Source organism: Salmo salar, chromosome ssa08 (assembly GCF_905237065.1).
Source record: "Salmo salar chromosome ssa08, Ssal_v3.1, whole genome shotgun sequence".
NCBI classification, from domain to species: Eukaryota; Metazoa; Chordata; class Actinopteri; order Salmoniformes; family Salmonidae; genus Salmo; species Salmo salar.
The window spans coordinates 241,350-313,438 of record NC_059449.1 but is presented as its reverse complement, the minus strand read 5'-3'; the positions used below and the strand labels follow the sequence as shown (position 1 = coordinate 313,438).

Here is a 72,089-nt window from a genome sequence, read left to right as displayed (position 1 = left end):
GGTAACCCCCGGACCTTGTTGGTTCTCGGTTCTTCTCCTAACTCTGTGTGTGATCATCAGTGCTCATATGTGTACATACCTTCTTGCAGTGGGTAACGTGGACCCAAGTGACTCTCTCAGCTTTCCTAATGGCAAAGGCAATGGTTTAACAGCACCTGGTATGGGCCTTCCCAACGAGACTGCTTCCAGTTTTTTCTCCTCAGGGACTGGATCCACACCCAGTCTCCTAGTTGGATTGAGTGAATCACCTTCTCCTGTAATTCACCTGTTGGACACAAAATCTTGGACATACGGGTTTGTCTTCCTGTTCTGGTATCTCTAACTCTGGCATTCTATAGGCTCTACCTGATTAGCTAAAATGTCATCCATCATTTAAAGAGATAGATCCCAGTAAATCAACACTAGGGATCATATCTTGTCCTAATATTCTAGCTACCATAATCATGTCCACCAAGTAAGTTGGGAACGCTTCTACCCATTTGCTATAATTATCTGTTATTGTTAAACACCCCTTCTTCCCCTCAATTCGGAATAGTTCAATAAGTCCATTTCCAAATGTTGGAATGGAAATTCTAAAAAAATGTTTTTGCTCTAGTAACATCCTATCCTGTTCTATCGCCTGCTCTACCATACTCCCCCTTTTTATACATGGCTCAAGCCATGTATCAATTCTGCTGCATTACTAAACAGTGTCTTTGGTAAGGTCAGTAAATTATCCTTATTTCAGCCCTTCTCTTGTAGGATTGCCCCCTTTCATTTTCCACATGTCCAATTCTCCCTGGGGCATTCATTCTTAGCTACCCTGTAACAATTCTCTATCAAGTGTCTTATCTTCTTTAAGATTTAACAACTACTTTCCACTAAATTATCATATCTTTTCCTAGCGAATTATACCAAACATACCTTAAAATCAAAACTAAAATACATGCTTATGGAGCCGATAGTCTCTCCATTAATTAATATACTATCTAAACGAACCTAACTAAATTATCCTTCTATCTTCTATTCTTATGTCTTTTCTGTCTCTCCCAGTGTTATTTCTGTCCTCACCTGTTTATAATTTAACTATGCTGGTCTCCACTCACTAACCCTTATCTAATTCTTCTGTTTCACTTTTATCTTCTCTTCCTTGCTTATGCTCTCCTCCTTCTACTTCAAACCCATCAAGGTCTCAGCAGTGCAGGGGAGTACTAAATGTCTCATTGTCCTATTACATAGCTACTTACATTTATCTCGATACCCTCAATAATCCTGGATCACCTACAGATGTCATATTTCCCTGTCCTGTTGACTTAAGTCTACCATTATTAACCTGTTTTAACAACAAAATATAATATTACTATTATATTAATTACACAGTCTTGTTGTGTTAAATCTCTTCCACTGAATACAACCACAGCTGACTTCCTAAGGGAAAATAAACTTATCTAGATAATGTAAAAAGTACTCCTGCTTATTAATCTGAACTACTCCACAAAGAAAATGTATTATACCCTTGTTGTCATTCTGTCTTTTCATTGGTTCAACTTATCACTTGTGTCTAAGAACTTTAACTCCATCATAATTATCAGTTCTCCATATTTCCTTAAAATCAGTATCACAAATGACCCTAAATTCACCATCCAAATGGCTTTTCATTGCGGCTGATCAGACCACAAAAGGAAAAGTCACCAGAGGGGTCAAAAGTCATACCCCCTTTTCAGAACCGTGTTTCTTACTATATTAGACAAATGAAGCTAGTAACTTTATCTACATTTTGTATCTCAATTTCCCAGAACATTCCCTATCAAAAGAATTTCACGTGTTTAACCTCTTATATCTAGACGTTCCGCTAGCGGAACACCTGCTCCAATATCCAATGATAGGCATGGCGCAAATTACAAATTCCTCAAAAATACAAAAACTTCAATAACAATAACAATAACAAATAACAAACTACTTCAATAACAAATGTTGGTTTGGTCCCAAATAATCCATCGTTATATCCGAATAGCAGCGTTTTGTTCGTGCGTTCCAGAAACTATCAGAAATGGTAAATCAGGGTCGCGCGCATGGCGCAATTCGTGACAAAAAAATTCGAAATATTCCATTACCGTACTTCGAAGCATGTCAACCGCTGTTTAAAATCAATTTTTATGCAATTTATCTCGTAAAAAAGCGATAATATTCCGACCGGGAATCTCCTTTTCGGCAAACAGAGGAAAAATCACAAAGACGGGGGCGGCCACTGCACGCGCCTAAGCCCACAGTCCCTTGATCGGCCACTTGAGAAAGGCGATAATGTGTTTCAGCCTGGGGCTGGGATGACAACATTCAGGTCACATTAGAGCAGAGATCCTTTGTAAAAGATAGAGATGGCAAAGAAGTTCAAGAAATGGTCAGACAGGCCACTTCCTGTAAAGGAATCTCTCAGGTTTGACGTGCCATTTGAGTTCTGTTATACTCACAGACACCATTCAAACAGTTTTAGAAACGTTGGAGTGTTTTCCATCCAAAGCCAATAATTATATGCATATTCTAGTTACTGGGCAGGAGTAGTAACCAGATTAAATCGGGTACGTTTTTTATCCAGCCGTGAAAATACTGCCCCCTAGCCATAACAGGTTAAACCCTCAGAGGTAGAAATCACACATGACCTTTGTTTTGGAGGTGTTCAGAACAAGGTTAAGGGTAGAGAAAGCTTGTAGGACACTAAGAAAGCTTTGTTGTGGAGCATTCAACAAATAATCCAGCTTGGGGCCAGCTGAGTATAAGACCATATCATCTGCATATAAATGGATGAGAGAGCTTCCTACTGCCTGAGCTATGTTATTGATGTAAATTGAGAAGAGCGTGGGGCCTAGGATTGAGCCTTGGGGTACTCCCTTCGTGACAGGCAGTGGCTGAGACAGCATATTTTCTGACTTTATACACTGCAAAGATAGTTAGCAAACCAGGCCAAAGACCCCTCAGAGACACCAATACTCTTTAGCCGGCCCACAAGAATAGAATGGTCTGCCGTATCAAAAGCTCTGGCCAAGTCAATAGAAATAGCAGCACAACATTGCTTAGAATCAAGGGCAATGGTGACATCATTGAGGACCTTTAAGGTTGCAGTGACACATTCATAACCTGAGCGGAAACCAGATTGCATACCAGAGAGAATACTATAGACATCAAGAAAGCCAGTCAGTTGATTATTGACAAGTTTTTCCAACACTTTTGATACAGGGTCAAATAGAAATAGGCCTATAACAGTTAGGATCAGCTTGATCTTCCCCTTTAAATAAAGGACGAACCGTGGCTGCCTTCCAAGCAATGGGAACCTCCCCAGAAAGGAGAGACAGATTAAAAAGGTTGGAGATAGGCGTGGCGATGATAGGGGCAGCAACCTTAAAGAAGAAAGGGTCTAAAACATCTGACCTAGATGGTTTTTTGGGGTCAAGTTTCAGGAGCTCCTTTAGCACGGACTCAGTGACTGCCTGCAGGGAGAAACTTTGTAGCGGGCAAGGGAAAAAGAGGGAGAAGCATCGGGGATAGTTCCATTAGAAGGGTTGGGAGATGAGGAAATGTTGGACGGGCAAGGAGGCATTGCTGAGTCAAATAGGAATCCTGACTTAATGAAGTGGTGATTAAAGAGCTCAGCCATGTGCTTCTTGTCAGTAACAACCACATCATCAACATTAAGAGACATGGGCAGCTGTGAGGAGGAGGGTTTATTCTCCAGGTCTTTAACCGTTTTCCAGAACTTCTTGGGATTAGACCCACAGAGAGAGAACTGCTCCTTAAAGTAACTAACTAGACCCTCCCCATCCCCAAAATCACTTTCCCTCCATGTTTCTGGCACTGAAGTGTGGTGTAATCTCTGGTTGGCCTACTCTTGAATACAGCAACAAATTGTAACACATGCATGATGATGCAGAAGTATACTTTTCGAGACAGACAAATATTATCAAATCATGAATTTAGTGAATGGCAGCATATTGAAAAGCCTATAGTTGACAATAAAGATAGATGAAGACCTTGTTTATGATGTGCTCCTGAGTGGCGCAGCGGTCTAAGGCACTACATCTCAGCGCAAGAGGCATCACTACAGTCCATGGTTTGAATCCAGGCTGAATCACATCTGGCCATGATTGGGAGTCCCATAGGGTGGTGCACAATTGGACCAGGTTTGGCTGGGGTAGGCTGTCATTGTAAATAAGAATTTGTTCTTAACTGACTTGCCTGGTAAAAAAATGTAATTATTAGAGACCAGGTTCATGGAGGATTTAGTTTTATATTTACATGTTTCATTTAGGAGTATTAAACTGAATGTTTCCATTACATTTATGCATGAAGTTTAAAATGCTGATGAATCATCTATAAGTCTTTGCTAGGTAAAGCTCCGCCTTAGCTCACTGGTCTCGATAACAACACCCACCTATACATGCTCCAGCAGGTATATCTCACTGGTTATCCCCAAAACCAACACCTCCTTTGGCCGCCTTTCCTTCCAGTTCTCTGCTGCCAATGACTGGAACGAATTGCAAAAACGCTCAAGCTGGAGACATATTTCCCTCACTAACTTTAAACATCAGCTATCTGAGCAGCTAACCGATCGCTGCTGTTGTACATAGCCAATCTGTAAATAGCCCATCAAATCTACCTACCTCATCCCCATATTGTTTTTATTTACTTTTCTGCTCTTTTGCAAACCAGTATTTCTACTTGCACATCATCATCTGCACATCTATCACTCCAGTGTTGATTTGCTAAATTGTAATTACTTCGCTACTAAGGCCTATTTATTGCCTTACCTCCTCACGCCATTTGCACACACTGTATATAGACTTTCTTTTTTCTATTGTGTTATTGTAGGCTTGTTTATTCCATGTGTAACTCTGTGTTGTTGTTTGTGTCGCACTGCTTTGCTTTGTCATGGCCAGGTCACAGTTGTAAATGAGAACTTGTTCTCAACTATCCTAACTGGTTAAATAAAAGTGAAATAAAAATAATAATAAAAAATGATTAATATGAGAAAAACGCAAAGACGTAACTTCATCACGTGTTATCGCGATAGCTTATGTTGCCTATGTGAGACTGCGAGGCGGATATCCGGTCTCTTTTCGGTGGCAGGCTGTTGTAGAGTCAGTTTTACAAAATGAAGGTAAGAGAAGTCAACTCATCTTCTAAATAACAAATCTCTCCCTGTTAATGACCAGGCCGAATTGAAGTAGTCCATTAAAATATTATAAAACCGTATCTGGTTTAGTCAGATATTGCATCGTCTTTTAGGATGCATATTGATTTTGTTGCTAGCAGCTATTGCTGACAACGTTAGTACGTGAACCTGAAAATATGTCCGGGTGCATGCATGTTTGCCGGGCGTCATTCATATAACGGCAACAAAGTATCTTAAGCTGTTCTTGGGGGGGATACGAATATTATCGTTGATGTGGGTTTGTTCACACGCCCATATTTCGCGAATCCGTTGCAAGTTTGTTAGTTGCAACGTAGTCACCCTCAAGGCCACTTCTGGCCAACTGGCTTCCAACGTCGCTTAACTAGCTACTTCACTGCGTGTCATTTGATCGTTCCAAATAGTGTACCTGCCGAATTAATTTCCCGTGACAAAAATTCACGTGCATCCCGTGTTCTGTATAACTAATCTTGTTTCTAGGAAACTAGCTAACAAGAGTTAAACCAATTGCATTAACTAGCCAACATGCTAGTATCTTCCAATTGCCAGCATCCCGTTTATAGTCAGAGGTCTCGCCATACTGCTTCCCTGTGGCTCAGTTGGTAGAGCATGGTGTTTGCAACGCCAGGGTTGTGGGTTCGATTCCCACGGGGGGCCAGTACAAAAAAAAAATGCGTGAAATGAAATGTATGCATTCACTACTGTAAGTTGCTCTGGGTAAGAGCGTCTGCTAAATCACTAAAATGTAAATGTAATACTAACATGTGGTTAGGCTACTGTAGTAGTTAATTATTCGACTAATCTAAATTTGTTATGGATGGGTAGCTTAGGTGCAAGGTGCTCGTCTAGCAAGTAATCTGCCTGATGTACATTACTATGTCCTCAACTTGGAAGGCTTGCTACATCTGATCAACCAACAACCCACTGATCTGTATGTCTGTCTCTCAGCTGAATATCTCGTTTCCTGCCACTGGCTGTCAGAAGCTCATTGAAGTTGATGATGAGCGCAAGCTGCGAACCTTTTATGAGAAGCGTATGGCCACAGAGGTGGCTGCTGATCCCCTGGGAGATGAGTGGAAGGTAAGCTGTGGTCCCTAAGAAAGCTGCTCAGTTTTCAGATCCTTCTGGTTAAGTTTTTTTGATATAGTTAAATGAATTAGTCCCAAGCTAGTGATTGTGGTCTTCACTTTGTCAAGCTCATTGACTAACTTTGGGAAATTTTGGAATAGTCAACTTAATGCCTTGGATTCCAGTCTCTTGAAACAATGTTGATACTGCTCGTGTTCAACTCAACATGATCTTGCACACCTTAGTAGACCCTTTCTGGCTGGTCTAGCCTCAAAGGGGGGACAGTGTTGTGCCACAGAAACTGCAGAGCTGCTTTACCAGATGCAACCTGACCCTCTGACCATGGCTGGTTGAACTTCATTGCTCTCCCAAGCCTTTTCCTATTAAATTCCACTAAAGAAATGTCTAACTGTTGTGTGATCAACAGGTCCTTGTACAGGACAAGTTTTTCTTGATTTTTGCACATCTCTCCCAGGGCTACATGGTGCGCATCAGCGGAGGCAATGACAAGCAGGGCTTCCCCATGAAGCAGGGTGTGCTGACCCACGGCCGTGTGCGCTTGTTGCTTGCCAAGGGCCATTCCTGTTACCGCCCCCGTAGGACAGGAGAGCGCAAACGCAAGTCTGTCCGTGGCTGCATTGTTGATGCCAACCTCAGTGTGCTCAACTTGGTTATCATCAAGAAAGGTATGGAGTTGTAATGATGGTAACCACTTGCTCTGGCACACCTTAGTAGACCCTTTCTGGCTGGTCTAGCCTCAAAGGGGGGACAGTGTTGTGCTACAGAAACTGCAGAGCTGCTTTACCAGATGCAACCTGACCCTCTGACCATGGCTGGTTGAACTGCAACGCTCTCCCAAGCCTTTCACTGTTTAACATTTGGTTGTTTTGAAGGTTATACATTTTTTATTAAACCTTTATTTTGACAGGGAAGTCCTATTGAGACTAGGTCTTGTGTTTTTTTTTTTACAGATTATTGCTGCATCAAACACATAATATACCTTAAACAAAATGACAAAACACATTAAGGAAAACGACATGTGCATGTTTCACAACTATTTACCATTGAAACTAACTTGAACATCATCAGTGCTGTTCTGCTCCCGCTGCCAGCGCTTGGATGTGGTTAACCATATGGCTGGTGATTCTGTATAGACTGTTTTGAATCTAGTGGCCTCACTTTTTCCTCCATCTCCCAGGCGAGAAGGACATCCCCGGCCTGACCGACAGCACCGTGCCCCGCCGCTTGGGACCCAAGAGGGCCAGCAAGATCCGCAAGCTCTTCAACTTGGCCAAGGAGGACGATGTCAGGCAGTATGTTGTGAGGAGACCACTGACTAAAGAAGGTGAGGCCAACACTGCTTCTAAGTGGTTCTGACCTGTTAGGGACAGATGTTCCGCTGGCGGAACGCCTCACCAATATCCAATGGTATAGAGTGGCGCGAATTACAAATACCTCAAATGCAAAAACTTCAATTTTTCAAACATATGACTATTTTACACCATTTTAAAGACAAGACTCTCTTTATCTAACCACATTGTCCGATTTCAAAAAGGCTTTACAACGAAAGCAAAACATTAGATTATGTCAGCAGAGTACCCAGACAGAAATAATCACACACCCATTTTTCAAGCTAGCATATATGTCACAAAAACCAAAACCACAGCTAAATGCAGCACTAACCTTTGATCTTCATCAGATGACACTCCTAGGACATTATGTTATACAATACATGCATGTTTTGTTCAATCAAGTTCATATTTATATCAAAAACCAGCTTTTTACATTAGCATGTTTGGTTCAGAACTAGCATACCTACCGAAAACTTCCGGTGAATTTACTAAATTACTCACGATAAACGTTGACAAAAAACATAACAATTATTTTAAGAATTATAGATACAGAACTCCTTTATGCAATCGCGGTGTCCGATTTTAAAATGGCTTTTCGGTGAAAGCACATTTTGCAATATTCTGAGTAGATAGCCCGGCCATCACGGCTAGCTATTTTGACACCCACCAAACTCAGATTTACTATAAGAAAAATTGGATTACCTTTGCTGTTCTTCATCAGAATGCACTCCCAGGACTTCTACTTCAACCACCAATGTTGTTTTGGTTCCAAATAATCCATAGTTATATCCAAATGGCTCCGTTTTGTTCGTGCGTTCAAATCACTATCCGAAGGGTGACGCGCCGGCGCGTTTCGTGACAAAAAAGGTAAAAATATTCCATTACCGTACTTCGAAGCATGTCAAATGCTGTTTAACCTCTCTGGGCTAGGCGGGACGAATTCGTCCCACCTACGTAACAGCCACTTGCAGCCTGTGGCGCGATTTTCAAAACCTTAAAAATCCTATTACTTAAATTTCTCAAACATATGACTATTTTACAGCTATTTAAAGATAAGACTCTCGTTAATCTAACCACAATGTCCGATTTCAAAAAGGCTTTACAACGAAAGCAAAACATTAGATTATGTCAGCAGAGTACCAAGCCAGAAATAATCAGACACCCATTTTTCAAGCCAGCATATAATGTCACCAAAACCCAGAAGACAGCTAAATGCAGCACTCACCTTTGATGATCTTCATCAGATGACAACCCTAGGACATTATGTTATACAATACATGCATGTTTTGTTCAATCAAGTTCATATTTATATCAAAAACCAGCTTTTTACATTAGCATGTGACGTTCAGAACTAGCATACCCCCGCAAACTTCCGGGAATTCGCTAACATTTTACTAAATTACTCACGATAAACGTTCACAAAAAGCATAACAATTATTTTAAGAATTATAGATACAGACCTCCTCTATGCACTCGATATGTCCGATTTTAAAATAGCTTTTTGGTGAAAGCACATCTTGCAATATTCTAAGTACATAGCCCAGGCATCACGGGCTAGCTATTTAGACACCCGGCAAGTTTAGCACTCACCATAATCATATTTACTATTATAAAAGTTTGATTACCTTTTGTTGTCTTCGTCAGAATGCACACCCAGGACTGCTACTTCAATAACAAATGTTGGTTTGGTCCAAAATAATCCATCGTTATATCCGAATAGCGGCATTTTGTTTGTGCGTTCCAGACACTATCCGAAATGGTAAAGAAGTGTCGCGCGCATGGCGCAATTCGTGACAATAAAATTCTAAATATTCCATTACCGTACTTCGAAGCATGTCAACCGCTGTTTAAAATCAATTTTTACGCCATTTTTCTCATAGAAAAGCGATAATATTCCGACAGGGAATCTCCTTTTCGGCAAACAGAGGAAAAAATCACAAAGGCGGGGGCGGTCGGGTCACGCGCATAAGCCCAGAGTCCCTTGATCGGCCACTTGAGAAAGGCGATAATGTGTTTCAGCCTGGGGCTGGAATGACGACATTCTCTTTTTTCCCGGGCTCTGAGCGCCTATGGACGACGTGGGAAGTGTCACGTTAGAGCAGAGATCCTTAGTAAAAGATAGAGATGGAAAAGAAGTTCAAGAAATGGTCAGACAGGCCACTTCCTGTAAAGGAATCTCTCAGGTTTTGACCTGCCATTTGAGTTCTGTTATACTCACAGACACCATTCAAACAGTTTTAGAAACTTTAGGGTGTTTTCTATCCATATGTAATAAGTATATGCATATTCTAGTTACTGGGTAGGAGTGGTAACCAGATTAAATCGGGTATGTTTTTTATCCAGCCGTGTCAATACTGCCCCCTAGCCCTAACAGGTTAAAATCAATTTTTATGCTATTTTTCTCGTAAAATAGCGATAATATTCCAACCCGGAGACGTTGTATCCGTTCAAACACTGAAAGAAGAAAATGGAGTCGTCACATGCACGCGCGCACCAGTGCCATTGTTCGCAGAAGTACCACTCTCCAAAACCCCTACTGTTTTTCGCCCAGAGACTGCAGAGTTATCATTCAACGTTCTGGTGCCTTCTGAGAGCCAATGAAAGCCTTAGAAAATGTCACGTTACAGCAGAGATCCTGTATTTTCGATAAAGAGGCTACAGAAGGCCAAGAAATGGTCAGACAGGGCACTTCCCATATAGAATCTTCTCAGGTTTTGGCCTGCCATATGAGTTATGTTATACTCACAGACACCATTCAAACAGTTTTAGAAACTGTAGGGTGTTTTCTATCCAAATCTACTAATTATATGCATATTCTAGTTTCTGGGCAGGAGTAATAACCAGATTGAATCGGGTATGTTTTTTATCCGGCTGTGAAAATACTGCCCCCTATCCCAAACAGGTTAACCTCTAGGGTACGTGGGACGCTAACTTCCCAACTGACCAACATCCAGTGACGGTGCAGGGCGCCAAATTCAAACAGAAATCTCAATTAAAATTCCTCAAACATACAAGTATTATACACCATTTTAAAGATAAACTTCTCGTTAATCCAACCACAGTGTCCGATTTCAAAAAGGCTTTCCGGTGAAAGCATACCATGCCATTATGTTAGGTCAGCGCCTAGTAACAAAAAACAGCCATTTTCCAGCCAAAGAGAGGAGTCACAAAAAGCAGAAATAAAGAGAAATGAATCGCTAACCTTTGATCTTCATCAGATGGCACTCATAGGACTTCATGTTACACAATACATGTATGTTTTGTTTGCTAAAGTTCATATTTATATCCAAAAATCTAGTTTACATTGGCGCGTTATGTTCAGTAATGTTTTAACTCCAAAACATCCGGTGATTTTGCAGAGAGCCACATCAATTTACAGGAATACTCATCATAAATGTTGATGAAAGATACAAGTTTTATGCATAGGATTAAAGAAACTTCTTAACCTGTCTGGGCAAGCGTCCCACCCTAGTCAACAGCCAGTGGAATCGCGTCGCGGGAAATACAAAACCTCATAAATGCTATAACTTCAATTTCTCAAACATATGACTATTTTACACCGTTATAGATACAACTCTCCTGAATCGAACCACGTTGTCCGATTTCAAAAAGGCTTTACAGCAAAAGCAAATCATTAGATTGTTAGGAGAGTAACCAGCCAGAAATAATCACAGCCATTTTCAAAGCAACTAGATGCATCACAAATACCCAAAACACAGCTAAATGCTGCACTAACCTTTGACAATCTTCATCAGATGACACTCCTAGGACATCATGTTTCACAATACATGCATTTCTTGTTCGATAAAGTTCATATTTATATATAAAAACAGCATTTTACATTGGCGGGTGACGTTCAGAAAATCTTTTCCCTCAAATGCTTCCGGTGAATCAGCGCTACAATTTACAAAATTACTATTCGAAAACATTGTTAAAATGTAATATTGTCATTCAAAGAATTATAGATTAACATCTCGTGAATGCCACCGCTTTGCCAGATTTAAATGTAATTTAAAAATAACTTTACTGGGAAATCACACTTTGCAATAAACGACGTGATATGCTCCGAAAAATAGGCTAGGCGATTCATGTTAGCTCCATCTTGGAACCATCAAAAATACTATTGTAAATATTCCCTTACCTTTGATTATCTTCATCAGAAGGCACTTCCAGGAATCCCAGGTCCACAACAAATGTAGTTTTGTTCGAAAAAGTTGATAATTTATGTCCCAATAGTTCCTTCTTGTTAGCGCGTTCCGAAAGCTACTCAAAATGTACCGTAGTGCGTGGGACTTGTCGTCACGAATGTGCAAAAAATATATATTTAAGTTCGTTCAAACGTTGTATAACATAAATCTTTAGGGCCTTTTTCAACCAGAGCTTCAGTAATATTCAAGGCGGACGATTGCATTGTCTTACTAAACGTTTCGAAAGGGGAGGGTAGCCATGGGCGGCCGCGTCATTGTAGTAAATGGCCCTCCCCCTGTGACCAAGTTCCACAGCCTCTCTTTGGGTCAGTTTGTACCATAGAAGACTCAAACCACTTTGTGAAGACTGTCGACATCTAGTGGAAGCCTTAGGAAGTGCTAAATGATTAATAAGCCCCTGTGTGTTTCAATGGCAAATGTTTGAAGTGATTTCCACACATCAGATTTCCATTTCCTGTTAGGATTTGTCTCAAGGTTTTGACTGCCATATGAGTTCTGTTATACTCAGACACCATTCAAACAGTTTTAGAAACTTTAGGGTGTTTTCTATCTAAATCTACTAATTATATGCATATTCTAGTTACTGGGCAGGAGTAGTAACCAGACTAAATTGGGTATTTTTTTTTTATCCGGCCGTGCAAATACTGCCCCCTAGCCCCAACAGGTTAATGCAATCGCTGTGTCAGATTTCAAAAAAGCTTTACGGCAAAAGCACACCATACCATAATCTGAGTGCAGCGCTCAGCTACCAAAACAAGCCATACAGATACCAGCCATGTTGTGGAGTCAACAAAAGTCAGAAATGGCATTATAAATATTCACTTACCTTTGATCTTTATCGGAATGCACTCCCAGGAATCCCAGTTCCACAATAAATGTTTGTTTTGTTCGATAAAGTTCATCTTTGTGTCCAAATACCTCCTTTTTGTTTGCGCGTTTACTTTACTAATCCAAATGCACAAGTCCAGACAAAGTCAAAATAGTTCTATTAAACTTTGTAGAAACATGTCAAACGATGTGTATATAATCAATCTTTAGGAAGTTATCATAAATCTTCAATAATATTCTGACCGGACAATTCCTTTGTCTTTAGAAATGAAAGGGAACGGAGCTCGTGTTCACAGCCACGCGCGTGACTAAACTAATGGCTTTCAGCCAGACCCCTGGTTCAAACAGCTCTTATTCTCTCCCGGTTCACAGTAGAACGTTGTTTCAGGCTTCTAAAGACTGTTGACATCTAGTGGAAGCCTTAGGAAGTGCAATCTGACCCCACAGACACTTTATTGGATAGGCAATCACTTGAAAAACTACAAACCTCAGATTTACCACTTCCTGGTTGGATTTTTCTCATGTTTTTGCCTGCCATATGAGTTCTGTTATACTCAGACATCATTCAAACAGTTTTAGAAACTTCAGAGTTTTCTTTCCAAATCTACTACTATACTATATAATATGCATATCCTAGCTTCTGGGCCTGAGTAGCAGGCAGTTTACTCTGGGCATGCTTTTCATCTGGATGTGAAAATACTGCCCCCTACCCCAAAGAAGTTAATGAATGGATCGGTAACAAGCTTAGCACATCGGTGCTCGTGAACTCTTGACTATGATTTCTGTTTTTAAAACTCCTAATATTTCTCCTTGCCAAATTGTGCAAAAGTTGTCTGGCACACCAGTAGACCCTTTCTGGCTGGTCTGTAGTCTCTAAGGAGGGACAGTGTTGTGCCACAAACTACAGAGCTGCTTTGCCAGATGCAACCTTACCCTCTGACCATGGCTGGTTGAACTGCAATGCTCTCCCAATAAGTCGCCATTCAATAAGTGTATTTATTAAAATCTGATTTGAGGCAACTTCTAATTTTGTGTGGGACATTTTAGAAATGAATGGGACATTTTGTCTGTCATTGGTTGGGCAAATGAGTTGACAGGCACAAAATGGTCGAACTATTCAACATTTGGGAATACTGGCTAGAATGAATAACAGCTACAACTCTCAATCTCAAAGTTGGACAGACATTTCATAAACACTGAAACCCATAACTATTTTTCCTTTGTTCATGCTTTGTAGTAAATGCCACTGATAACACCTCTCCTCCCCAACCTTTTGAAGGTAAGAAGCCCAGGACCAAGGCTCCCAGGATTCAGAGGCTGGTGACACCCCGTGTGCTCCAGCACAAGCGCCGCCGCATTGCCCTGAAGAAACAGCGCACCCAGAAGAACAAAGAGGAGGCTTCCGAATACGCCAAGCTGCTGGCCAAGAGGATGAAGGTATGGAAAGGGAGACCACTAAGGCATTTAGCTATAATATTAGTCATTATCTGTTCTAATGTGTAATGAATGTTGTGAATCCCATTTTATTCCTACGATTGCAAGCGAGTTGATATGGTTTCAAGTTGAGTCATAAAATGGTTAAAATATTACAATTGAAATGTCCATAGGTATACAATCACCCATGACGTCAGCAACATTGCCATTGAATAACTTTTAGTCCGTAGGAAGACTAACAAATCTCGTTTGTTTGTAGGAGGCTAAGGAGAAGCGCCAGGAACAGATCGCCAAAAGGCGCCGTCTCTCCTCCCTTAGGGCCTCCGCATCCAAATCTGAGTCCAGCCAGAAGTGAAATGTGGAATTGAATTAAAAATGTTTCGCTGAAATTCTGTTTCTGGTGTCTATTCAGTGTTTCATACATCAAAAAGAATGTCCATGCCTGAAACGCATCCTGATTGTATTTCTATTGATTGGTCACATCCCTAAGAGGCTCCATGGCTCTCAAAACTGCTAAATAATTGAACACTAAAATCTAATCTGTAAAGGGGCTGTAGAAAACAAGACTTGTGATGGTATCTGTTTTAATGACTACCACCGACCAAAGGGCAATTGTAAATAAATGTAGGTAACCACTGCTATGCTCTGGAGTGGATTCTCATTAAACTGTGGCCATCCTTTGGATGCCATGGTAATGAACGAAGATCGCATGACACTCATGCTGATGTGCCTGAAGCTGGGGCCAGACTGAAAAAAATTGGTTTGTGTGTCATTGAACTGACTTGGAACTTTTGCATATACATAACTACATTTCAGATTCTCTTCTGTTAAATTCAATTGTCCCCTTAGTGTGTGTCAATATTAGTTCTGCACTTCCACTGTGCTGAAACAGGATCTGAAAATGTTTGTGGACAAGAGACTAAGGCTGCTCTAAGACGAGCAGTCCCATTCTGATCTTTTTCAGTTGGTATTTTAGCCAATCCGAGCTTGGGCTGCCTGTGTAAATGCAGCCATAAAGTGACCCAGATATACTGACTGGGGAGAAACTACATGGACGCTCTGGTAGAAAATTCGAGGAGGATGTCCTGAGGCATGGATAACATCCACAGAACGGGATGAATTTATTGTCAAATTAGGAATTAAAAAGGTTGGCAACTGGATCATTCATGCTGTGGGTGTCAGGTTGATGGATGCATGCTGGTGTTGTATACCAATAGAGTATGATTTAATTTGAATGAGGTACCGGTCAAGTGGTACACAATATTGTGGGAAGGATCCCATGGCATTCGTTTGATCTCAAGCTCGTGGACAGACGCATGTAACAACTGGTGTAGCATCAGTCAAGACTGGGATGTGACGGTTAACGTGGAGCTTTGCTCCTGTGCGCAGATTTTTCAGCACTGATCATTTTGCCTGGCTTGGTTAACAGGCTAGACCTTTTGACGTAACCTCATTTCCACTCATGCAAAACAGTTTTGCACCACTGGTGTAAAGTACTTTAAAATACTAGTTAAGTAGTTTGAGGTATCTGTACTTTATTATTTATATTTATTACAACTTTCAATTCACTACATTCCTAAAGACTTATGAATTTCCTATTCTGATTTTCATGACACCCAAAAGTACTCTAAATTTTTTTGTGCTTTCCACCGTCAAATCCAGTGCTTTATACACCTCTGGTGATAAGTGCATACTCCGAGAGAGCTGTGACTGTTCAGTTGAACTCCAGGCCTGCAGTTGATACAGATTGTTACATCAGATGTGATTTAACTGGAAGTTACTGTTTGGTATAGCACAGCGAATTTGGCCAACCTTAACCTGGCAATACTATCTTCGTTCTCGATTCGGCCAAGCGTATCTTCTAAAATGTTTCCAGTTGCAGGTGGTGCATTTGAATTTAGAAAATGCTGCGTTTATTTAAAATAGCTAATCCAACAATTGTACGCTGCCATCATGTCTATTTAAACTCTTCTCTCATTGAGGCGGGTGGGTCCACCCCAAAGTGCTGCATGGCATGAGCACTGAGAGAGGATTTGAAATAGACAAGATGGCTGTGTACACCAGGATTGAATATTTTCCTGGTATTTTACATATGTCCCATCCTGAGAATCAATCACTTTTTTTCTGGGTAACCCGGTATGTCATTCAAAAGCATTATAACGCGTATAAATATGTCTGGAGGGCCTCCCGAGTGGCACAAGGCACGCAGTGCTAGCTGTGCCACTAGCGATTCTGGGTTCGAATCCAGGCTCTGTCGCAGCTGGCCATGACCGGGAGACCCATTGGGTGGCGCACAATTTGCCTAGCGTCGTCCAGGTTAGGGGAGGGTTTGGCCGGCAGGGATGTCCTTGTCCCATCGCACACTAGTGACTCCTGTGGCGGGCGCAGTGCACGCTGACACGGTTGCCAGGTGTACAGTGTTTCCGCCGACACATTGGTGTGGCTGGCTTCTGGGTTAAGTGTCAAGAAGCGGTGGGGCTTGGTTGGGTTGTGTTTCGGAGGACGCACGGCTCTCAACATTTGCCTATCCCGAGTCAGGGGCGTGAGATGACCCAATTTATTTTTTTTAAGTCTGGATTTGATTAGAGCTTTGATCAACATGAAGATGCTACCTGAGCCATATATAAAATACATTTTAGAAGCCCTACATTAATGACATGTAACGAGCCCAAGCCCAGAAAAAGATTACATGATTGTGCATTTGGAAAGTATTCAGAACCCTTGACCTTTTCCACATTTAGTTATGTTACAGCCTAATTCTAAAATAGATTAAATAAAAATCCTCAAAGACAAAGCAAAGTTATTTTTTTTTATTTTTGCAAATGTATAAAAAATAAAACCAAAATATTTACATAAGTATTCAGACCCTTTGCTGTGAGACTCAATTGAGTTCAGGTGCATCCTATTTCAATTGACCATCCTTGATGTTTCTACAACTTAATTCGAGTCCACCTATGGTAAATTCAATTGATTAGACATGATTTGGAAATGCACACACCTGTCTATATAAGGTCCCACAGTTGACAATGCATGTCAGAGCAAAAACCAAGCCGTGAGGTAGAAGGAATTTTCAGTAGAGCCCCCGAGACAGGATTGTGTCCAGGCACAGATCTGGGCAAGGGTACCAAAAAACTTCAGCAGCACTGAAGGTCCCCAAGAACACAGTGGCCTCCATCATTCTTAAATGGAAGACGTTTGGAACCACCAAGACTCTTCCTAGAGCTGGCCCCCCGGCCAAACTGAGCAATCAGGGGAGGTCACCACACTTTTTCAGTGTGGTGACCAAGAACACGGTTGGAGCTCCAGAGTTCCTCTGTGGAGATGGGAGAACCTTCCAAAAGGGACAACCATCTCTGCACCAATCAGGCCTTTATGGTAGTGGCCAGGCGGAAGCGACTCCTCAGTAAAATGCACACGACAGCCCGCTTGGAGTTTGCCAAAAGGCACCAAGATTGAACTCTTTGGCCTGAATGCCAAGCGTCACATCTAGAGGAAACCTGGCACCATCCTTACTGTGAAGCATGGTGGTGACAGAAACATGATATGGGGATGTTTTTCAAAGTACAGAGAGATCCTAGATGAAAACCTGCTCAAGAGCGCTCAGGACCTCAGACTGGGGCTAAGTGTCACCTTCCAACAGGACAACCCTAAGCACACAGCCAAGACAAAGCAGGAGTGGCTTCGGGACAAGTGTCTGAATGTCCTTGAGTGGCCCCAATCAAACTCCTCTGGAGAGACCTGAAAATAGCTGTTCAGCGACACTCCCCATCCAACCTGACAGAGCTTGAGAGGAATGGGAGAAACTCCCCAAATACAGGTTATACCAAGCTTGTAGCGTCATACCCAACAAGACTCGAGGCTGTAATCACTGCCAAAGGTGCTTCAACAAAGTACTGAGTTAAAGGTCTGAATTAGGGCTGGGCGATGTGGCCAAAATATCATATCATGGTATTTTTCAAATTTTTGACCATATTTTATGTTTTTGATTAAAAGTTCTAAATTTGCTTTATGAGTAGTGCGTGACCATTGGGTGGCAACACATATTCTAAATTATTTCAATGGGTCTTTCTCCATTTGGATTGTTTTATACTGTTAAATTCAACTTCAACCTAAAATAATTTCCTGCATTTCCATCAATTTCTGCATTTCCACTCATTTGAGATAATTTCCATACTGCCACAATATGATAAAAAAATACTAGGCCTTATTTTTAACCAAATGTTGCAATTGCGATTTAGATAAACACTTGGGTGAACTTTTGGAATCATGGAAATAGAATGTTTATTATAATTCTATAGTTAGAATATAAACAATAGTGGGTACTTTGAATACAGTACATGACGAATGAAAATGCCATGGATAGCCAGCTATTAGCATTAGTGGCTAACACGATTTAGCTTAACTTGCTATGAAAATACAAACTAGCTGTTTGCAGATGTAAGAAACACAAAACTAATATTGTAATTATAGAATGCTTGTGGATTTATATTAAATGGAAACAACATCGTTGTCATCAACATTGTTGCATTGACCATGCAGACTGAACGAAAGTGTCTCGTGGTCAAGCAACAACATATGCGTTCCTTGAATGACTAGGCCTGTGTGGAAAGCGGTATATATATATATGAGAGAGAGAGAGAGATGACTCAAGTAGCGGAGTAAACTATAAAAATGGACGTTACACACATCACATTTAACAAACCAAACATTAAAATACCGTTGTAGAAAGTAGAGTAAAAACCCAAATCGGTCCGTGCATAAATACAGGTATATAGTAAAATACGGTATACCGCCCAGCCCTAGTCTGAATACTTATGTAAATGTTACATTTTTAATACATTTGTAAAAATGTCTAAAAACCTGTTTTTGCTTTGTCATGGGGTATTGTGTGTAGATTGAGAACAAATACAATTTAATCAATTTTAGAATAAGGCTGTAAAGTAACAATATGTGGAAAAAGTCAAGGGGTCTGAATACTTTCCAAATGCACTGTATGCAGCGTTTACTGTGAATTTGGTTTCCGACAATGCAGGAACATTGCCTTTGAACATTGTGCATAGCCCCAAGGCTTCACAACAAGCACACCATTTACCAGAGGTGTGGACTCGAGTCACATGACTTAGACTCGAGTCACAAATAATGATTTTAGACTCGATTTGACAAAATCAAAAGACTTGCAACTCGACTGACACCAATGACTCGTGACTTAACTTGGACTTGAGCCTTTTGACTCGAACTGACTTGATACCCTCCCCAAGCCTAAATATTAAAAACGACGCCATTAAAAAAAGTGTGCAGCGCATCAACTCTTCATTTAACGGATTACAGTTTGAATCGGACAGCAGCCAATCAAATTGTGCCAGCGGAGAAAACGTTGCGTGTGGCAGTGCACAGGAACGTCGATGGGTGAATTCAGACGGAGCCCTTGGAAAGATGATACCCAAAATTATTATTTTCGGATATAAAGACTACGCTGTAGTCAACAAAAAACGGATTGCAATTTACTGAGGTTACAGACGGAGGCGCAACAACTTCCAACTTTGTCCAAGATTTGAAGCTGCGCAAAGAACTTTAAGTCGTGGCTAATATAGCCGACAGCTATATATAACTTTGCTAGTGTAGCATGTAGTCTAACGTAACGTTAAATCAATGAGCATGCACAGTCAGTCAGTGCGGGAACATGATCATTGCACCCAAGATTGAGCTACAACTGGCTAGGCAGTTGGTAGCCTAAATCCTGCCTGATGTTATTGCTGTTCCTAAAACCATTGACATACGTTAGCCTACTGTAACCACACACTGAGAGGGTGTGTTAAGGTTGGGCGATTGTGTACAAGCCTACAGCGCTTTGCCCACACTCTCTAGCTGTTGTTGGGAGATGGCTTGAAAGAAACAAGTGATGACTCCTTCTCTTTCAAAGTTATCAAAAATGAGCTCACTGCTGCACATCATTCAAAGAGGTGTTTGAGGCACCCCTGCTGCTGTCAACAAAAGATGGAACTCAACACAGACAAGTGAAGGCAGTTATCCAATGTGACCATCTAAAGCTCTGTCATGCTCTGGAAAAGGCTGGGCACAAGGAGTTGTTGTTCACAGTACGAGAGTGGAATAAGTTGAAGGAGTTGGTGGACATCCTGAAGCCATTTGGAGAAGCAACAGATTTGACACAGGGGGAGAAGATGGTCACAATCAGTTCCATTGTTCCCCTTGTCCTGTACCTGAATCACCGCCTGGAGCAGCGGAAGCCTCAAGTACATTTCCTGAGCGGCCTGGTCAGAAGTCTCCAGAACAAAAAACATTTCAAAACAAAACATTTCTTGGAATCTTCATCAATGTGAAAATAGCCAGGACACAAGATGGAATCACTGCTCCTTTTCAGATCCAGTCTACCTCAAAGCAGCTGCCTTGGATCTGGCTTTTCCTCTGTGAGTGGAGCACCATGTGCTGGTCAAGGAGGAGGTGGCACAAAGAGTGAAAGGTAACTTTTTATCATAATTTAATCCAATTGACTGCAACAATAATACTTTTTCAGTTTAACCCACTGCATTACCAATACTGGCCTTTTTGTTTCTGCTTTTACATGCTTTTCCAGAACTGATTCTGCAAGATGCTGCAGGGACTGAGCAAGCTGTGCCTCTTTTTGATGAGGAAGAGCGAGAGGACCATAGTCTTGGACAAGAAGGGCTGTTTGCAGCATACTGTGAGAGGCAGAAGAAAGCTGTTGGGACCACCCCAGCACTACAGCTAAGTCACTACCTTGACATATGCGAAGGACAGAATGCCCTCGTTCTGGGCAATGAAGGCTCTTCCTTCACTGTCCGAGTGGCCATCAGGGTCTTGGCAGAGCCTGCCTCCAGTGCTCCGGTGGAGCGTGTCTGCAGCCATGGTGTCATCGTGCACAAATGACTGACAGACTTTTATTGAATTTGTTTTTTTTGCAAATGCAATGCATCATAGGGCCCGAAGATAAGAGGAAAAAATGAAACTTTATGCATTACACACACACACGTAGTCTCCATGTTCAGGTTTTATCTCCCATCTTTGGGATCTGTATTTCTCTCAGACATTCAGGCCAGTGTTCAAATTGTAGGCCTACTTGAAGTTCAGTAGCAGTTGTTTTGATGTACCTTTTAATAAATGATTGTAACTTTATGGCAGGATTGTTTTAGGTGTCTAGAGTATATCTGGAGAGAGAGCACTGCAATATTTTGTTTTTATATTGATGTCTTTCTCATGGCTACCCATGTATTTCCATGGAAAAGCATTCATGATTTGTATATACTAACTTACTCGTTAAAAATATGAAATGGTATTAAATTTGATGAAGAGCACATTGAGTTGTTTAGGACTCGAAACTTGACTTGTCGGTCTTTACTTCAGACTTGACTGTCTGTCTTGACTTGGGACTTGAGTGCTAAGACTTGAGACTTACTTGCTTGTAAAACAATGACTTGGTCCCACCTCTGCCATTTACTGAGGTAAAAGGTATGAGACTTCAAGAATGGAATACTTTCAACTTGGCAGTAGAAGACTAGGCATTAAGTTTACACCCAAGACACTTAAAATAATTGTGACAGTCACAGCACATGCAGAACATCTTGAGGCCTATTGAAAGTTTATTTACAGTTTGACTAATTCCCATGAAGAGTGGTAGAATTAAACAGATTAGACAACTCTAGATCGTACAAATGGGGTAAATAACTTTTTCCATCATCAGTTGAACATAACCAAGTATGCCATACAACAGCAGATAGGATGATTCAGATGAAGAACCACAAGGACAATGTGCATTTTATGAAATGGAGATAAACATGCACGATTACATCATTATTAAAAATGAATAAAAACAAGTGTAATATTTGGCAAGTATCTTTCAACTATGCTAATGTGTAATACAAAAACATTTAATTATTCTAAAATGGAACAATATGCACAAAGGCCTATATGGTTCTTCACTGCGAGGATTCAATTAGGAAACATGAATTATAGCTTCCAACTATCTTCTTTCATGACCTTTGGACGCCACAAAAAAAATTAAAATAATTCACCAACGGTACTCACTGTGACATCAAAGCAAAGACAGCGGGTGTTCAAAACCTGCTAATAAAAAAATGTTTTTTTTTTTTTTTAAGTCAGTGACAGCATCCATAGCGCTTCCAAAATCTCAATCTAAGGAATTTAACCAGAAATCCATTTCATCCACTCAGGCACACGATCCAACTAAAAGGCAGCCGAGTCGCATTGGAACGTAGATCCAGGTATCCGGCCCAAAGGACCGCTTTGGCACCACAGTTAGCATTGTAAGTTAAGAGAATAAAAAATTAAAGATGCAGATTGTGCACGTTTCCAGAGGGGCCTGCGATTAGAGATTGGAGTGAGGTGAGGGGGTCTTATGAGGTCTGGCACTGGACCCCACCAGCAGACGGGTAGTCATCCTCCACCATGTAGTGGTATTGACTGCGTCTTACTCTGGCCGGGTCGCAGTCCTCCAGGTCGGCGTAGATGTAGAGGTCGTCGTCCATACTCTCAGGCTGCTCCGCCTCCCTCTTGGCAGGAAGGTAGTGCTCTAGCTCCTTCAACTTGTGCTTGGGGAGGAAGTTGGCTGCGGGGAATACCACCTTTGGAAAAAACAAAAAGGAAAATGGTTTTAATTTCTACACCATAACTTTTTCTTTAAATGTCATGAAATTAAGAACCAACTGAAACAGTAACAAAGCAACGCAAACACGGCACGAGTTATACAGTGCAGACTTTACAGTGTCAATCATATAATCACAATAAAAGTGCTACTACAAAATGGTCACTGGCCAGTAGTTTCCCAGTGGTTTAATAAAACAACAATACTGTCTACGGCAGTTTAAAACTGAGGGAGTGAATTAGGACACCATTTTTTAAATATATATATATATATATTTTTTTTTTTTATTGTTTTAGCTTACGGCACCTGGTATTCCCAGATGGTCTCCAATCCCAGTATTAACAAGACCCTGTGTTCTCCCCGAATTTGGTCCCTTGGCTCATCTCTGCAAGTCCTCAATGGGCTCGGGAGAAGCGAAGGTCGAGTCATGCGTCCTCCGAAACATGTCCCGCCTGGCCGCCTACTTCTTATCACACTGCTCGCTTGACCCGAATGCCATCCACACCAATGTGGCGGAGGAAACACCATTCGACTGACGACAGAGCGGAGTCAGCTCGCAGGCGCCCGTCACAAGGAGTGGCTAGAGCACGATGAGCAAAGGAAAGCCCACCGGCCAAACCCTCCCCTACTCCGGACGGCGCTGGGCCAATTGTGTGGGGTCACAGCCTAATTAGGACACCATTTCAATAAGATAACCCAATATAAACTCAGCAAAAAAAGAAACGTCCCTTTTTCAGGACCCTGTCTTTCAAAGATAATTCGTAAAAATCCAAATAACTTCACAGATCTTCAAGGGTTTAAACACTGTTTCCCATGCTTGTTCAATGAACCATAAAAAATTAATGAAGACTCTGAAAAACACCAAAAGAAAGATCCCCAGGGTCCCTGCTCATCTGCGTGAAAGTGCCTTAGGCATGCTGCAAGGAAGCATGAGGACTGCAGATGTGGCCAGGGCAATAAATTGCAATGTCCTTACTGTGAGACGCCTAAGATAGCGCTACAGGGAGACAGGACGGACAGCTGATCGTCCTCGCAGGGGCAGACCACGTGTAACAACACCTGCACAGGATCGGTACATCTGAACATCACACCTGCGGGACAGGTACAAGATGGCAACAACAACTGCCCGAGTTACACCAGGAACGCACAATCCCTCCATCAATGCTCAGACTGTCCGCAATACTGGGATTGAAACCCTGACCTGTTCACCGGACGTGCTACCTGTCCCAAACCTGCTGTTTTCAACTCTATAGAGACAGCAGGAGCGGTAGAGATACTCTCAATGATCGGCTATGAAAAGCCAACTGACATTTACTCTTGAGGTGCTGATTTGTTGCACCCTCGACAACTACTGTGATTATTATTTGACCATGCTGGTCATTTATGAACATTTGAACATCTTGGCCATGTTCTGTTATCTCACCCAGCACAGCCAGAAGAGGACTGGCCACCCCTCATAGCCTGGCTCGTCTCTAGGTTTCTTCCTAGGTTTTGGCCTTCCTAGAGAGTTTTTCCTAGCTACCGTGCTTCTACACCTGCATTGCTTGCTGTTTGGCGTTTTAGGCTGGGTTTCTGTACAGCACTTTGAGATATCAGCTGATGTAAGAAGGGCTATATAAATCAATTTGATTTGAATAGACAGAAAGGCTGGACAGAGGGCTTGTAGGCCTGTTGTAAGGCAGGTCCTCACCGGCAACAACGTCGCCTATGGGCACAAACCCACCGTCGCTGGACCAGACAGGACTGGCAAAAAGTGCTCTTCACTGACGAGTCGTGGTTTTGTCTCACCAGGGGTGATGGTCGGATTTGCGTTTATCGTCGAAGGAATGAGCGTTACACCAAGGCCTGTACTCTGGAGCAGGATCGATTTGGAGGTGGAGGGTCTGTCATGGTCTGGGGCGGTGTGTCACAGCATCATCAGACAGCTTGTTGTCATTGCAGGCAATCTCAATGCTGTGCATTACAAGGAAGACATCCTCCTGCCTCATGTGGTACCCTTCCTGCAGACTCATCCTGACATGACCCTCCAGCATGACAATGCCACCAGCCATACTGCTCATTCTGTGCGTGACAGAAATGTCAGTGTTCTGCCATGGCCAGCGAAGAGGCCGGATCTAAATCCCATTTAGCACCTCTGGGACCTGTTGGATCGGAGGGTGAGGGCTAGGGCCATTTCCCCCAGACATGTCTGGGAACTAGCAGGTGCCTTGGTGGAAGAGTTGGGTAACATTTCAAAGCAAGAACTGGCTAATCTGGTGCAGTCCATGAGGAGATACACTGCAGTACTTAATGCAGCTGGTGGCCACACCAGATACTGACTGTTACTTTTGATTTTGACCCCCCTGTTTGTTCAGGGACACATTATTCCATTGCTGTTAGTCACATGTCTGTGGAAATTGTTCAGTTTATGTCTCAGTTGTTGAAACTTATGTTCATACAAATATTTACACATGTTAAGTTTGCTGAAAATAAACAGTTGACAGTGAGAGGACGTTTCTTTTTTTGCTCAGTTTATATACACACACACACTGGTGAGGATGATGAGCATGCAGATGAGCTTCACTGAGACAGTTTCTGACAGTTTGTGCAGAAATTCTTCAGTTGTGCAAACCCAGTTTCATCAGCTGTCCGGGTGGCTGGTCTCAGACAATCCCACATGTGAAGAAGCTGGATGTGGAGGTCCTGGGCTGGCGTGGTTACACCTGCGGTTGTGAGGGCCAGTTGGAAGTACTGCCACATTCTCTAAAATGAGGTTGGAGGTGGCTTATGGTAGAGAAATTAACATTCAATTCTCTGGCAATAGCTTTGGTGGACATTCCTGCAGTCCCCATGCCAATTGCACGCTCCCTCAAAACTTGAGACATCTGTGGCATTGTGTGGTGACAACTGCATATTTTAGTGGGCTTATATTGTCCCCAGCACAAGGTGCACCTATGTAAAGATCATGCTTCTTGATATGCCACACCTATCAGGTGGATAGATTATCGTGGCAAATGAGAAATGTTAACAGGAATGTAAACAAATTTGTGCACAAAATTTGAGAAACAAGCTTTGTGTGTATGGAACATTTCTGGGAACTTGTATTTCAGCTCATGAAACATGGGACCAACACTTTACATGTTATGTTTATATTTTGTTCAGAATAAATACTAAATAGTTCAACATCTACAGTATCAAGTCCTGAATGGTGTGTGTGTGTTTTACCGAAAAGAGGATAATGAGGCGTCCCTTTTCAAACGGCCGGCGGTGTATGGGCATCCCCTCATTCAGGACACACTTCTTGTCGCCAGGTTTGATCAATTCCCCTGCAAAGGTAAAAAACTAAACTATCAACTGGTGCGGTCACAATACCAACATTTTACTAAACCGAGTAGTATCGCGATACCATTGGGAAAAGATTCTGAGTGGCCTAAGCCTCCTGTTCGCCCCCTGGACACTTGTTCCCATTTTCTAAACATTATGCGCTACCCAAAAACCCTGTCACTGATATTCACACTTCTAATCAATACAACACATAAAGAATTAACTTCACACCGTTCACTGCATAATAGAATACTGCGTAGACTGTCTGATTATCTCATATTTGCAAAGGCCTACCTCTAATCTGGCTGGAGCAATGGGAGGAAGGAATATACTGTACATGCATAATGATGTGCATGTCAAATAAAATCTAATATTATTTGTCACATGCGCCAAATACAACAGGTGTAGACCTTAGCGTGAAATGCCTCCTTACAAGCCCTTAAGCAACAATGCAGTTCAAGAAATAGAGTTAAGAAAATATTTACTAAATAAAACAGAAAATAAATAAACAATAAAATTACATGTCCATAACGAGGCTATATACAGGGAGTACCGGTTCTGAGTCAATGTGCAGAGGTACAGGTTAGTCGCGGTAGTTTGTACATGTAGGTAGGGGTAAAGTGACTATGCATAGATAATAAACAGCGAGTAGCAGTAGTGTAAAAACAAGGGGTGGCCAATGTAAATAGTCCAGGTGGCCATTTGATTAATTGTTCAGCAGTCTTATAGTTTGGGGGTAGAAGCTGTTAAGCCTTTTGGACCTAGACTTGGCGCTCCGGTACAGCTTGCCATGCGGTAGCAGAGAGAACAGTCCGACTTGGGTGACTGGAGTCTGATAATTTTTTTGTCATTTCTCTGACACCGCCTCGTATATAGGTCCTGGATGGCAGGAAGCTTGGCCCCAGTGATGTATTGGGCTGTACGCACTACCCTCTGTAGTGCCTTACGGACGCCGAGCAGTTGCCATACCAGGCGGTGATGCAACCGGTCATGGCGCAAGCTGTAGAACTTTGAGGATCTGGGGACCCATGCCAAATCTTTTCAGTCTCCTGAGGGGGAAAAGGCCCTCTTCATGACTGTCTTGGTGTGTTTGGACCATAATAGTTTGCTGGTGATGTGAACACCAAGGAACTTGAAACCCTCAACCCGTACCACTACAGCCCTGTCGATTTTAAAAGGGGCCTGTTCGGCCCTCCTTTTCCTGAAGTCCATGATCATCTCCTTTGTCTTGCTCACATTGAGGGATAGGTTGGCCTACCACTGTTGCGTCGTCAGCAAACTTAATGGTGTTGGATGCTTGGCCACGCAGTCGTGGGTGAACAGGGAGTACAGGAGGGGACTAAGCACACACCCCTGAGGGGCCCCCTGTTGAGGATCGGTGTGGCAGATGTGTTTTTGCCTACCCTTACCACTTGAGGGCGGCCCATCAGGAAGTCCAGGATCCAGTTGCAGAGGGAGGCGTTTAGTCCCAGGGTCCTTAGCTTAGTGATGAGCTCTGAGGGCACTATTGTGTTGAACGCTGAGCTGTAGTCAATGAACAGCATTCTCACATAGGTGTTCCTTTCGTCCAGGTGGGAAAGGGCAGTGTGGAGTGCGATTGCGTCATCTGTGGATCTGTTGGGGCGGTATGTAAATTGGATTGGGTCTAGGGTTTCAAGGATGATGGTGTTGATGTGAGCCATGACCAGCCTTTCAAAGCACTTTATGGCTACATACGTGAGTGCTACGAGGCGGTAGTCATTTAGGCAGGTTATATTTGCATTCTTGTGCACAGGGTCTATGGTGGTCTCCTTGAAACATGTGGGTATTACAGACTCGGTCAGGGAGAGGTTGAAAATGTCATTGAAGAGGGTTATACCAAGGCCTCATACCCTTTAACCTCTCTAGGGTCGGCGGGACGAAATCGTCCCACCTACTCAACAGCCAGTTGAATCCCGTGGCGGGTTATTCAAATACCTTAGAAATGCTATTACTTCAATTTCTCAAACATATGACTATTTTACACCATTTTAAAGACAAGACTCTCGTTAATCTAACCACACTGTCCGATTTCAAAAAGGCTTTACAACGAAAGCAAAACATTAGATTATGTCAGCAGAGTACCCAGCCAGAAATAATCAGACACCCATTTTTCAAGCTAGCATATAATGTCACATAAACCCAAACCACAGCTAAATGCAGCACTAACCTTTGATGATCTTCATCAGATGACAACCCTAGGACATTATGTTATACAATACATGCATGTTTTGTTCAATCAAGTTCATATTTATATCAAAAACCAGCTTTTTACATTAGCATGTGACGTTCAGAACTAGCATACCCCCTGCAAACTTCCGGTGAATTTACTAAATTACTCACGATAAACGTTCACAAAAACATAATTATTTTAAGAATTATAGATACAGAAGTCCTCTGCACTCGCTATGTCCGATTTTAAAATAGCTTTTCGGTGAAAGCACATTTTGCAATATTCTGAGTAGATAGCCCGGCATCACAGGGCTAGCTATTTAGACACCCACCAAGTTTAGCCCTGACCAAAGTCAGATTTACTATAAGAAAAATGTTATTACCTTTGCTGTTCTTCGTCAGAATGCACTCCCAGGACTTCTACTTCAATAACAAATGTTGGTTTGGTTCAAAATAATCCATAGTTATGTTCAAATATCCTCTGTTTTGTTCGTGCGTTCAAGACACTATCCGAATTGTAAAGAAGGGTGACGCGCACGACGCATTTCGTGACAAAAGAATTCTAAATATCCCATTACCATACTTCGAAGCATGTCAACCGCTGTTTAAAATCAATTTTTATGCAATTTTTCTCGTAAAAAAAGCGATAATATTCCGACCGGGAAAGCGTGTTTACGTTCAAAGACGAAAGAAAATAAAACATGGGGTCGACTCGGTGCACGAGCCTCAGTCTGATGGTACTCTGACCGGCCACTATCCAAACGCGCTAATGTTTTTCAGCCAGAGGCTGGAATTACATCATTCAGCTTTTTCCCGCCTTCTGAGAGCCTATGGGAGCCGTAGGAAGTGTCACGTTACAGCAAAGATCCTCAGTTTTCAATAAACAGAGCCAAGAAGAACAAGAACTTGTCAGACAGGCCACTTCCTGTAAGGAATCTTCTCAGGTTTTTGCCTGCCATATGAGTTCTGTTATACTCACAGACACCATTCAAACAGTTTTAGAAACTTTAGGGTGTTTTCTATCCAAAGCCAATAATGATATGCATATTCTAGTTACTGGGCAGGAGTAGTAACCAGATTAAATCGGGTACGTTTTTTATCCGGCCGTGCAAATACTGCCCCCTATCCCCAACAGGTTAAAGGGTTAATAAATTGTGTTATGAAACTGTAAGCTATGCGTGTTAAAACCTGTTTTGAATGTTGTGCCCTTCAGACTATCAGAAGACAGAAACCTCTACAGTACGTCAGAAACCGTCTACAGTACGTATCTGGGACCCACCTGGCTATCTGAGGTTCTGAGAATACAACTGGTTTCTGAGAACACAAGGCTACCGCAGGCCTAATGAAAACAGCCACCTGTCGGAAGATGCTTGGACTCGTTCACCCTGTTATGGCTCTTTACTTGTGATGAAAGGTCAAGTTTCGGTCAAACCCACTTCTGAGCTTTTAATTGCTGATCTCAGGGGGAGGTTAGATTTATTCAAATGTTGTTGCCAGGGAAACTCACGCAAGGAGGACTGGGAGAGGCTATATGAGTTACAGGATGTCTTAGACATTTTGCAGAACCTGGGGAGAGCTATTATGTACTGTACTCTGTTCCAACTTCTGCCTACAATTGTATTACTAAAGGAGTATTTTAATACTTAAAGAGTCTGTTTCCTTTCCATTACTATGCTTGATAATTATTTTGACCTGATCATTTGTTGAAGAAATTGACCAACACTAGTTGGTCAGCGCATTTTCCGAGTACACGCCCTGGTAATCCATCTGGCCACGCGGCCTGACACAGGACTGATGGTAGTGCTCACCTTGTCTTCTCCGGACAAGCTTTTTTCCGGATGCCCCAAACCATCGAAAAGGGGATTCAGAGAAAATGACTTTACCCCAGTCCTCAGCAGTCCAAACCCTGTACCCTTTGCAGAATATCAGTCTGTCCCTGATGTTTTTCCTGGAGAGAAGTGGCTTCTTTGCTGCCCTTCTTGACACCAGGCCATCCTCCAAAAGTCTTCACCTTACTGTGCGTGCAGATGCACTCACACCTGCCTGCTGCCATTCCTGAGCAAGCTCTGTACTGGTGGTGCCCCGATCCCGCAGCTGAATCAACTTTAGGAGACGGTCCTGGCGCTTGCTGGACTTTCTTGGGCGTCCTGGAGCCTTCTAAACAACAATTTAACCGCTCTCCTTGAAGTTCTTGATGATCCGATAAATGGTTGATTTAGGTGCAATCTTACTGGCAGCAATATCCTTGCCTGTGAAGCCCTTTTTGTGCAAAGCAATGATGACGGCACGTGTTTCTGTGCAGGTAACCATGATTGACAGAGGAAGAACAATGATTCCAAGCACCACCCTCCTTTTGAAGCTTCCAGTCTGTTATTCGAACTCAATCAGCATGACAGAGTGATCTCCAGCCTTGTCCTCGTCAACACTCACACCCGTGTTAACGAGAGAATCACTGACATGATGTCAGCTGGTCCTTTTGTGGCAGGGCTGAAATGCAGTGGACATTTTTTTGGGGGGAGATTCAGTTAATTTGCATGGCAAAGAGGGACTTTGCAATTCATCTGATCACTCGTGATAACATTCTGGAGTATATGCAAATTGCCATCATACAAACTGAGGCAGCAGACTTTGTGAAAATTAATATTTGTGTCATTCTCAAAACTTTTGCCCACGACTGTACGTACGGTCACTGTGGGGACAACGTCATCAATGCACTTATTGATGAAGCCGGTGACTGAGGTGGTATACTCATCAATGCCATGGGATGAATCACGGAACTGTACTGCAGTCTGTACTAGCAAAACAGTCCTGTAGAGTAGCATCCACATCATCGGACTACTTCCGTTATTGAGCGAGTCACTGGTAGTTCCTGCTTTAGTTTTTGCTTGTAAGCAGGAATCAGGAGGATCGAATTATGGTCAGATTTGCCAAATGGAGGCCGAAGGAGAGCTTTGTATGCATCTCTGTGTGTGGAGTAAAGGTGCACGTTTCCTTCTGGTTGCACGTGAAATGCTGGTAGAAATGAGGTAAAACAGATTTAAGTTTGCCTGCAATAAAGTCCCCAGCCACTAGGAGCGCAGGTTCTGGATGAGCATTTTCCTGTTTGCTTATGGCCTTATACAGCATCGGTTTGTGGCTACAGATAATATAGATGAGAACTCTTTGTAGATAGTGTGGTCTACAGCTTATCATGAGGTACTCTACCTAAGGCGAGCAATACCTTGAGACTTCTTTAATATGAGACATCGCGCACCTGCTGTTATTGACAAATAGACACACACCCCGCCCCTCGTCTTACCAGATGCCGATGCACAGAAAATCCAGCCAGCTCTAAATTACCGCGTCGTCGTTCAGCCTCGATATTGCAGCTAATGTCCCGCTGGTAGGACAGTCTCAACCGTAGATCCTCAAGTTTGTTTTCCAGTGATGTTGCACGTTGGCCAATAGAACCGATGGTAATGGCGATTTACTCACTCACCTACGAATCCTAACAAGGCACCCCAAACTTCTCCATCTTCACGCAAATGACGGGGATTTGGGCCTGGTCTCCGGAGAGCGGTATATCCTTCGCGTCAGCATCATTAAATAAAAACAACTTTGTCCAGTACAAGGGTGAGTAATCGCCGTTCTGATGTCCAGAAGCTCTTTTCGGTCATGAGAGACGGTAGCAGCAACTTTGTGAAAAATAAGTTTAAAAATGCGGCGGGGGGGAAAAAAAATAGCACAGTTGGTTAGAGGCCCGTAAAACGTCAGCCATCCCCTCCGGTGCCATTATAATGTCATTGTGGCAGTAAGGGGAAAACACTGCATGAAACCTTTACTCTTCAGTTAACACTCTCCCTCCCTCCATATCCCTCTCTCACAAACACACACCTCTCTCTCCCCCAAACACCTACGCACAGTGCTCCCAACTTAAAACATTAGGCACCAAACAGAATTTAAGATGTAAAGTCCCCAGTTTAGGGGACCTGCGTGGTTCTGGTACCGGTTCCGACTAACATTTTCATTTAAATCGATCTGTGGACACCATAGATCGAAATGGCTTGCATTGAGCGTTCTTAAAAGACACAGGAAGGAGTATGTCTCTTGCCTATGTAAAGCAGGATGTTAAATCTGACACCACTTGAAGCTGGGATGTCCCTCCTACCATTTCATTCACTCTTCAGACTGTCCATCAACTCCTGGCTGAACTCTACGTCACAGCCACTAACAACATTAAACACTAACACCATATGCCTGAAATCCTTACATCGTAACACAGGAGAGAGTGGTTTCATCGCTGTAGCACATTCAGAGAGATTTATAGTCAGTAATCAAAAATAATTCAGATTTGAAACAAAAAAACACTCATAGACAAGATCAATATGAGATGAAAGGCGAGTTCAGGAAGCTAGAGCTCTGGGAGACGTTCACAGCGATGGGGGCAGACATTTTGATCAAGAGAGACCTTTAGAAAATATGCACACCAACACTAAATATTCAAATACGTATTATACAGTTGTAAGGAAGGAGAAATCTTATAGTTGGTCGTTTTATGAATTGAATATACTATATTTAGAAAAAAGTAATTTCAAGCCTTATTCATACAGTTTTGTCGAATAGGAACTAGGTCAAAATATTAATTATTTTCATACTTTTATCATACTTATATCACTTTTTCTCTATTGATCACTGATGGACTTCCTGTTTCCGGTCACAACTTGCAGACTTGTTTACGTGCTGCTGTGCGTTTTGTTGTCGATCTTACTTTGCTACCTGACTACTTCACGGTTTTTACTTTTTCATTACTGTATATTTTTTGTTTTTCCCCTCACTCAACTTTTTTCGTTCAACTTTTTCACCCCGGAGGTTTTATCTGGACATGGTTCGTCAGGACTTCAAACAGCCAAAGCTAAGTAACATTAACACGATGCCTTCTAATTGCAGTCGTTGTACTTATAATATACAGGAGAACGATCGCCTTACGGCGAGGATAGCTGTGCTGCAAGCCCAGCTTCAGACGCAATCGTTAGGCAAGGGCAATTTCAGTGTAGGAAAGGATGAAACAGCGTCTGTGCCACCAGTAAGTACAGATAGTAACGTTAGTATAAACCCCCTCGCACAGTCCCCGCAGCCGGACAACTTTCTCATGGCTTCTGGAGGGAAACGCTGTAGGAATGCTCAACCGGTGTCGCTTATTCAGCCGACAAACTTTCAACCGGTTCTCCCCATTAAGCGAGTCGGAGGCCGAAACTTCTCTGGTCTCTGCTCCTCCTGTTGTGGGGTCTGAGACGCCGAAGCCTCTCACCATTAGCTCTGACAAATTGAAAACCCTAGTCATTGGCGACTCCATTACCCGCAGTATTAGACTAAAAACGAATCATCCAGCGATCATACACTGTTTACCAGGGGGCAGGGCTACCGACGTTAAGGCTAATCTAAAGACGGTGCTGGCTAAAGCTAAAACTGGCGAGTGTAGAGAGTATAGAGATATTGTTATCCACGTCGGCACCAACGATGTTAGGATGAAACAGTCAGAGGTCACCAAGTGCAACATAGCTTCAGCGTGTAAATCAGCTAGAAAGATGTGTCGGCATCGATTAATTGTCTCTGGCCCCCTCCCAGTTAGGGGGAGTGATGAGCTCTACAGAAGAGTCTCACAACTCAATCGCTGGTTGAAAACTGTTTTCTGCCCCTCCTAAAAGATAGAATTTGTAGATAATTGGCCCTCTTTCTGGGACTCACCCACAAACAGGACCAAGCCTGGCCTGTTGAGGAGTGACAGACTCCATCCTAGCTGGAGGGGTGCTCATCTTATCTACGAACATAGACAGGGCTCTTAACTCCTCTAGCTCCACAATGAAATAGGGTGCAGGCCAGGCAGCAGGCTGTTAGCCAGCCTGCCAGCTTAGTGGAGTCTGCCACTAGCAGTCAGTGTAGTCAGCTCAGCTATCCCCATTGAGACCGTGTCTGTGCCTCGATCTAGGTTGGGCAAAATTAAAGATGGCGGTGTTCGCTTTAGCAATCTCACTAGTATAAAGACCTCCTCCATCCCTGCCATTATTGAAAGAGATTGTGATACCTCACATCTCAAAATAGGACTACTTAATGTTAGATCCCTCACTTCAAAGGCAGTTATAGTCAATGAACTAATCACTGATCATAATCTTGATGTGATTGGCCTGACTGAAACATGGCTTAAGCCTGATGAATTTACTGTGTTAAATGAGGCCTCACCCCCTGGTTACACTAGTGACCATATCCCCCGCGCATTCCGCAAAGGTGGAGGTGTTGCTAACATTTATGATAGCAAATTTAAATTTACCAAAAAAAAAAAAAAACGTTTTCGTCTTTTGAGCTTCTTGTCATGAAATCTATGCAGCCTACTCAATCACTTTTTATAGCTACTGTTTACAGGCCTCCTGGGCCATATGCAGCGTTCCTCACTGAGTTCCCTGAATTCCTATCGGACCTTGTAGTCGTCACAGATAATATTCTAATTTTTAGTGACTTTAATATTCACATGGAAAAGTCCACAGACCCACTCCAAAAGGCTTTCGGAGCCATCATCGACTCAGTGGGTTTTGTCCAACATGTCTCTGGACCTACTCACTGCCACAGTCATACTCTGGACCTAGTTTTGTCCCATGGAATAAATGTTGTGGATCTTAATGTTTTTCCTCATAATCCTGGACTATCGGACCACCATTTTATTACGTTCGCAATCGCAACAAATAATCTGCTCAGACCCCAACCAAGAAGCATTAAAAGTCGTGCTATAAATTCTCAGACAACCCAAAGATTCCTTGATGCCCTTCCAGACTCCCTCTGCCTACCCAAGGACGTCAGAGGACAAAAATCAGTTAACCACCTAACCGAGGAACTCAATTTAACCTAGCGCAATACTCTAGATGCAGTTGCACCCCTAAAAACATTTGGCATAAGAAACTAGCTCCCTGGTATACAGAAAATACACGAGCTCTGAAGCAAGCTTCCAGAAAATTGGAACGGAAATGGCGCCACACCAAACTGGAAGTCTTCCGACTAGCTTGGAAAGACAGTACCGTGCAGTATCGAAGAGCCCTCACTGCTGCTCGATCATCCTATTTTTCCAACTTAATTGAGGAAAATAAGAACAATCCAAAATTTATTTTTGATACTGTCGCAAAGTTAACTAAAAAGCAGCATTCCCCAAGAGAGGATGGCTCTCACTTCAGCAGTGATGAATTAATGAACTACTGAAAGAGCTGCTTTCTGTGCTTGGCCATCCTATGTTGAACATAATAAACGGCTCTCTATCCACCGGATGTGTACCAAACTCACTAAAAGTGGCAGTAATAAAGCCTCTCTTGAAAAAGCCAAATCTTGACCCAGAAATTATAAAAAACTATCGGCCTATATCGAATCTTCCATTCCTCTCAAAACATTTTGAAAAAGCTGTTGCGCAGCAACTCACTGCCTTCCTGAAGACAATGTACACGAAACGCTTCAGTCTGGTTTTAGACCCCATCATAGCACTGAGACTGCACTTGTGAAGGTGGTAAATTACCTTTTAATGACGTCAGACCGAGGTTCTGCGTCTGTCCTCATGCTCCTAGATCTTAGTGCTGCTTTTGATACCATTGATCACCACATTCTTTTGGAGAGATTGGAAACCCAAATTGGTCTACATGGACAAGTTCTGGCCTGGTTTAGGTCTTATCTGTCGGAAAGATATCAGTTTGTCTCTGAATAGTTTGTCCTCTGACAAATCAACTGTAAATTTCGGTGTTCCTCAAGGTTCCGTTTTAGGACCACTATTGTTTTCACTATATATATATTTTACCTCTTGGGGATGTCATTCGAAAACATAATGTTAAATTTCACTGCTATGCGGATGACACACAGCTGTACATTTCAATGAAACATGGTGAAGCCCCAAAATTGCCCTCGCTAGAAGCCTGTGTCTCAGACATAAGGAAGTGGATGGCTGCAAACGTTCTACTCTTAAACTCGGACAAAACAGAGATGCTTGTTCTAGGTCCCAAGAAACAAAGAGATCTTCTGTTGAATCTGACAATTAATCTGGATGGTTGTACAGTCGTCTCAAATAAAACTGTGAAGGACCTCGGCGTTACTCTGGACCCTGATCTCTCTTTTGAAGAACATATCAAGACTGTTTCAAGAACAGCTTTTTTCCATCTATGTAACATTGCAAAAATCAGAAACTTTCTGTCCAAAAATGACGCAGAAAAATGTATCCATGCCTTTGTTACTTCTAGGTTGGACTACTGCAATGCTCTACTTTCCGGCTACCCGGATAAAGCACTAAATAAACTTCAGTTAGTGCTAAATACGGCTGCTAGAATCCTGACTAGAACCAACAAAAATGATCATATTACTCCAGTGCTAGCCTCCCTACACTGGCTTCCTGTTAAGGCAAGGGCTGATTTCAAGGTTTTACTGCTAACCTACAAAGCATTACATGGGCTTGCTCCTACCTATCTTTCCGATTTGGTCCTGCCGTACATACCTACATGTACGCTACGGTCACAAGACGCGGGCCTCCTAATTGTTCCTAGAATTTCTAAGCAAACAGCTGGAGGCAGGGCTTTCTCCTATAGAGCTCCATTTTTATGGAATAGTCTGCCTACCCATGTGAGAGACGCAGACTCAGTCTCAACCTTTAACTTCTTGGGGCTATGTGGGACGCTAGCGTGCCACCCGTGGTGCACCCTATCAACAGCAGGTGCATTTCAAGAGCGGCAAATTTGAAACCAAATAAATGTCAAAATTCAAATATACAACTATCTTACACCCTTTGAAAGATAAACATCTCCTTAATCTAACCACGTTGTCCGATTTCAAAAAGGTTTTACGGCGAAAGCATAAAGTTAGAGTATGTTAGGAGAGTACATTGACAATAGCTGTGTGTAATGTTTTGTCAATTCAAAGACAGGGTCACCAAAACCATAAAACCAGCTAAAATGATGCACTAACCTTTTACAATCTCCATCAGATGACACTCCTAGGACATTATGTTAGACAATGCATGCATTTTTAGTTCTATCAAGTTCATATTTATATCCAAAAACAGCGTTTTACTATGGCATTGATGTTGAGGAAATCGTTTCCCTCCAATAACCGCCAGTCAAGTCAGCACCACAAATTAAATAATTAAAAATAGAAAACATTGGTAAAATATTATATTGTCATTTAAAGAATTATAGATTTACATCTCTTGAACGCAATCAACTTGCCAGATTTAAAAATAACCTTCCTGGGAAATCACACTTTGCAATAATCTGAGCACTGCGCTCAGAAAAATATGCTTTGCTATACGACCGGCCATGTTGGAGAGATCTAAAATCGAAAATACTATGTAAATAATCCATTACCTTTGATTCTCTTCATCAGATGTCACTTCCAGGTATCACAGGTCCATAACGAATGTAGTTTTGTTCAAAAAAGCTCATCATTTATGTCCAAAAATCTCCGTCTTGTTAGCACATGATCTAAGCCAGCCGGACTTCTCGTCATGAACGAGGGGAAAAAATATATTTACGTTCGTTCAAACATGTCAAACGTTGTATAGCATAAATCATTAGGGCCTTGTTTAACCAGAACATGAATAATATTCAAGGTGGACGAATGCATACTCTTTTATAACGTATTGGAACGAGGGTACCCAACATGAACTCGCGCGCCAGGTGTCTAATGGGCCATCATCGTTCCATGGCTCTTGTTCGGTCAGATCTCCCTCCAGAAGACTCAAAACACTTTGTAAAGGCTGGTGACATCTAGTGGAAGCAATAGGAAGTGCCAAAATATTCCTCAGCCCCTGTGTTTTTCAATGGGATAGGTTTAAAGTCAATACAACACATCAGGTATCCACTTCCTGTCAGAAAATGTCTCAGGGTTTTGCCTGCCAAATGAGTTCTGTTATACTCACAGACACCATTCAAACAGTTTTAGAAACTTTAGAGTGTTTTCTATCCATATATAATAAGTATATGCATATTCTAGTTACTGGGTAGGATTAGTAACCAGATTAAATCGGGCACGTATTTTTATCCAGCCGTGAAAATACTGCCCCCTAGCCCCAACAGGTTAAGTCTTTACTGAAGACACATCTCTTCAGTAGGTCCTATGATTAAGTGTAGTCTGGCCCAGGGGTGTGAAGGTGAACGGAAAGGCTGGAGCAACGAACCGCCCTTGCTGTCTCTGCCTGGCCGGTTTCCCCTCTTTCCACTGGGATTCTCTGCCTCTACCCCTATTACGGGGGCTGAGTCACTGGCTTACTGGTGTTCTTCCATGCCGTCCCTGGGAGGGGTGCGTCACTTGAGTGGGTTGAGTCACTAACGTGGTCTTCCTGTCTGGGTTGGCACCCCCCTTTGGGCTGTGCCGTGGCGGAGATCTTTGTGGGCTATACTCGGCCTTGTCCCGGGATGGTATGTTGGTGGTTGGAGATATCCCTCCAGTGGTGTGGAGGCTGTGCTTTGGCAAAGTGGGTGGGGTTATATCCTACCTGTTTGGCCCTGTCCGGGGGTTTCATCGGATGGGGCCAGTGTCTCCTGACCCCTCCTGTCTCAGCCTCCAGTATTTATGCTGCAGTAGTTTATGTGTCGGGGGGCTAGGGTCAGTTTGTCACATCTGGAGTATTTCTCTTGTCTTTTCCGGTGTCCTGTGTGAATTTAAATATGCTCTCTCTAATTCTCTCTTTCTTTCTCTCTCGGAGGAACTGAGCCCTAGGACCATGCCTCAGGACTACCTGGCTTGATGACTCCTTGCTGTCCCCAGTTCACCTGGCCGTGCTGCTGCTCCAGTTCCAACTGTTCTGCCTGCAGCTATGGAACCCTGACCTGTTCACCGGACGTGCTACCTGTCCCAGACCCGTTGTCCCAGACCTGCTGGAACCCTGACCTATTCACCGGACGTGCTACCTGTCCCAGACCTGCTGTTTTCAACTCTCTAGAGACAGCAGGAGCGGTAGAGATACTCTCAAAGATCGGCTATGAAAAAGCCAACTGACACTTACTCTTGTGTTACTGACTTGTTGCACCCTCAACAACTACTATGATTATTATTATTTGACAATGCTGGTCATTTATGAACATTTGAACATCTAGGCCATGTTCTGTTATAATCTCCACCCGGCACAGCCAGAAGAGGACTGGCCACCCCTCATAGCCTGGTTCCTCTCTAGGTTTCTTCCTAGGTTTTGGCCTTTCTAGGGAGTTTTTCCTAGCCACCGTGCATCTACACCTGCATTGCTTGCTGTTTGGAGTTTTAGGCTGGGTTTCTGTACAGCACTTTCAGATATCAGCTGATGTAAGAAGGGCTATATAAATACATTTGATTTGTACTGTACTTGAGCTTGTGTTCTCAAGTGACTACACCTAAGCAATTTATAGCTATTTTTTACCAGAAAGGTTCGATTTTAACCTCTTTTTGGAGTATGCAGCATTACTAGTTATTGTCCATGGCCCTTTCATGATAAATAATTACTTTTGGGGATTACATTTACTTACATTTGAGGTTAATGAGCACCAGAAATATATATTTTTTATATTTAGTTTAGGCTTACATTAGGCCTATATGAATCCTACCTTTGAAGGACATCTCATGAGTAGCAGAGTCTTTTCCTTTCTTCCTACGCCTAGGGTATTTGCCTAGACTTACTGTAAAGTGAGCAGGTTGTTAGCTATCTAGGTAACTTGACAGAACTTTGTTTGTTATTAAACCAATAATTAACGACCCAGGATTAGTTTGAAACATCCAGCAACACGGTTGTGAAGTTATACCCAAATGCATGACCGCAAACTTGCTATTGCATAGTATACTTAGACTGGCCTGTGCTCTTGATTATACCAGGCAATAAAATGCTCCAATGTATCAACTTTGCTCGCTCTGCTCCAAAGTAACAGAAGAGTCATCAGGGTCTGCGTTGCCATTCACCGTTAAATTATATTTTGGAAACTGATGGAGGAATAGAGATGCGCAGGAAGAGTGGACAGAGAGAAGCAGGTGATGTTGGTATAAGTATCATGACGTTTTGGTACCGTTATATTACAATGGTACCAGTATTGAAAAAATTAAAAGCGTATTTAAAAAATAAAATAAATAATTGCCCAGTTTCTGTTAAGTGAAATAATCTAGGAAGGGAACACCCCCCTGAAATGGACAAAATAACATGGCAACATATTGGCATAGCACGAATCATACACACAATTGTAAATACCACCGAAAGCGGTCCATCTCCATCCAAATCATATTGCAATTTTCCGATGGGGATTGCCAATTGGAACGATTTGATTAGTGTATTGTTAGCTAGCTACATAGTTGTATCTGCTGTCTTTGTATCAAGGATAAAGGTGTAGCTCTGAGGAACTAACAAGGTTAGCTAGCCTGCTGTGTTCGTTCGTGCCGTTTTCGAAACGGCGTCAACACCATAACAACTGCTAGCTAGCCAACTTTACCAATTAGCAGTACTGTAGAAACTATATACATTACAACGGAACAATTTGACTAGTGTAATGTTAGCTAGCTACATAGTTGTCTTTGTATCAAGATAAAGGTGTTGTACAGAGTAACTATCGAGGTTAGCTAGCCAGCTACATTTTCTAACATAGTCTACAACGCGCCCACTGCTAGCTAGCTAACCCTACCAGCTAGCTGTATCATTTTTAGTCAATAAGATTTTTGCAACGTAAGCTTAACTTTCTGAACATTCGAGATGTGTAGGCCACTTGTGTAGCTAGCAGGACTGACTTTGTGTTAGCTAGCCAACGTTTAATTACTTCTGCGTTATGAACTAGACACGGACACGAATGATCCATTGGTAGCTTGTTGTTACCAAGTATTGGTGCTAACCGTGTGTTTATAGGATGCTAGCATGCTAGTTAGCTACGGCGTCATAGGACACGGTGCACTAGGTGGGTTTTCACGGAAGAATACTGTACCAAGTTATCTAGCGGAATAAACTAAGTTTGAGCCTATTCCTGGAAACATTGAACCACTGTAGTTTACATCAATTTTAATTTCTAGTGGTAGCTAGAAAAGTTATATTTTAGCGTTTTAGTGTTTCAGTGAATTGTTAGTGAGGGAGGCCCTGCTCTCTCGCTTCCCCAGTTGTTTAGTTAATTTTCATGCCAATCTCCTTTCCATTAGCGTAGCCTCTCCTGTAGCCTATCAACTATGTGTCGGTCTATCCCTGTTCTCTCCTCTCTGCACAGGCCATACAAACGCTTCACATCGCGTGGCCGCTGCCACTCTAACCTGGTGGTCCCAGCGCGCACGACCCACGTGGAGTTCCAGGTCTCCGGCAGCCTCTGGAACTGCCGGTCTGCGGCCAACAAGGCAGAGTTCATCTCAGCCTATGCTACCCGCCAGTCCCTCGACTTCTTGGCGCTGACGGAAACATGGATTACCACAGAAAACACTGCTACTCCTACTGCTCTCTCCTCGTCCGACCACGTGTTCTCGCACACCCCGAGAGCATCTGGTCAGCGGGGTGGTGGCACTGGAATCCTCATCTCTCCCAAGTGGACATTCTCTCTTTCTCCCCTAACCCATCTGTCTATCTCCTCATTTGAATTCCATGCTGTCACAATCACTAGCCCATTCAAGCTTAACATCCTTACCATTTATCGCCCTCCAGGTTCCTTTGGAGAGTTCATCAATGAGCTTGACACCTTGATAAGTTCCTTTCCTGAGGATGGCTCACCCCTCACAGTTCTGGGTGACTATAACCTCCCTACGTCTACCTTTGACTCATTTCTCTCTGCCTCCTTCTTTCCACTCCTCTCCACTTTTGACCTCACCCTCTCACTGCCCCCCCCTACTCACAAGGCAGGCAATACGCTTGACCTCATCTTCACTAGATGCTGTTCTTCTACTACTAATCTCACTGCAACTCCCCTCCAAGTCGCCAATCACTACCTTGTATCTTTTTCCCTCTCGCTCTCCTTCAACACTACTGACTCTGCCCCTACTCAGATGGTATTGCGCCGTCGCAACCGTCGCTCTCTCTCTCCTGCTACTCTCTCCTCTTCCATCCTATCATCTCTTCCCTCTGCTCAATCCTTCTCCAACCAATCTGATTCTACCTCCTCAACCCTCCTCTCCTCCCTTTCTGCATCCTTTGACTCTCTATGTCCCCTATCCTCCCAACCGGCTCGGTCCTCCCCTCCTGCTCCGTGGCTTGACGACTCATTGCGAGCTCACAGAACAGGGCTCCGGGCAGCCGAGCGGAAATTGAGGAAAACTAGCCTCCCTGCGGACCTGGCATCTTTTCACTCCCTCCTCTCTACATTTTCCTCCTCCGTTTCACCTGCTAAAGCCACTTTCTACCACTCCAACTTCCAAGCATCTGCCTCTAACCCTAGGAAGCTCTTTGCCACCTTCTCCTCCCTCCTGAATCCTCCTCCCCCCCTCCTCCCTCTCTGCGGATGACTTTGTCAACCATTTTGAAAAGAAGGTCGACGACATCCGATCCTCGTTTGTTAAGTCAAACGACACCGCTGGTCCTGCTCACATTGCCCTACCCTATGCTTTGACCTCTTTCTCCCCTCTCTCTCCAGATGAAATCTTGCGTCTTGTGACGGCCGGCCGCCCAACAACCTGCCCGCTTGACCCTATCCCCTCCTCTCTTCTCCAGACCATTTCCGGAGACCTTCTCCCTTACCTCACCTCGCTCATCAACTCATCCTTGACCGCTGGCTACGTCCCTTCCGTCTTCAAGAGAGCGAGAGTTGCACCCCTTCTCAAAAAATCTACACTCGATCACTCCGATGTCAACAACTACAGACCAGTATCCCTTCTTTCTTTTCTCTCCAAAACTCTTGAACGTGCCGTCCTTGGCCAGCTCTCCTGCTATCTCTGTCAGAATGACCTTCTCAATCCTAATCAGTCAGGTTTCAAGGCTGGTCATTCAACTGAGACTGCTCTTCTCTGTGTCACGGAGGCTCTCCGCACTGCTAAAGCTAACTCTCTCTCCTCTGCTCTCATCCTTCTAGACCTATCTGCTGCCTTTGATACTGTGAACCATCAGATCCTCCTCTCCACCCTCTCCGAGTTGGGTATCTCCGGCGCGGCTCACTCTTGGATTGCGTTCTACCCGACAGGTCACTCCTACCAGGTGGCGTGGCGTGAATCCGTCTCCACACCACGTGCTCTCACCACTGGTGTCCCCCAGGGCTCAGTTCTAGGCCCTCTCCTATTCTCGCTATACACCAAGTCACTTGGCTCTGTCATATCCTCACATGGTCTCTCCTATCATTGCTACGCAGACGACACACAATTAATCTTCTCCTTTCCCCCTTCTGATAACCAGGTGGCGAATCGCATTTTTGCATGTCTGGCAGACATATCAGTGTGGATGACGGATCACCACCTCAAGCTGAACCTCGGCAAGACGGAGCTGCTCTTCCTCCCGGGGAAGGACTGCCCTTTCCATGATCTCGCCATCATGGTGGACAACTCCATTGTGTCCTCCTCCCAAAGTGCTAAGAGCCTCGGCGTGACCCTGGACAACACCCTGTCGTTCTCCACTAACATCAAGGCGGTGACCCGATCCTGTAGGTTCATGCTATACAACATTCGCAGAGTACGACCCTGCCTTACACAGGAAGCGGCGCAGGTCCTAATCCAGGCACTTGTCATCTCCCGTCTGGATTACTGCAACTCCCTGTTGGTGGGGCTCCCTGTCTGTGCCATTAAACCCCTACAACTCATCCAGAACGCCGCAGCCCGTCTGGTGTTCAACCTTCCCAAGTTCTCTCACGTCACCCCGCTCCTCCGCACACTCCACTGGCTTCCAGTTGAAGCTCGCATCTGCTACAAGACCATGGTGCTTGCCTACGGAGCTGTGAGGGGAACGGCACCTCCGTACCTTCAGGCTCTGATCAGGCCCTACACCCAAACAAGGGCACTGCGTTCATCCACCTCTGGCCTGCTGGCCCCCCTACCTTTGCGGAAGCACAGTTCCCGCTCAGCCCAGTCAAAACTGTTCGCTGCCCTGGCACCCCAATGGTGGAACAAGCTCCCTTACGACGCCAGGACAGTGGAGTCAATCACCACCTTCCGTAGACACCTGAAACCCCACCTCTTTAAGGAATACCTGGGATAGGCTATAGTAATCCTTCTAACCCCCCCCCAAAAAAAAGATATAGATGTACTCTTGTAAATTGGTTGTTCCACTGGATATCATAAGGTGAATGCACCAATTTGTAAGTCGCTCTGGATAAGAGCGTCTGCTAAATGACGTAAATGTAAAAAATGTAAATGTAACACCCCAAAAATCCATTAGATGGCGAGCACGCTCCACCGTGGATTTTCATATTGCAAATGATACACAAGTCAACCCCCAAGGGTCAGATTTTGATAAAATGAATTTTTTTGGGAAAACTTATCACCCCCTTAAAAAAGTGGTTTCTGGACCGTTTTTCAATTTTTTTTATATTTTTATGTCAATTACACATGTATAAGAGCTGTATGAACATGCTTATGACGTATTTTATTGACGTCGTTTTTTGGGTTGTTTTTGCTTGTGCATAAGGCATATGTTTTGTGCATTTGGAATATGATTTCATAGGAAGTCAAAAGTGACATTTTTCTTTTTTTTGACAAATGCCATTAGAAATGTGCAAATGAAATGTCCAATTCTTTTTTTGTCAATTATACATGTATGCAAGTATTGAATGTGCCAAATCAGGATGTTTGTCCGTTTGCCATGTACGATCATAGGAAGTCGGTTTCCAAACCCAAAAGTCAGTGAACCATGGTCCAAATGGCATTTATACTGCCCAAATGATATATAGCCCTATGTTAAGCCATGAATCAACGTAGATGGTCTACTTGTCATGTATGAGATGAGGGAGAAGTGGGACTCTGTTGCTTTTAACGAATTTGACATGCTCAGAATGCATAATTGACTGGCCCGATGATCTCGGGATGGCCCTGTAGTGACTGTGGTTCCTCTGCATCGCTCATTGTGGTGATTTCATCCTTTGGTGATATTTTTTGCTGTTGAATCATATTGCAAATGCGCGTTACATTTGCAATATGATTCAATGGGCATTTAGCATCACAAATTTAGGCATGCTCAAAAATACTGCAGAAATGCATAATTGACTGTCCCGATGAACTGGGGATGGCCGTGCAGTGACTGTGGTTCCTCTCCATCGCTAGTCACCCAGCAAGTCAGCGTCCATCAGTCAATTAGATGTCATTCTGACACCAAACTGATACCATCTGACACCAAATCCACTTTTTCCAACTCGTATAGAAGACAACTATCACATGTCAGAGCCGGCCCATAATTCACAGCGCCTTCAGTTTTAACCATGAAAAAACAAAACACATAGTTACGTTCTAGCTGCGGGTCCAACTCTGACATTATGTGTAGGCCTATGTGAGGCGACCCCGAATCCCAAGTTTCGGCTCGATAGGTCATTCGGTGCGCGAGCAATGGCCTTAATTGGTGCTGAAAATCCACTTTTTCAGGGCGTTACTACGGGGACAGAGACATTGGGGTCCGTCTCTATGGGCCGAGGCGGTTTCAATGCACCTAGTCTTGCGACTCTGGGACATTTCTACATGTCGCCATGTCCGTGATATTCAAAATGAATTGAACATATTGCAAATGCACGAGGCTGTTTCTCGGTCTGAGAACATTCTAGAGCCACATAACTCACCGTGCACTATCGACATGAGCTCTAGAACAGGTTTCTAAGGTCTAGGTCTGACGGTTCTTGAATCGTTCAAACGAAAGTAACTATTGAAGGCGGTATAAGCCTCTAAGCCCCACACTGTGTCCCTATGGCCTAGCTGTGTGTGTGTGTGTGTGTGTGTGTGTGTGTGTGTGTTTTTTTTTGCAAATCTGATGGGGAAAATGACTGATTTACAGTTCATGAGGGTTACCTAGTCACACATTGGAAAGAAGTGACTTTTTTAACCCTTCAAAACAGCTACAGTGACCCCTATTTAAGGCACTTCCGGTTGTCACAGGAAGCTTATACTCGACACACGTTGTCTTTGGGGTAGGCATAAACAGAATCCTGAATATGAAGCCTCTACCTTAAGAATTAACTGAATGACAGGGTTGAGTTGCGTGATTTTCACATTCTGCAGGTTGGTTATATTACAATGGCTTTAGGGTGATTTTAACAACTTCCGGTTGCTCCAGGAACCTTAGAATCGACACAGGTAGACCTCACAGTAGCCTGATGGATTGTTATAGAAGACAGGTTCATAAGGCATTCATAACCCACATAGGCTTCAGGTTGAATTTAGGAGAATAGTCAATGTATTCCTATGGGGAGAGAAGTCAATGCACACTGTTTGATCTAAACACCTTTTCACTGTGAAGGGTTAATGCCACAGGGTCAAGGTTAGGCTTGCACAGATCGGGAGGACCTCAGGAACGCTCCCGAGGTCGAATTGTGCTTCTAACCCTAACGGTTCTCTCTCTCAGACCAAGCGAGCTACGGTCAAGCGGGGCGTCTCATTGAACTCAGCACAGCCTAGAGATAATGGTAATGCCATTGCAGGCTCTTTGTGTCTTTAAGCACCGCACTGTGTCACTCCATCCTTGCTGTGTGTGTGTGTGTGAGAGAGAGAGCTTTCCTTTGACATCTGATGGGATAAATTACTGATTTACAGTTCAAGAGGGTTGCCTAGTCACACATATGAAGTTGTGGAAAGATCTGACCTTTTTAACCCTTCAAAAACAGCCCCTGACACCATTTTAAGGCACTTCTGGTTGACACAGGAAGCTGAACGTTAGGCTCTTATAGAATATTGAGTTAAGTCTATGTTAACCTGTTAGGGCTAGGGGGCAGTATTTGCACGGCTGGATAAAAAAAAATGTACCCGATTTAATCTGGTTACTAATCCTACCCAGTAACTAGAATATGCATAGACTTATTATATATGGATAGAAAACACCCTAAAGTTTCTAAAACTGTTTGAATGGTGTCTGTGAGTATAACAGAACTCATTTGGCAGGCAAAACCCTGAGACATTTTCTGACAGGAAGTGGATACCTGATGTGTTGTATTACCTTTAAACCTATCCCATTGAAAAACACAGGGGCTGAGGAATATTTTGGCACTTCCTATTGCTTCCACTAGATGTCACCAGCCTTTACAAAGTGTTTTGAGTCTTCTGGAGGGAGATCTGACCGAACAAGAGCCATGGAACGATGATGGCCCATTAGACACCTGGCGCGCGAGTTCATGTTGGGTACCCTCGTTCCAATACGTTATAAAAGAGTATGCATTCGTCCACCTTGAATATTATTCATGTTCTGGTTAAAAAAGGCCCTAATGATTTATGCTATACAACGTTTGACATGTTTGAACGAACGTAAATATATTTTTTCCCCTCGTTCATGACGAGAAGTCCGGCTGGCTTAGATCATGTGCTAACAAGACGGAGATTTTTGGACATAAATGATGAGCTTTTTTGAACAAAACTACATTCGTTATGGACCTGTGATACCTGGAAGTGACATCTGATGAAGAGAATCAAAGGTAATGGATTATTTACATAGTATTTTCGATTTTAGATCTCCCCAACATGACGTCTATTTTTCTGGGCGCAGTGCTCAGATTATTGCAAAGTGTGATTTCCCAGTAAGGTTATTTTTAAATCTGGCAAGTTGATTGCGTTCAAGAGATGTAAATCTATAATTCTTTAAATGACAATATAATATTTTACCAATGTTTTCTAATTTTAATTATTTAATTTGTGGTGTTGACTTGACTGCCGGTTATTGGAGGGAAACGATTTCCTCAACATCAATGCCATAGTAAAACGCTGTTTTTGGATATAAATATGAACTTGATAGAACTAAAAATGCATGCATTGTCTAACATAATGTCCTAGGAGTGTCATCTGATGGAGATTGTAAAAGGTTAGTGCATCATTTTAGCTGGTTTTATGGTTTTGGTGACCCTGTCTTTGAATTGACAAAACATTACACACAACTCTTGTAAATGTACTGTCCTAACATACTCTAAATTTATGCTTTCGCCGTAAAACCTTTTTGAAATCGTAAAACGTGGTTAGATTAAGGAGATGTTTATCTTTCAAAGGGTGTAAAATAGTTGTATGTTTGAAAAATTTGAATTTTGACATTTATTTGGATTCAAATTTGCCGCTCTTGAAATGCACCTGCTGTTGATGGAGTGCACCACGGGTGGGACGCTAGCGTCCCACCTAGCCCATAGAGGTTAAGAACTCTCACAGAGCTCCGAAACCCACCTTAACGGACTCATCTGAACACGCTGCAACTGGATCTGTAACTTTTTTGGAAAAAAAAACTCCTATTTTTGAATATCACCAATGTGCCATTGTACAATTTCTCTGAAATGACCATTGGTAAATGCGTGGTTCTTTTTTTCCTGACACCGTAGGCTCATGTACTTTGATGTGAAGCGGTCAAATCAGCACTCTATTTTCATGTTTGACTTTCAATCCCAGAAAAACGGCCTTAACTCGAAAAGCGTCGAGGCCTCGACTCCATCCTGTTCAGGGCCAACTGCCCATTATGCCAAACCCACGCTCACCGAGTTTCGTCTTCAAAGTCTTTTCCGTTTAGGAGAAAAAGCCGCGTCGTGATTGGTGATGACTGTTACATTTGCAATATGATTCATTCGCCCTCCTGTGGAATAATCCGGAACTGGACAGAAATGACCAAAATTTGAACATTTTATTAAACGGAAACCGAAGGTCCGAGAGACTCCGTTCGATGACTTCCCGGAAGATCCGGCCCCGGTGAGCGGCCCGACGCCATCCGCTGATTTATCGGACGTAGTCGGACGTCTAGTAAGGGACCGTACATTTGCAATATGCACTTTCTCACTAACCATACGGCTGGCGCATTTGAGTTCCCTTCATGTATGGAAGTGTACCTGGGTGGCAGGTGATGAGGAGGCTTCGGTTGTCCAGAGTTTGAACAGGCTTCTGGAAACCACACAGGGCCTCCACCAGCTGCAGCTCCATAGTCATGGTCAGATTTTCTCCTTGCCTGTAGAATAGAGCACAGTCAATACCAATCAAAGCCAACTGGGCTGCGATCGATTGCATTTCAATTCAGGAAGTGAAATTCAAGAACTGATTGGCTCTCAATGGGGATTTTTTTGTTGTTGAATTGGCCAAATTTTCATTTTGCTACATGCCTGGATGCATAGACCTTTTTTCCAGTACACGACACACTGACGTCACAGAGATGCGTGCGACTCTTGGAGCATTAAGAAAGCCATCGCCATCTGTGCCCATTCAACAGCCTAGATTTACATTTTTATTACTGCTAAACAAATCACTTTTTGGTGTTCAAATACGCTTACAATGATGTTTGGATCCTTGCTTGAACAGTTGCTAAGATTATATTTGGTTGTGATTTTTGCTAAATAACTTTGATCCACTGTTGTTAGCTAGAATGCCAACCCTCATTGATATAGGCTGAAGCAAAAGCTAGCCAGAGAGACATTTTACTGGTTGAAGTGTAAGTATAATGCAGTTGATTTGTGATGATGACAAACATTATATTAAGCAGGACATTCATACATGCCTTAATATCCTATTATAATCCAAAAGTAGTGTGGAATGCACTCATAAGCAACATGTACATAGAGGCTTTTTTGCTGGCATTCTATAAGAACTCCCCCTTGTTCTGCCACCAACTTCCACGCATCGCCCTCATGCGGCAATGTTTGCAAACACAGAAAGGGGTCTATAGGCTAGTACAGAATACAGACCAATACAATACTGAAGAATATAAAAAGTCTTGAGTAGAACAATGGAACTGCCAAATGTGTGCACAAACACATTTGTTGGTCCAATTAGACAATGTGATATAGACATAGGGTTGAGGCTGTTAGTGAATAAGTACTGGCATGAGAGGTTTCATCTTTTACCTGGTGAAGACGGGATGGACTCTCTGATCAAGGACAATGATGATGTCACCAGGCTCTAGTTCTGGCTCCTGATCTCCCTCCCCATGGAATACTAGCTTCTGTCCATCCTTCATACCTGCAACAACAAATTAGGATTTATTTAACTCAACTGGCCCGTATTTAACTGCATTAAGAGAAGACAGATCAGAATTATCTGGTAAACGCCGTTGACACGCAACCATGCCTTGAAACATTTAGGGTACTTCCACATATCCCTAGATTATTTGGATCCTGGAGCGTTTGTTAACCAGATCCACGCTATAAAGCAGATGTCGAAGTGCTAACCAAACCTGGCCCTGTAATGCAGTAGTGCTTGTCGCATGAAACTTAGTTACAGAAATTATATCCGGAATCTGTTAATTTCCATTGTCGTCAAAGCAAACCTTATTTTGTTGAATTCTCAAAAATGCTCCAGGGTACCAAATTCATATGTGAAAAGGTCCTGGGGATGTCACTACGGCTGTCCATTGGATAAATTCACAAAAGATTTTAGTAGCACAACTCAAGGATACACCACGTGAACTTGCTGAGTGATCTTTCTTAAAGGGCAATTCCACCCCTTTTGATTATTTCTTGCACAATACCAGTGTCTACATGTGAAAACAGCACATTTCTACATTTTGTAGAAAAAAAAGTTTAAGTTCTACCCGATGACATCAAAAGTTAACATTGATTTTCAAACAGGTTCATGGGGAGCAAGAAAATACCCTCCTTCTGGATAGAAACTTGTAGGTTTTGAAAATTAACGTTTGTATTACTTTTAATCATACCCTGCAATGTTATAGAAACATTTATTTTTACTTTTTAACTACAGATCATAGAAACACCATTTTCACATACAGGTAACTACCAAAATAAAAGAAAACGCAAACATAGTGTCTTAATAGGACGTTGGGCCACCCGAGCCGCCAGAACAGCTTACATTTACATTTTACATTTAAGTCATTTAGCAGACGCTCTTATCCAGAGCGACTTACAAAATGGTGCATTCACCTTATGATATCCAGTGGAACAACCACTTTACAATAGTGCATCTAAATATTTTAAGGGGGGGTTAGAAGGATTACTTTATCCTATCCTAGGTATTCCTTAAAGAGGTGGGGTTTCAGGTGTCTCCGGAAGGTGGTGATTGACTCCGCTGTCCTGGCGTCGTGAGGGAGCTTGTTCCACCATTGGGGTGCCAGAGCAGCGAACAGTTTTGACTGGGCTGAGCGGGAACTGTGCTTCCTCAGAGGTAGGGGGGCCAGCAGGCCAGTGGTGGATGAACGCAGTGCCCTTGTTTGGGTGTAGGGCCTGATCAGAGCCTGAAGGTATGGAGGTGCCGTTCCCTTCACAGCTCCGTAGGCAATCACCATGGTCTTGTAGCGGATGCGAGCTTCAACTGGAAGCCAGTGGAGAGAGCGGAGGAGCGGGGTGACATGAGAGAACTTGAATGTACCTTGGCCTAGCTTCTACAAGTGACAGGAACTCTATTGCAGGGACAGAGTTCCAGACCATTCTTTCATAAGATATTCCATAATTTCTTGTTTTGTTGATGGTGGTGGCAATGCCGTCTCAAGCACCGCTCCAGAATCTCCAATAAGTGTTCAATTGGATTGAGATCTGGTGACTGACACACTATGCTCCTTTGAGAACCGTCTTTTAAAAACACAGATCTTTGCTAGCCATGGTAGGAAAAATAATGTGCAACTGGGCATTTTTATACATGACCCTAAGCATGATGGGATGCTTTAATTGTGTAATTAACTCAGGAACCACACCCTGTGGAAGCACCTGCTTTCAATACAGTTTGAATCCCTCATTTACTCAAGTGTTTCCTTTATTTTGGCAGTTACCTGTATGGTGCTGGAGAAAAATGAAAATGGAGGTTGAAAAGTGGCAGGGTTGCCCTTTAAGCTGTGTGTGAACGGACAGTGCATTCGGAAAGTATTCAAAACCCTTGACTTTCCACATTTTGTTACATTACAGCCTTATTCTAAAATTGATTATTAACCTACTCAACAGCCAGTGTAATCCCGTGGCGCGATATTCAAATACCTCAAAAATGCAAAAACTTCAATTTTTCAAACATATGACTATTTTACACCATTTTAAAGACAAGACTCTCGTTAATCTAACCACACTGTCCGATTTCAAAAAGGCATTACAACGAAAACAAAACATTAGATTATGTCAGCAGAGTACCCAGCCAGAAATAATCAGACACCCATTTTTCAAGCTAATGTCACATGAACCCAAACCACAGCTAAATGCAGCACTAACCTTTGATGATCTTCATCAGATGACAATCCTAGGACATTACGTTATACAATACATGCATGTTTTGTTCAATCAAGTTCATATTTATATCAAAAACCAGCTTTTTACATTAGCATGTGACTAGCATTCCCACCGAACACTGCCGGTGAATTTACTAAATTACTCACGATAAACGTTCACAAAAAGCATAACAATTATTTTAAGAATTATAGATACAGAACTCCTCTATGCACTCGATATGTCCGATTTTAAAATAGCTTTTCGGTGAAAGCACATTTTGCAATATTCTAAGTAGATAGCCCGGCATCACAGGGCTAGCTATTTAGACACCCAGCAAGTTTAGCCTTCACCAAACTCCGATTTACTATTAGAAAAGTTTGATTACCTTTGGTGTTCTTCGTCAGAATGCACTCCCAGGACTGCTACTTCAATAACAAAATGTTGGTTTGGTCCCAAAGAATCCATTGTTATATCCAAACAGCGGCGTTTTGTTCGTGCGTTCAAGACACTATCCGAAAGGGTAAATAAGGGTGGCGAGCATGGCGCATTTCGTGACAAAAAAATTCTAAATATTCCATTACCGTACTTCGAAGCATGTCAACCGCTGTTTAAAATCAATTTTTATGCAATTTTTCTCGTAAAAAAGCGATACTATTCCGACCGGGAAAGCCTGTATACGTACAAAGAGAGAGAAAATAAATACATCTCGTGCCCTCGTGCACGAGCGTGAGTCTCAGAGTACTCTGACCAGCCACTATCCAAACGCGATAATGTGTTTCAGCCAGAGGCTGCCTCGATATCATTCAGCTCTTTCCCGGGTTCTGAGAGCCTATGGGAGCCGTAGGAAATGTCACGTTACGGCAAAGATCCTCAGTCTTCAATAAAAAGAGCCAAGATGAACAACAACTTGTCAGAGAGGGCGCTTCCTGTTTGGAATCTTCTCAGGTTTTTGCCTGCCATATGAGTTCTGTTATACTCACAGACACCATTCAAACAATTTTAGAAACTTTAGGGTGTTTTCTATCCAAAGCCAATAATTATATGCATATTCTAGTTACTGGGCAGGAGTAGTAACCAGATTAAAATCGGGTACGTTTTTTATCCGGCCGTGTCAATACTGCCCCCTAGCCCTAACAGGTTAAATAGTGTTTTCCCCCAACACACAATTCCCCAAAGCAAAAACAATTTACATTTTGGGGAATGTATAAAAAAAAAAATTGAAATCACATTTTCATAAGTATTCAGACCCTTTACACAGTACTTTGTTGAAGCACCTTTAGCAGCAATTACAGACAAGTCTTTTTGGGTATGATGCTACAAGCTTGGCACACCTGCATTTGGAGAGTTTCTCCCATTCTTCTCTGCAGATCCTCAAGCTCTGTCATGTTGGATGGGGAGCATCGCATTACTGAAGAGCGGCTTCCCTCTGGCCTCTCTACCATAAAGGCCTGATTGGTAGTGCTGCAGAAAGGGTTGTCCTTCCGGAAGGTTCTCCCATCTCCACAGAGAAACTCTGGAGCTCTGTCAGAGTGACCATGGGGTTCTTGGACACCTCCCCCAATTGCTCAGTTTTGCCTGGCGGCCAGCTCTAGGAAGAGTCTTGGTGGTTCCAAACTTCTTCCATTTAAGAATGGAGGCCACTGTGTTCTTGGGGACCTTCAATGCTGCAGACATTTTTTGGCACCCTTCCCCAGATCTGTGCCTCGACACAATCCTGTCTCGGAGCTCTACAGACAATTCCTTCGACCACATGGCTTGGTTGTCTCTGACATGCACTGTCAACTGTGGGACCTTATATAGACAGGTGTGTGCCTTTCCAAATCATGTCCAATCAATTGAATTTACCACAGGTGGACTCCAATCAAGTTGTAGAAACATCAACGATGATCAATGGAAACAGGATGCACCTGAGCTCAATTGAGTCACATAGCAAAGGGTCTGAATACTTATGTAAATAAAGGTTTTGTTTATTTTTAATACATTTGCAAACCTTTCTAAAAACATGTTTTCACTTTTGTCATTATGGGGTATTATTTGTAGATTGAGGAAACATTTTCATTTAATACATTTTAGAATAAGGCTGTAATGTAACAAAATGTGAAAAAAGTCAAGGGGTCTGAACATTTGTCATCACCTGTTTTTGTCATCACAAATGTCATCACCTGTTAAATCCACTTCAAATCAGTGTAGATGAAGGGGATGAGACAGGTTTAAGAAGGATTTTTTAAGCTTTGAGACAATCGAGACATGGATTGTGTGTGTTTGCCATTCAGAGGGTGAACAAGCAAAACAAAGATTTAAGTGGTTTTGGACGGGGTACACCAGGCACACCAGTTTAAGTGTGTCAATAACTGCAATACTGCTGGGTTTTTCGTGTGTATCAAGAATGATCCACCACCCCGAGGACATCCACCCAAACTGTCAACTGTGGGAAGCATTGGAGTCAACATGGACCAGCATCCCCTTTCGACACCTTGAGGCTGTTCTGAGAGCAAAAGGGGTGCAACTCAATATTAAGACGGTGTTTCTAATGTTTTGTACACAAGTTGGTATGTAGCCAGCATTTTGTCAATTGACTGCCATTCTACACTATAGGGTCAAACTGAGCTTTACTGGGCTGGACTGGTTAATACTGGGCTGGCCTGGTTAAGGATCCACCACAGATCCTGGAAAGGTTTTGGAAAGGACAATGTGAAAAGGAAATATGTGAGCCAGCACACAGTATGTTTTCGTTGGCCCTGTATTGTGTAAATCAGGCACTGATATGTCACTCCCTATGTCATCTTATCACAATGCTCTTCATTCCTGGTCCTAGAAGACTGCAGTGTGTTGCATGCCTTTGTCTCTGCCCAGCGCTAGAAATACTGATCCAACTAATAATCAAGATTTTGACTACATGAATCAGGTGTATTAGCTGTGCAGCTCTCCAGGACCAGAAGTGAAGAAAATGTAAGTTGTATCACATAACAGACATCCAAAACTCTGGTTAAATGGACAAACGTCTAAAACCTCCTACAGCCACAAAATAGAGTAAAAAAATCTTCACAATTTTACCTGGAAAATTGGCAGTCGCTCTGCTAGCATTCTCATCCACAGGTAGCTTGGTCTGTCAACTAACGGTGTCAACAGGGCCCAGGGCCATGGCGCATCCCGTGTCAACATGCTTAACCAAACCCCCCCCCCGTCGCTACACAAAAAAATACATTGAAACAAGTATATGTAAATTGTAAGCTGTGGAAAGGCTTCTCTTGATGGACAACAATTAATCAACCGCCTCACCTTTATCAATGTGGACCTCCAGGATCTTCTTCTGCCGCAGGATCTTGCGTCCACTGCAGGCCTTGCAGCGGTCCTTGTGGCTGATGCGCTGGCCCTGGCAGCCCCCACACACAGTGGACACCTGCTGCACCATGCCCGGGCCCAGCTGGTGGAGGCGCACCTGCATGCCCGTGCCCCGACAGGACATGCACATCTCCACCAAGCCCTTCCTTCCCCCGCGACCTACCCCAAAACACAGCCATGTCAGTCCATATCACCCCCGTCGTTTGCAGCAATAATTCTATTATTACATCACCTTTTAAACTGAATGCCGCATGCTGCGTTTGACAGGGCAGTAAATGCTAGTCAACAGATTGCGATTCTGTGGCTTAACAATCCACTGTAAAAATGTACTTTGAGGTAAGCAAGAACATTTATGTATGCATTTTATAATCAGAGCAACAACAAAAAATGGAACCAAACAATACAGTTTGGGCATCGTATGACGATCTCGGAAATGTTTTATCCTAGCAGAGGCATTTACCTCCCTCTAACAGTCAATTGTTTATAAATGTGATCTTGTGAAAACCTTATTTCACTACATCAAAGTATAATGACATCCAATCCATGCATGATCACACAGGGCTATTGAACCTGATGACTTTAGGGTCACTACACTGGTCATTTTCATCCATCCCTTTTAATAAGGGACTGATCAAGACCAAGGTTAACCAACAATGTAACATGTGTAGTAATGTAGCACCTTCACATCGATCGCAAATAACATTCTTCTGGACAGCAAGTTTCCTCGTGGCGCCATTGAAGAGGTCTTCCAAAGAGACTGTGAGCTGATGTACAACATTCTTTCCTAGGTTTGGAGAGCACATTAGCTTTAGAGATGTTAAGAAGAACCACAGAAAACCAAAGGCCAGAATTTGAAGTCTGACGTCTGTGTAAGGTAATATTTGCCTCTGTACTATTTTGTTTTACCTCTCCTCTCCCGGTGCATTCGGCCACCTCCTCCAAAGAACATGTCAAATATGTCCATGGGGGATCCAAAACCCCCGCCACTGCCCCCTCCTTTTATGGCTTTCTCCCCACCCCGGTCGTACACCTCTCTCTTCTGGGAGTCCGATAGCACCTCATATGCCTGAGAGATCTGCTTAAACTGGGAAGAAAAAAATGAATTATCCATTCTCAAAGCACAAACTACTAGAAATCTCAACTAGTACTCAAAAATATTAAACAACTTACTAGAAATGTCTCACAGAACTGTAGAAACAATTTATGTATTTTCCATATTCATCTCTTAAAATAACCTTGCATAACCAGTATCAGTGTGCTGGATTAGCATATCGCTGCCTCCCTGAACTTGCCTCTGACTGGGCTTGAACCAGGGTCCTCTACCTTGCCAACACACGTGACCACCCGCTCGATAATGTGCAAACCGTTTGAGCTATACAAAATTTACCAATTGGATAGCTCCATCTGCGACATTTCAAGCTAGCTGTGGAGTGAGTTTACTGTAAGTTCTTAATACCGCTACACTGGCATGCATAACTTTCCTCCACTCAACCACTGGTAATAAATCAGAACCTATTCATAGAAGCAGTCTCAGATTGTTTATAAACATACACAGCTCAGCAAAGTTAAGGTGGTACAGAAAAATGTACTCTGTGACTGTCGTGGATGCAAAGTGGTTTTCTGAATACATCCACTCACTTTCTCCCCCTCCGTAGGGTTCTTGTCAGGGTGGTACTTCAAGGCCAGCTTACGATAAGCCTTTTTCAGCTCATCTGGAGTGGCATTGGGCTTAACACCCAACATATCATAAAAGCCGGTTTCCTTCACCATTGTTGTTTGTTACAGACTGCAGAAGAAAAAGAAATTCTGTTCACACAAGTGTCCATTTCTCTTCCTGTATGACATATAGTGCCGGCTCGATTACAAAGAAATAACGTTTTCACATTTTTTTTGGGGGGGGGGTCTTACGCAGTCTGACGAAATCACTATTTAGTAGTTCAAAGTAAGTAAATATGGCATACTTTTACGACTGCTGAATACCAACTATCAATCTCTATCCCTTTCGATCGTGCGTTCTTGTCTCTTCTCTCCGTCTCTGACCGGACAAGTAGGCGCGCAATGGATTATGTTCATTGCAGTTAATTACCACATTTTCTGTTCTAATCTATGTAGAATATTGGCCTGTTGGAAACATTGCAGTTGGGCTTGATCTGATCAAGAAAAATGGCGCATTGCACTCTCACAGGAAAAACAAAATTAAAATCAAATAATTGAACCTAAACTTGGTCAATTAGTTGCTTAAAAAAAAAACATTTTGGTTAATCGCTCAGAACTAATGACATTATTTGCATTTCTTGGTATGACAACTTCCTCCCCCACCACAGCAATTTGACAATAGAAATCCCCAATCAGATAGCATTAGAAACCACAAAATTGGTGAACAGCAACATTTATTTCAACATGAGGGGTTAGCTCTTAACATCTGATCAAACCAATACCACAGAGTTTCTGAACCCAGAAGCGCAACATGGTGAGACCTCTGAGAACGCTTGCGAAACAGGTCAGAGGGGTGTCCTACAAAGCAAGCTAGATTTTTCTAGTTTTCTAAAGCTAACCAGCTTCAGTTAGGTTCACATTCCAGCTTCATCCATCCTACAAAAGTATTTATTGCTCATCCACCTGCCACTAACTCTAGCAGGCTTATAAGTGCACATGGCTAGTCAAAACACTGAACTCTTCATTGAGGCAATGCTGAAACAATCCATGGGCAAGACCATGCCACATTCATTTGTGCCAAAATCAAAATGAGAAAAATTATCTTGCAAATTTGGCAGGCTATGGTGTAAAATAGAAGTGCCGTCTTTATTTTCTTTCTTACCATTAATTCTGACTTGTGCTTTTCAATGCACAACAAGTATATTCCCCCCCCCTCTCCTATCGATCAAATAATTGTATTGTCAAATTGTCAAACAAAAGTATTACTGTGTGTGAAGTTTAAAATGCATTCTGTCATTGCTAAATGTGCAATGTGACTTTAACATTACTCTTTTTAAACACAAACATTTGATTTCTCACTACAGTTTTCAGCCGTCAGCTTCGCCCAGGACTGGTTCATGTGAACTACAATCCTGACGCTGTGTTTTAACATCAATAATCATCGCTTGGGAAACGGCTTTCAAAACATATGGCTTTCATCAGCAAGAAAGAATCTTTAAATAAAGAGATACACTTACTGTAGCAGTTATGCACATATCCATACAGCTATGGTAGCCCAATATTGGACTAAAGGTGCCTAACACTACTCCTTAGATAAAGGATCTTAAATGTTCTGTTTAAAGGGCGAATTGGCTCTTTCAGCCAAAACAGCCAAATGTGCCATTTAAACGTGAACCGATTCTCAATTGCGGTATGGTTCTAGAAATATAAATACCTTTACTTTCAAATCAACAAAATAATTTCACGAATGCTAAAAACAATTACTGTACACTTTTAACACAATTGCAGAGGACAGTATTTTTCAGTGACACATTTGGGGCTCCCGAGAGGCACATCGGTCTAAGACACTGCATCTCAGTGCAAGAGGCGTCACTACGGTCCTTGGTTCGAATCCAGGCCGTATCACATCCAGCCGTGATTGGGAGTCCCATAGGGCGGCGCACGTCCGGGTTTGGCCGTCATTGTAAATAAGAATTTATTCTTAACTGACTTGCCTAGTTAAATTAAAGGTTAAATAAATAAAAACAGTGGCGTTTGTCTTCAGTTTACTCACAGGTAACACGTTAGGTGTTCAGAGCCGAAGATAGCTAATTAATTAGCACAGGTAGTCCATTGACTTGTGTCCGTAAACAAAAGCGCTATTATTTCTCTCTGATATCAAAGATAAAATCCTCATGCTACCAAAACCGTACCGCAAGCGATGTGTTCAGACCGAGCGTCGGGGTTTAACAAAACATCCCTGTACAGAAGACGCATTCTTCTAATTACTCTTGTATGTGTAATGGAATAATCAAGGGCTAGTAGTAATGGAACTGTGTCATGATCAAGGGCTAGGAGGTGATCTCTCGTATTGGAGAAGCAGTTTCTGCCAATCTTCATACTGTAACGTTAACGTTACTGTCTTTGCCAATACTCTAGAAGCGCTAGCTAGCGTCGAGCGTTAGCTACATTATTTTACTAAACGCTTAAAGGACAAGAGACCAATCTAGCTAGTTACCAGTATCCAACATAACGTTAAGTTAGCTAGCAAGGTAACTTACCTAGGTTTGGTAGCTAGCTAGGCTAACGTTAGCTGGCTAGCAATCCCCGACCTAGCTGAGAGTGATAGTAGTAGCTTAGCTAGTAGTTTGTTACCAATTAGGAACATTACTTTTTTGCAGAATGAAAACACCATTATATTGCGATTAGCTACCTGTTACAATAGACGTCCGTAGAGAGAAATTACTTTTTTTTTATATATATATTTTTTTAACTTAGACCCCCCTCTCGTCCTGGCGATGAACTTCCAGAACCTTCTACTTGCACCGCCTACTTTTGTGCTGCTTTCAAGACAACTCGGGAAAAAACGAGGTCAAACCATGATGTCGGTGATATTCAGGGCGGAAAGTCGGAGCTATTGAAAGATGCCCGAGTTTCCGACTTGAGATTCCGAGGTGGATTGCCGTTGAAAACGATTTTTTCCAGTCGGAGCTGGGGTTTTTTTTCTCCAGTTACATTTACGTCATTTAGCAGACACTCTTATCCAGAGTGACTTACAAATTCGTGCATTCACCTTATGATGTCCAGTGGAACAACCACTTTACAATAGTACATCTATCTTATTTTTTTTCTTTTAAATTTTTTTTAATGTATTTTTTTGTTTTTTTTGGGGGGGGTTAGAAGGTTTACTTATCCTATCCCAGGTATTCCTTAAAGAGGTGGGGTTTCAGGTGTCTCCGGAAGGTGGTGATTGACTCCGCTGTCCTGGCGTCTTGAGGGAGCTTGTTCCACCATTGGTGCCAGAGCAGCGAACAGTTTTGACTGGGCTGAGCGGGAACTGTGCTTCCGCAAAGGTAGGGGGGCCAGCAGGGCAGAGGTGGATGAACGCAGTGCCCTTGTTTGGGTGTAGGGACTGATCAGAGCCTGAAGGTACGGAGGTGCCATTCCCCTCACAGCTCCGTAGGCAAGCACCATGGTCTCCACTGGCTTCAACTGGAAGCCAGTGGAGTGTGACCAACTACAGCACCGATGTTAGCATAGCATTAATTAGCACCCATTTGCACATGACCTAGCTAATTGCTCACAATTGTGCTGCTGCTCCAGTTCCAACTGTTCTGCCTGCAGCTATGGAACCCTGACCTGTTCACCGGACGTGCTACCTGTCCCAGACCTGTTGTCCCAGACCTGCTGGAACCCTGACCTATTCACCGGATGTGCTACCTGTCCCAGACCTGCTGTTTTCAACTCTCTAGAGACAGCAGGAGCGGTAGAGATACTCTCAAAGATCGGCTATAAAAAAAGCCAACTGACACTTACTCTTGTGTTACTGACTTGTTGCATCCTCGACAACTACTATGATTATTATTATTTGACAATGCTGGTCATTTATGAACATTTGAACATCTAGGCCATGTGCTGTTATAATCTCCACCCGGCACAGCCAGAAGAGGACTGGCCACCCCTCATAACCTGGTTCCTCTCTAGGTTTCTTCCTAGGTTTTGGCCTTTCTAGGGAGTTTTTCCTAGCCACCGTGCTTCTACACCTGCATTGCTTGCTGTTTGGGGTTTTAGGCTGGGTTTCTGTACAGCACTTTGTGATATCAGCTGATGTAAGAAGGGCTATATGAATACATTTGATTTGATTTTGAATGGGGGAGTCTTATTTGGACAAATTTGCCTACTTGAGCAGTAAGCCTAGGTTTACATGTACAGTTATGTAATTGATTTGATCGTTGATTTTTTTTTCTGTGTTTCTTCAATGTATGGCTTGTTGTGTTTGGCTGGCTCTAAATGTGTACCGTTGATGCCATTCCCTTAGTTACACAGAGTCTACACAGCCTACACATAGTATATACAATAATGAAATCACCTGGTCCCAACATGCATGGTAAGTCAAGAAAAGTGCAAACTGAAGATAAATAAGAAAAACTTCAAAACACATTTAGGAAGAAAGCATACACATTGCTTTGAAACAGTGTCAAAGGAAAGATTTTTGGCATGTGAGTGCATGGATGTGAGAAATTGTGTGTTTGCAGTCATACATTTTCTGGTCCAGCAACACCCATACATGTTGTGAAAAATACTTCGGCTTTTTATACTTCAGCATGCATAACAGTTCAAAACTGTTATGCATGCTGAAGTATAAAAAGCTGTTGCATTGTACTTTTTCTTTACTTTCACATACACTGTGTTCACAGAAACAGTGCTCGGATCTTGTCCCCTGGACCTTGGAGGACTTTTGGTGTGGATGATGTTCAGGTTAGATATTCCTTTAAATTATTCCACTGAATTGTACCATTTGATTGTCATTCCTTTATTGAAAATTGTACCTTGTTCACACCACAGGGCCTACCAAAGCAAGATTTCTCAAACAACTGTGTGGTGTTTGTTTTGATGGTAAGATGCTTGCTATTGTGTATATTATATTAGTCCTATTTTCTGTTATAACATATGAAAAGTTATTATTATTTCTGTGCTTGCAGCATGCAAAGCACACTATTGTTATTGCTCATACTTTTTCTTGTTTATTATTATTTTTGGGACCTATTTCCTACAGTTTTTACACTACATACACAATTCATACATCAAACTCCTGCAGAGCTGACGGCTGCTGTGACATGCTCTGCACTTTTGGGGGGGATGTCTTCTACATCCTGAAATATATTCCTGGAGGGGTGGGGGGTATTATGATTGACTATTATTGTTATCATAACTATCAAACTTATAAACCTATTCTTAACCTGTTAGGGCTAGGGGGCAGTATTGACACGGCCGGATAAAAAACGTACCCGATTTAATCTGGTTACTACTCCTGCCCAGTAACTAGAATATGCATATAATTATTGGCTTTGGATAGAAAACACCCTAAAGTTTCTAAAACTGTTTGAATGGTGTCTGTGAGTATAACAGAACTCATATTGCAGGCAAAAACCTGAGAAGATTCTGAACAGGAAGTGGCCTGTCTGACAAGTTGTTGTTCATCTTGGCTCTTTTTATTGAAGACTGAGGATCTTTGCTGTAACGTGACACTTCCTACGGCTCCCATAGGCTCTCAGAGCCCGGGAAAAAGCTGAATGATATCGAGGCAGCCTCTGGCTGAAACACATTATTGCGTTTGGATAGTGTCCGATCAGAGGACAATGGGCTTAGGCGCGTGCACAAGTCGACCCCGTGCTTTATTTTCTTTCCTCTTTTTACCTAAACGCAGATTTCCGGTCGGAATATTATCACTTTTTTACGAGAAAAATGGCATAAAAATAGATTTTAAACAGCGGTTGACATGCTTCGAAGTACGGTAATGGAATATTTAGATTTTTTTTGTCACGAAATGCGCCATGCTCGTCACCCTTATTTACCCTTTCGGATAGTGTCTTGAACGCACGAACAAAACGCCGCTATTTGGATATAACAATGGATTATTTGCGACCAAGCCAACATTTGTTATTGAAGTAGAAGTCCTGGGAGTGCATTCTGATGAACAGCAAAGGTAATAACATTTTTCTTATAGTAAATCTGACTTTGGTGAGTGCTAAACTTGCTGGGTGTTTAAATAGCTAGCCCTGTGATGCCGGGCTATCTACTGAGAATATTGCAAAATGTGCTTTCACCGAAAAGCTATTTTAAAATCGGACATATCGAGTGCATAGAGGAGTTCTGTATCTATAATTCTTAAAATAATTGTTATGTTTTTTGTGAACGTTTATCGTGAGTAATTTAGTAAATTCACCGGCAGTGTTTGGTGGGAATGCTAGTCACATGCTAGTCACATGCTAATGTAAAAAGCTGGTTTCTGATATAAATATGAACTTGATTGAACAACACATGCATGTATTGTATAACATAATGTCCTAGGGTTGTCATCTGATGAAGATCATCAAAGGTTAGTGCTGCATTTAGCTGTGGTTTGGGTTCATGTGACATTATATGCTAGCTTGAAAAATGGGTGTCTGATTATTTCTGGCTGGGTACTCTGCTGACATAATCTAATGTTTTGCTTTCGTTGTAAAGCCTTTTTGAAATCGGACAGTGTGGTTAGATTAACGAGAGTCTTGTCTTTAAAATGGTGTAAAATAGTCATATGTTTGAAAAATTGAAGTTTTTGCATTTTTTAGGTATTTGAATATCGCGCCACGGGATTACACTGGCTGTAATCCCATAGAGGTTAATTTACTGTATGCTCTGTACATTGCAATGGAAGCACAGTGTGATTTCACTGAGGTATGTATAAATTCTGAAATTCTCATCACCAGTGGATATAATGTTTTTTTGGAATACTCATTTGATTGTGTGATTTTCTTTTTCAAAGAAAAATAAGCAGCAAATTAGGTGACGGGGGTGCCTAGTTCTCCTGCAGAACTTTCCCATGCTGTAAGTCTTGAACATTATAAAAACGTTTCATTTGCATCCTTAAAATCACTTGTTTCATGTTGTAGCCAGACTGACCTGAAAATATGTTCATATTGAATGTATGTCATTCACTCACTAAGGTCTGAAGAAGAAAGGTTGAAAGATCGAAAAAGGCGGCGAAAACAAAACGCACTACAGGTAGGAGTCGTATGATGAGTGGTATTGTCCTAAACCAATGTTTAAATACTTAACCTCCCCCTGCAATATATTTCAGGATGATGTAGAAGATGTCCCCCCCAAGAAGTAACATCAGCATCCAGCTCTGCAGGATTAGGTACTGCATAGGCTATTAGCTAAAGTAAGGTGCATTCTTGTACACACATCCCTAGAGGTTTCCTTACATTTTATTATTGACCACAATCTGTTTTCTTTCTAGACGATACTGAAAAGAAATTGCACACCGAACTGGGAGCTGTGAACTGAGTATGTAGTCTACTGTGTGTAATGCTGAAGGCTTGATGCATGGCAAGATACACTGCTCAAAAAAATAAAGGGAACACTAAAATAAAGTGGAAAACCACACTACAGGCTGATCCAACTTTGATGTAATGTCATTAAAACAAGTCAAAATGAGGCTCAGTAGTGTGTGTGGCCTCCACGTGCCTGTATGACCTCCCTACAACGCCTGGGCATGCTCCTGATGAGGTGGCGGATGGTCTCCTGAGGGATTTCCTCCCAGACCTGGACTAAAGCATCCGCCAACTCCTGGACAGTCTGTGGTGCAACGTGGCGTTGGTGGATGGAGCGAGACATGATGTCCCAGGCGGCCCGATGTGCTCAATTGGATTCAGGTCTGGGGAACGGGCGGGCCAGTCCATAGCATCAATGCCTTCCTCTTGCAGGAACTGCTGACACACTCCAGCCACATGAGGTCTAGCATTGTCTTGCATTAGGAGGAACCCAGGGCCATCTGCACCAGCATATGGTCTCACAAGGGGTCTGAGGATCTCATCTCGGTACCTAATGGCAGCAAGGTGGTGCGAACTCCCAAAAATATTTTACAACTATTTTCATGAAAAAGTGCAGATTTTTGTTTTTTCATATTCGTGACCCAAAAAAGGTGACTCCGGTAATGCCGAACTAGCGACATTCTGGATAGGCCTAAAAACATATTTTAAAACCATTTTCACAAAAAAAGTGCAGATTTTTTTTTTATATTCGTGACCCAAAGACGGTGACTCTGATCATGACGAACTAGCGACATTATGGATAGGCCTAAAAAAATATTTTAAAAGCATTTTCACAAAAAAATAGCTTCTTTTTTTTTCTTCATATTCGTGACCCAAAAACGGTGACTCCGGTCATGCCGAACTAGCGACTTTCTGGATAGGCCTAAAATAATATTTGAAAACCATTTTCACAAAAAAGTGCAGATTTTTATTTTTTCATATTCGTTACCAGAAACGGTGACTCCGGTCATGCCGAACTAGCGTCATTCCGGAAAGGCCTAAAAAAAAGATTTAACCCTCCCGTTGTCTCGGCCGGGTCAGAGCGACCCGCTGGCTCGGCCATGTGTTAGGAGCCGTTCCCCCGCGTCCAGGCCGGGTCAGAGCGACCCGCTGGCTCGGCCATGTGTTAGAATGTGGCGCGTGTGAGTTCTGGGGCAGGACGTTCCAGTGGTATCCACCTGGTGGTAGTGTGGTATAACAAATAAATGTATTAAAACCATTTTCACAACAGTGCGTTTTTTATTTTTTTTTCTTCAGATTCGTGTCCCAGAAACAGTGACTCCGTTATGCTGAACTAGCAACGTTCTGGATAGGCCTAAAAACATATTTTAAAACCATTTTCACGAAATAGTGCAGATTTTATTTTTTTCATATTCATGACCCAAAAATGGTGACTCCGATCATGACGAACTAGCGACGTTCTGGATAGGTCTAAAATATTTTAAAACCATTTTCACGAAAAAGTGCAGATTTTTTTTCTTCATAATTGTGACACAAAAACGGTGACTCCGGTCATGCCGAACTAGCAACAGAAAGGCGTAAAAAAAAACATTTTTAAACCATTTTCATGAAAAAGTGCAGATTTTTTTCCCCTCATATTCGTGACCAAGAAACGGTGACTCCGGTCATGCCGAACTAGCGACTTTCTGGATAGGCCTAAAATAATATAAGAAAACCATTTTCACGAAATAGTGCAGAATTAGTTTTTTTCATATTCGTGACGCAAAAACGGTGACTCTGGTCATGACGAACAAGCGACATTCTGTGTCTATAATATATGCACCTGACTTAGGCTACAATATGCTATTCTGTCTCAGTGTCACAGAGTGCATTCGGGAGTTTTGCTTGCTAGGACTGACTAATTCACCATGTCTGTCAGGGGTATGTGCTACATTTCTCCCTCCCAATGTAAACACTAAGTTATACCTGCAATAGGGTTGGGAAAGTGATGCATAGTGCTACCACTCGTCTCTGTAAGTGCTGGGAGTGCATATTCCTATGTGGGATATGAAACACTGCGAGGTATGCCTTGCAAAGTAATGAGTGAAAGACAGGTGTAGGGGTAGAGATGAATAGTCAATGTAACAACATGGCACTGAACTGTGAGAAGGGCTGTTAAGCTTTTTATTCATATTCTGTGTCATCACCATAGTGCATACATGCTGTACAGTGAATGTGTAATGCTTTGAAATGAGCCTCAGGTCTTGGTAGCTGGCGGTGGAGTCCATGTCTTGAGGGCTGGCTGTGGTCCCTGGCCGCATAAGGCTATGGGGGGGGGGACCGAGTCCAGGGTGGACCAGTGTCTTTCCACTTGTGGGTGTAGTGTGAATAGGATGGTAATATTCTCTTTTACCCTCATCGTATCTATACTTTGCTTGCTCTTCTCCTCTCCACGTTGACTTGACAGGGGATTGTGATGCGTGATGGAGCAGCTGCCCTGGTTCAATGTGAACATGCCTCACGGGATAGTCATACAAACTTTTCACTCTCGGGGAGACGTAGCACGCCATGATGGCTAATAGGGCGTTGAGATGGTGGTAGTGCGTTAACGGCACATACATGGGTCTGGTGAAGAGACTGTCCTTTGGGCCTATCGTCACATGGCCGCCTTCGGCGCTGACGTTCACACGGTCCAGCTTTTCCTTCTTGTAATCTGTCAGGGTCCTGTCCTTCAAGAGGAGGCAGTCGTACCAGCCTGCCATAGCCTTAGTGAAAGTGAAGTCTGTGGTATCCTGAGGTGTTCAATGGAGTTACGAGGATAGGGGCTAAGCTTAGGTTGTCCTAAGAGTTTGATTAGAGAGCAAAGAGTTGCTGTCAGAGAGCTTTTCAGAGGTTGGCAATGGCTCTGTTGAAACCTATCTAACCAACGTGGGGTTCTTTTTGTGTGTATGGCTAATGGACTGATATTACCCCCTGAGTGTGTGAGGACTGGAGGCGCTAAGTGTATCTCAGCAAATTGCCTGTAGACTCGGGCCTCTCTGGGATCGGTTTATGTGGTATCGACAGATGTGTGCTTATGTACCGAGTGCCATTTGCATGTGTGCATATACACACTTCAGTGGACTGTGTAAATTGTGTCCTTCTTGTGCAACAGGGCAGGGTTCTCAATCTATACGTGCCTTTGATTACATCTCAGTCGCTACTATGGCCGATGGGGACCCTGGAAACCATTCTTTCTACACATCATATTCAACGGTCGACTCAGTTTGCAAACATGAGCCATAAAGTTGTTTCAAGTGCACGGAGTATAAAACCAAAGCTCTCTCCAATGGGGCCATTGCTCACTTTATGCAAATAAGAGGACATCACGCAAGGAGATGAATCCCTCAAACTATCTGCCAGTTGTTATAACCTTGTGTTACCATATTTACTGACTATACAGAGTGTCATGGTAAGGTAGCACTCTGTAATACAGTTCAGTGTGAACGTGCAGAGAAAGATACCACAATGGAATGGCCACCGAAAAAACATGTACCTTTGGGAGAACCCACAATCCACTCTGATATAGTTTTCAGAAATGGAGAATACCGTGCAACCGGTATCGACCCATACTGGGATGCAAACATGCCGGGTCGTATTAGATGGATGACAGCAACAAACGGAGGGAAGAACGTGCAACCTGGTGACAAGTCTTTCTTTGCGTGCGAAGCAATGATGATGGGGCTGCCTCCGAGACAGGAGGCTATGGTAACATCAGCGTCCAACGCTGAATCCGACAGTGTTGTAGGCTGCAAATCCAACCTATCAAGGTTTGCCTGGTTGGGAGACCCAACCAACATGGAATACACCGGAAAGGGAGACAGTCACCAGTGTTCCAGTTGCAATGTGGGTATATCAGACTTTGTGCCAGGTGACACGTTCCTGAATCAACACGCATTCTTTACCAAAGGAGAGTGTCCATACCTAAAGGCAAACTACAACCCTGACCGGCTAAAGATTGAGATAGGACAAGAGAGATTCCGCAGGTGGTTCATAGCGCACCCACACGTGATTACTGCCCCAGACCCTTATAATCGTCCTACAGTTGAAGTGAAGTTCCTAATATATGTCACACTGGCTGAACGGCACTGGTGTTACATGTGTGGAAACTTGTCCGGAGCTCATGCCCCTGATTGCTATATGAAAATGACACAGCTGATAAGCAAGCTTAAAGATAGTCTGAACGACCTAAAGGTGTAACTATAAAACACTGGTCCTCAAACACTAACCACTGGGTGTATAATTGGAACGTGCATAGACCTTGTTGTTATCGTTTACACACAACCACTCAATACTTTATTTACCATGTACAACAGGCGAATGTCCCATTGTGTGTACCAATAAAATCCGACACCTTTGACATGGATATGTGTTATTGCTTTACTCTGTGTAACATACAGTGCGTATATCCAACCCCTATCACATAGCCCATGATGTGAACAGCAATGCAATCCCTCATATATAAGCCGATGTATTGTCTGTTCCCATCTAATATGTCTCTTGTGTGGGGATCATGCAGTCTAACGTGAAGAAGGCACAGGTTCTGAAACTGAGACAATATACCCTAAATGATAGTAACACATCTGGAAAGCATCCGGTGACTTGTTACTTCACCCTAGGGTGCCGCACTGGCCAGTGGCACATGTGGAACACGTCTCCTAGTGCTTTAACCCTGCGAGGAGGAGACCTGTTGCGTGCCTGCATATTAGCCTCAGACTTTAATGACATGACGGGCCACCTCCCCAGGGTACTAGCTGATGTTACCATCGGGGAATTGGGTAACACAACCTGCCTACTGGGAAGAGACATATATTTTGACTCTTTGGAGCAAATCCCAGACCTGCAATCTGTTGCTACCCAGGGTGATTTTGTGGCTATGTGTATGTCGAAGGATGTCACATGCGCAAGCTTTCTAGAACACTACACACAGTACCAACAGGATGAGGAGCTTCAGCTTGGTGAAAAGCTACACTGTCTATTTTCCCAGACTGTAAGCGATATAGTCAGCAAGCGGTACGATGTCATGCATCACTACCCTCTATACAACCGTGCTCTTGGTCTGTACTATTCGGATAAGGTTAGCTTGGAACCCCCGGAACTTAGCCAAATGCTAGCTACAGGGGGACTATTGGACCGCTGTGCTGAGGATCACCAGTCCCTTCATGGGATCCCCTTGGTCGGGGTAGATCATATCTCATTTTCACACTGGAAATACCCCGAAGACAGAGAGGCTCGACTCAAAGAGGATCGGGAATGCAAAGTGCTACACGTTGGAGATAAAGGAGGGTTAGGAGATGAGGTCTTGTTGAAAGTTGACCATAACACAATAAAGTGCTACGATGAGGTAGACGACTCAGCTGGAAGACAAACTCTAGGTGAACCAAGTGTCAGAGAGATACTCTCCCCTGTCTCACCTTTCCCTACGGAAGAAATTACTGTATGCCGTCACCACTTTAGAGACCTTCAACAACCTCCCGGGGACTCTAACAGATAGACCTAGGGCTTTCCCTTATACCTTCACAGTGTTTACGAGCCACGATCTGACTTTTGATCAACTGGTGAATTACTGTATAACACGCACCCGAGAGCCCTTATCAATGCTACCGTCACGTGAGAAGTGGGGATCCGTCAACCCCGTGCTGCTCATGGAAGACCCCGTCGACCCTGCGACGGGTAACACAGTACACCGGTATACGGTCACATCCAGAGGACACTTGAGCACCACGGTGGCGAACCGAGACAGTACCCCTCCCCTGTGCTACAATGAGGTTTTTCTACCCGGCAGGCCTGTTAGCAGATTGAACTTGGACGTGGACCTCAAGTGTTACCAGACATGCAACAAGAAATTCGCCACAGAAGCCGATCGCTCCACCAAGCGTAAAGTATCTGCTGCTTTAACAACGAGTCTGATCTTGGTCATAGTCGAGTCTCTGGTGAGACTTGTGAAGGCAAAGATGATCGAATTGGAGACACAGCACAGAAAAAAAAATGTATGAAATTGTATGAAATGTATGCATTCACTACTGTAAGTCGCTCTGGATAAGAGCGTCTGCTAAATGACTAAAATGTAAATGTGAAATGAGACCGATTCGTCTCTCAGAGAGCTTGCAAAGGTGGTTGGTAAGATCGCCGTGTATGTCAGGGCGTCCTCTGTCAAGGCCAAGCTGAGCCTCAGAATGCTCTGGTATCTTCTGGTAGAACTGTGCAGTGTTGATGGTATAGAGGCCTACAGACCTTTACTGGACGAGATGGAGAGGGTCTCCATGAAGTACGTTCTGCTGTCTTACCCTGCAGACGCAGACTCGTGCGGACTCTGCAACCTTGGACATGCGATGAGAAAGGGACCTTGTAACTCATCAGGGTCCGGGTATCTGAGGCTCAACTGTGATCTTGACAACAGACGTTCATCTATCGACAAGGGCCCGTACTCGTTTAGGAAGTCTGTTCGGTTGCCCAACTGTTATAAAAATAACTCTGGGTTCGAGTACGTGGATACGGTCAACACCCAAGACATTGAAGACCCGGGCTGTGATGACCCCTGTCCCTTTCAGTTGGCCTTTCCTCTAACCCCATACTATCTGACGTAACATCGATCGGGAGCCGTTTTCGATGTGTCTTAAAAGATCGGGGATACTGTCAACCCTTCCCAGTGTCCGTGACCGAGGGAGTGCCGAATCAAACCCGGGTAGAAAGCGAAGCTGGGAGACTAACATTGCTTTGGGGTGTACCTGTGACTATCAGGAAGACCGGATCTGGACTCTTTTGTGTCCAGGCGACTGAAACGTCTACAACCTACCCTTGTCCTATACACAAACGAGTACACTCAAAGTCCAAGCTGGGCGCTCTGGTGTTTGCTACGCAAACGAAACCCAAATGTTTTGTAACCTGACATGTATCTATGTATTGTATATGTATACAATGTGCCTTTTCTTCCAATAATACACAACCATACCAACCAGAATTTCGTTATGTCTTTTATTTCACATTTCAATATCATCACTGTATATCACAACATACTATAGTACCTATGGCATGGATAGCACTGACATTCAGTAAGGCAGAGTGTAACAATATAAAACAAACAGTAACCATCGCCATCAAGTCCTAAGTGGAGTCGATGTGGGCTCCGGTCGTAGGGGGCCAAGACCCTGTCTCTCACGGGGGACGGCTTTGTCAACGTGATTAAATATTCTGGTCGTGAGAGCGTCCGGATAGGCATGTAGCTCGTCTAATGTATGTGTAGTCTTTCCTACTGTGACTCCTTTTGTATCCGATGACGACCTAGGGCCTCGTTGAGCTACCTCAATGTGCTTCCCGTTGATGATGCTGCCACAGTCCTTTCTGCACTTCCTGCCTCTGAATGGGTCGTTGGTCATGAACCGAGTCCTCTTTCTGTACTTTGAGCCGTATTGACAGT

At 43.0% G+C, this 72,089-nt stretch overlaps 2 protein-coding genes and 1 long non-coding RNA gene across 5 annotated transcripts; 2 read left to right on the top strand and 1 right to left on the bottom strand.

The window, feature by feature from the left end:
- The first annotated feature begins 5,030 nt into the window (after positions 1 to 5,030).
- Positions 5,031 to 14,440, top strand: LOC106609995 (40S ribosomal protein S6). The gene is made up of 6 exons (XM_014209078.2): positions 5,031 to 5,128; positions 6,110 to 6,241; positions 6,705 to 6,915; positions 7,428 to 7,574; positions 13,897 to 14,054; positions 14,311 to 14,440. Exons 1-6 carry the CDS (start codon positions 5,123 to 5,125, stop codon positions 14,404 to 14,406), a joined length of 750 nt encoding a protein of 249 aa, XP_014064553.1. The 5' UTR covers positions 5,031 to 5,122; the 3' UTR covers positions 14,407 to 14,440.
- A 4,548-nt stretch (positions 14,441 to 18,988) lies between these two features.
- LOC106609994 (uncharacterized) lies at positions 18,989 to 21,208 on the top strand. The gene is made up of 2 exons (XR_001329819.2): positions 18,989 to 20,529; positions 20,644 to 21,208. It is a non-coding gene; the product is annotated as an uncharacterized lncRNA (long non-coding RNA).
- A 434-nt stretch (positions 21,209 to 21,642) lies between these two features.
- Positions 21,643 to 60,199, bottom strand: dnja1 (DnaJ homolog subfamily A member 1). Of its 3 annotated transcripts, none has more exon segments than NM_001140191.1 (9): positions 21,643 to 22,669; positions 25,894 to 25,994; positions 49,059 to 49,174; positions 50,064 to 50,178; positions 55,641 to 55,862; positions 56,383 to 56,487; positions 56,610 to 56,787; positions 57,342 to 57,489; positions 60,052 to 60,115. In NM_001140191.1, coding segments are annotated over 8 exon segments (1,197 nt in total). In that variant the 5' UTR covers positions 57,474 to 57,489; positions 60,052 to 60,115; the 3' UTR covers positions 21,643 to 22,441.
- Positions 60,200 to 72,089: the final 11,890 nt, after the last annotated feature.

Bases quoted from the DNA above. Each gene is read 5' to 3' on its own strand.
- LOC106609995 (XM_014209078.2), top strand. The intron at 6,242-6,704 runs GTAAGCTGTGGT...CATCTCTCCCAG, and splicing joins CCCTGGGAGATGAGTGGAAG to GGCTACATGGTGCGCATCAG. The intron at 14,055-14,310 runs GTATGGAAAGGG...GTTTGTTTGTAG, and splicing joins TGCTGGCCAAGAGGATGAAG to GAGGCTAAGGAGAAGCGCCA.
- dnja1 (XM_014209075.2), bottom strand. From the start codon at position 57,473: ATGGTGAAGGAAACCGGCTTTTATGATATGTTGGGTGTTAAGCCCAAT. The intron at 55,863-56,382 runs GTGCTACATTAC...GTTTTGGGGTAG, and splicing joins TATTTGCGATCGATGTGAAG to GTCGCGGGGGAAGGAAGGGC. The intron at 50,179-55,640 runs GTGAGGCGGTTG...TTGTTGTTGCAG, and splicing joins GGAGGTCCACATTGATAAAG to GTATGAAGGATGGACAGAAG.